At 45.7% G+C, this 70,301-nt stretch overlaps 3 protein-coding genes across 12 annotated transcripts; 1 reads left to right on the top strand and 2 right to left on the bottom strand.

Moving 5' to 3' along the window:
* Nucleotides 1-1,971: 1,971 nt before the first annotated feature.
* FAM53C (family with sequence similarity 53 member C) lies at nt 1,972-10,826 on the bottom strand. Of its 4 annotated transcripts, none has more exons than XM_075600731.1 (5): nt 10,716-10,826; nt 9,288-9,490; nt 6,254-6,311; nt 3,193-3,950; nt 1,972-3,103 (listed from the first exon to the last, which is right to left on the bottom strand). In XM_075600731.1, the coding sequence occupies exons 2-5, from the start codon at nt 9,363-9,365 to the stop codon at nt 2,873-2,875; spliced, it is 1,125 nt and encodes a 374-aa protein (XP_075456846.1). In that variant the 5' UTR covers nt 9,366-9,490; nt 10,716-10,826; the 3' UTR covers nt 1,972-2,872. The 4 variants fall into 4 exon arrangements, with proteins under 4 accessions (XP_075456846.1, XP_075456843.1, XP_075456845.1 ...); XM_075600728.1 differs by lacking the exon at nt 10,716-10,826 and adding an exon at nt 10,554-10,654; XM_075600730.1 differs by lacking the exon at nt 10,716-10,826 and adding an exon at nt 10,558-10,649.
* A 987-nt stretch (nt 10,827-11,813) lies between these two features.
* Nucleotides 11,814-27,355, bottom strand: LOC142495356 (oocyte-specific histone RNA stem-loop-binding protein 2-like). 5 transcript variants are annotated; one of them, XM_075600735.1, is made up of 8 exons: nt 27,190-27,216; nt 24,299-24,421; nt 22,344-22,427; nt 21,990-22,112; nt 21,733-21,858; nt 20,438-20,575; nt 15,014-15,116; nt 11,814-14,571 (listed from the first exon to the last, which is right to left on the bottom strand). In XM_075600735.1, exons 2-8 carry the CDS (start codon nt 24,367-24,369, stop codon nt 14,455-14,457), a joined length of 762 nt encoding a protein of 253 aa, XP_075456850.1. In that variant the 5' UTR covers nt 24,370-24,421; nt 27,190-27,216; the 3' UTR covers nt 11,814-14,454. The 5 variants fall into 5 exon arrangements, with proteins under 5 accessions (XP_075456850.1, XP_075456851.1, XP_075456852.1 ...); XM_075600734.1 differs by lacking the exon at nt 27,190-27,216 and adding an exon at nt 27,229-27,355 and having other exon boundaries at nt 11,815-14,571; XM_075600733.1 differs by lacking the exon at nt 27,190-27,216 and adding an exon at nt 27,014-27,178 and having other exon boundaries at nt 11,815-14,571.
* Nucleotides 27,356-27,570: 215 nt separating this feature from the next.
* CDC25C (cell division cycle 25C) lies at nt 27,571-57,384 on the top strand. Of its 3 annotated transcripts, none has more exons than XM_075600741.1 (18): nt 27,571-27,924; nt 33,208-33,359; nt 33,467-33,694; nt 34,818-34,909; nt 35,398-35,443; nt 37,292-37,321; nt 37,778-37,811; nt 38,665-38,739; nt 39,730-39,825; nt 40,406-40,558; nt 42,328-42,417; nt 43,360-43,542; nt 50,152-50,253; nt 50,390-50,452; nt 51,097-51,195; nt 52,899-53,032; nt 53,355-53,466; nt 54,885-57,384. In XM_075600741.1, exons 3-18 carry the CDS (start codon nt 33,480-33,482, stop codon nt 55,023-55,025), a joined length of 1,665 nt encoding a protein of 554 aa, XP_075456856.1. In that variant the 5' UTR covers nt 27,571-27,924; nt 33,208-33,359; nt 33,467-33,479; the 3' UTR covers nt 55,026-57,384. The 3 variants fall into 3 exon arrangements, with proteins under 3 accessions (XP_075456856.1, XP_075456855.1, XP_075456853.1); XM_075600740.1 differs by having other exon boundaries at nt 27,572-27,924; nt 33,205-33,332; XM_075600738.1 differs by having other exon boundaries at nt 27,572-27,924; nt 33,208-33,332.
* The last annotated feature ends 12,917 nt before the right edge of the window (nt 57,385-70,301 follow it).

Raw genomic sequence — 70,301 nt, forward strand, 5'->3', positions numbered from 1 at the left:
CAACATGTGTAGTAGAAAGGAGCAGCTGGGAGCTTCCTACCCTTTTAGGAGAGGAGTTTTGTTCATTCTGTCACATGCTTTCTACTAGAATGTTTTACTTTAGGCCTACGTCAACAAAATCATTGATATGATTTCTAAGAAGAGGGAAAAATTATTCAGTTAATTAATCCTATCAGCACCAATTGATTATAACCCCTTTAGAACCAAAAGGGCCAATAATGCATTGCAAAGCATTGCTGTGCCCATTCTGGAGGAAAATGAAGGAATTGCTGCGGTGAGGGTACATTTTGCCCATATTACACACGTGGATAGTGGGGAGTGATAAGGTCTCACATATACCTGAAATCACAGTACCCGTCTCCTGTAAACTTGCAGGAACAGGCAGCCAACCAAGATGGAGCCTGCACAAGAACGTCATAGTACTATACAGGACTTCATCGTCACCTCCTTACCCAATGGTGGGGACCAAATCAAGAACAGAGAATGAGGGCAATGACATGTCAAAGAGAGAGGGATTATTTACAAACGGACTTTAGCACAGCAAAAGTTAAAAAAAATAAAAACACATTCACGTTACCTTCCCAGGCAGAAAATACCCAAACCTCACAGAGGATGAGCTGAGAACACTGGAACCAAATATTTTTACCGTCGCGAAATGGATAGAAAGAGAATTCTAAGAGACATTGTAATCACTGACAAAAATAACACAGTGGTGGGAGTTACAGGCTATTCGTCTCTTCAAACAAAAGAGTGAAGCAAAACAATTTTAAAAAGGAGGGAAGAGCCAAGTCCATCATACACTCTGAAGGGGTGCTCAACACAACCAAAATACTGTTTATCCAAAAGGGAAAAAAAACAACCACCAGAGAGCAGCCCCCAGATCACTGCAATTCTATTTTATTGTTGAATATTAGAGCCGGAGTGAGCAGCGGCCTCTGCTTGGTTTGCATTAATGGGGCTCCTCCAGATAAGACGCATTCGTTACACATCTGTTCACATCAACGCTTTATTTCATGTTGTCCCTCGTCCCCCCTTAGGAGTGCACGACTTTCCTCTTATGTGTTAAGAAAAGGGTTCACAACCCCATCAGTGCAGGATATTACCCAGTCCTAGCTGTGCCTCAGGGGCTTTGCAAGGCTTGGATATGCATTGCTGGCCCCTGTAGCATTTTCATGACGTAAAAGCCAGACAGTTTTGGCCTCCATCTTTTATTCCATATTTTTAAATTTACAATGGCAGGCGGCTTCCTAATTAAATGTCATCTTTGTTTGATAAAAGAAAAAACGCAAGAGACGCTCTTGAAATGGGGCAAAAGGAAAGTCAGATTAAAATTAATAGCAGTGCCAAGAGATGCAGAATATGTCCCCCTGAACTAGAATGTATTCAGACTACATTTAAGGCTATTCCCTTTCACAAAGGTTTATAACACTTCTAAAGGAGTTCTACAAAATAAAATCTGACACACAAAAAAAGAAATATATTGATTTCCTCCCAATATCTTTGACTAGTGACACATGGATGATCCTGGAGTCTGCTGTACGTTACGATTTGTTACGAATCTGACTTTTTTTTTCTGGAGCATCACACAGCTTGCCCCATTCTTCCTAGTGCTAGCTTAGTGACGCCCATGAAATGCTTGTGCTACCCCGGCCCAGAGAGAAGAATAAAACCAAAAGGCATTGCAGAGCAATGGAAATGTACAGCAATCTGTGATAACTCCTGTGCCTCTAATGATATTACACATCTATAAGGGCTCTTAATCCTGGGATAAAGGGAAGATATCGTGATCATTTTACTGCAGAATAAATGTTTGCATGGTTCCTATATACTTTCATGGTATTCTGAGGCTTTAAATGTTAAATAATAGAGTAGGTCGCTTTTAACCTGGTGCCAGAGTGGTCTGTAACATGCTGCTCTCAGTGGCCCCGCGAGCAGCACAGAGGTTAATAATGAGACACACACACACACACACACAGTTTGTGTAGAAGGGAGTGTATGGGTTTACAAGTCATGGGATGTACAGGGTTGAGGAATACAAACCTTTTGGAGGTAAGAAGGACAAACCATACCCACTATGCAGAGGACTGGTGGCAGTGCAGACAAGAGATGGGATCAGGGTGACATGGAAGCCCCCTTTAAACTGGCTAGCATTTTTCAATGATCAAATTAAACACTGCCTCCAGAATATTCGCCATAGGCAATATATTCATTGAAATAAAATACCTACAACGGAAACATTTTTGTTCTGTGGTCAGCCTTCTTCAGTTTAACTGGAAAACAAAAACAAAAAGTGTTTATTATAAAACACATCGGTATGGGTCCCCCTGCTGAGGCGCTAAACTCATCTGTCTTGGGGCATTCATTTGAAAATAAGGTTTCAAACCTTTGTGCAGAACCAGGACTTTGCCACCTTGTGGGTTTACATATTTTCAATAGTCACATTATCTAAAACGAGAAGATTTAATCGCACGCAAACTTTTGCTTGTGACCCCCCCCCTCCCAGGGCAGATCAGCAACATCCTTCCAAAAGCCATCAATATAAAAATAAAGCAATCCCACAGCACCCTTTGTGTAAAGTTTTGTAACTCAGTAAGGGGAGGTCCCAACTCCAGCTGCAGTGCTGGGAAAGGAGAAGTGTAGAGGGGGCCCTGATGACAGCCCCAGGCTTCTCCAAAAAGAAAAAAGAATGAAACATTTAGCTCCCTTTTCCCTCCTCCCCCCCACACAATTCCTCTCTGTCATGAAGGTCAGAAGGTTTGTGGAATGTTCTTGGTGCAGGTCCCTTTGCAATGGCCAGCAACAGGCACCCAGACTCGCTCGTAGACATCCTCCTTACTATCAGTCTCGTTTAAAGATTGGTGTTCCCTGAGTGCTAATTCTCTTCAATTAGATTTAAATCCAGGTCCGCGAAGTCTTGCTGGAAGAGCATTGCCTGGGAGCACGAAGCGTGATCTCTCCTGCCTATCTCCTCTTCGCTAAGTGCCAGCGTGCAGGTGGTGACAGGACTTCCAGAGGTGCAAGGAGACTCCCTGTGACAGGCCAGAAAGGGAGATGACGAGCTGCCTTCATCTGAGTTGTCCAAGAAACACATAGCACCAGCGTTCTGCCAAAACAAAAATATGTTTGAAAAGGGAACTCGCAGCATGCGCACAGCATTTGCCACACAAGCCTCTTTCCCACCCTGTGCTTTACCTGGTTCATCTTGTAGAAGTCCAGAGAGGGACGATGCCATCGTGTGTCCTCCTCATGCCGCCGCTTGATTCCACACTTCCTGGTATCAAGGTCGCAGGGCTGGGATTGGCTGCGGGGGAGACACTGCTGCCGCCGGACCAGTTCCGGCGTGGAAGGTGGAGAGCTGCTGGCCGAAGGGAGGAAGCGTCCCGCGTCCTTGATGAGTACAGGTGACAGTGAAAAACGACGCTGCAAAGGGAAGCAGCTCGGCCCTTCTGTGTTTTCCCAGAATACACTGGTAGGGGAAAGGGTGCACGGGCCCGGTGACTCTCGGCACAAGGCCAGGCTGAAGAAGGGAGGGCTGTTGGCTTGGATGCAGCGTATAGAGGCACTGGGGTCATTTTTGAACCTGAGACTGGAGACCCCTTGGGATGGGCTTTGAGTCTGCAATCCCAGCACCGCTCCTACCCCACCACTGTTACATCTCCTCTTGACTGGAGTCCAAACTTTAGAGCCACTGGGCCGCCAAACAGGCCGCCAGCGTGATAAGTCCTCTGGCACTGACAGGGAACGGCAGTGTCTCTTGGTAGGGGGTGCTGGAGGAGCAGCAGAGTTCCCTGCCTCTGGTGCGTGGGAAGGACTTCTGCGGTGGGGTGAGCTCTCCCTGCTGAAGACAGGAAAGTGGAGGCTCAGGCTGGAGTGGTGATGGCAACCAAGTCGAATTCCGTCTTCGAGTTCAATCCTTGGACAGTGACTAAGTAGGCCCCAGGAGCGATCTTCTGCAAAAGTAGAAACCAGGACAACCTTGTTAAAGCAGCTTCACAAGTTGAGTATCCCCTTGAATGTAAGCATTTGAAAATACAGCAAGCCTGAGCATGACCATGTACTACAAAGTCTCCAGCTTACTCTCTTTACAGGGAATGACAAGCTAACATTGGGACAACCTCAATAATTACAACTGAAGACCCTGGTGTCTGCCTCTGCAAGATGCCCAACCACAGAGCACAAGCAATTGTTAATACATTCAGCCAGTTGATCCCTTAAGGCGGTAATGTAAGACAGGCAACACAAATATGAGAAAAAACAAAACAAAAAAACAACGAGAGGAATATTTCACGTATTGGAGGTTAAATTAAGTTCTATTTTTTCCAAAGGAAGAATAGCTAACAGAAGCTGCAAATAGGACATGTCTTACGATTATGTTCAGATGGGAGGGTTACAAAATGTCCCCTTCAGACTGCTGTTCATCCAACACTACTTTAAAGATCACTTTATCCCAATAGTGAAGAATTCAAATCATGAAGCAATAGCTCAACCACCACCCTTACAGGAATACAAGTTAAGATCACATACAAAGCTGCAGGGAGAAGCATGCAATGTCAGAAGCTTTATAAGGGACAGACCCATATAAGACCCAAGTAAGCTAACAGTAATATGTTGAATAGATGTGAGAAAAATATTTACAATACAACCGTTTGTGGCTTCTTGCATCTATAGGCACACTGTTAATATCTACTTTTTATTTGTTCATCTTTAGTAACTAATTATTCCATGCATAGCAAAACAAAGCCGATAACCAATACCCAACTAAACAATAGATAGCCCTTTGATAAGATAAATCGATTCTGCAAGACACTTTAAAAATAAAAAATAAAAACATGTACAAGTAACATTTTCACTTTATGGGTACTTAAATCTTTCTAAGGAGCCAGTTACATTTTTTTCGCCTGCTACTGTATATGGAACTGTCCATTTAAAGTAGGTGTTAATATACGAAGGGTGAACTAGTTGTATTCTGCAGTGATAGAGAATTAAAACTATAAAAAGTGTGTGCAGCTCCAGCTTTGCTTTAATAAAAACAAAACATGAAGGGAAGGTTCTTTTTATTTATAGCAAAGCATCAAATTTCCTAACAAGGGTATTTGCCAAAACACAGATGCAGCCACTATTATTGACACCATCACTGACACCAGCCTATGCGAGTTTGAGAGCAAGGTTTAAACTCATGCACTAATGAGCACGAGTGAGACAGCTACAGTACTAGCTTCCCCTAACCGGACAGAAACATGCCACTGACAGTCAAGTCCGGACACTGCACAAACTAAAGTGAATATATATATATATATATATGCAAATATAGCTGTATGCTCATCTGCATGTCTTAGGCAGGTCTGCAACCCCACCTTTCCCCATTATCACACAGCATACAGCACTTCCACTGCAGCAAGGGATTCTGGGAAATGACATGCAAATGAGCACACAGTGTCACTTTTTGCCTCAATAACCATTTTTAACATGGTTCCCTATAGGCTTAAGCTTGCTGCATGGTCACAGCTTTGAGCACAGCCAGGGTAAAGGTGCATACCCAGAAAACCACCCACAGACAGCTGTTTCGACCTTGATGGGTCTCATCAGTGTGGGGTTGATTTTACTGGGAATGCAAGAGAGGCTATGTGATAGGCTAAACCATAATACTGAGTTAAGTTATGGTGAGTAAAAATATATATATATAATGGGACATGCACCTACCCTATTGTGCTTCATTGGAGTGCTATGTATACACACACACTAATTTGCAGTCCACTCCAGAATGCTCTAGAAGTAGAAATGTTAAACAGCCAAGCTTGAAAGAAAAGATGATTTATTTTATTTTATTTTACCATACAAATGATTTAATGTTAGAGATGGGGGTTTAAAGTTCAGCCGAGCACCTTTGAAATGAATCTGCGAGATTCACCCCTACTGATATGTGAACCACAGCCATCAGCTTTTAAGTACTTCCAAGCGTGGCTCTCGCTCTTTTGGCATAGCCATAGGTCAGGGGGAGTGATGGGTTTGTAGTCCGACACTATTTCCAGTAATAATTCCAGGTCAGCATTCAGCACAGATTAAGATGTACACCGTGGAACACGTAATTACACTTGGTAAGAATTGATGTGGCTGCATCTTTCATGTTCATGAAACATCTTTTTAGGACAATAATGTGGCTGTCCTGTGATGCAGACAAACAATATAATATGTAGGCTTCCTACACAGCACGCATTCCTCATGTTTTCTGTTCAACAAAGAGGTATTCATTTACCTGACACAAAGTGGTAAGGGCTGCTGCACCCCTCAGGGTCTGGGTGATCAGGCAATGGCTGAGAGGAAAAACAAAATTACACGTCGTCAGGGGTTATCACAGATTTCACTAGTCAGTTGATACACCTTTATGGAACAAGGTACAGCAAATAAAAATATCACTTGGGAGCAGATTCACAGGTCTCAAGACAGGTCTGCAATCCTGTCTCTTCCCCATTATTTCTTAGCATACAGTGCTTCTACTGCAGGCAGGGATTCTGGGAAGTTACATGCAAATGAGCACACCATGTCACCTTTTGCTTCAAATCAATTTTCACATGGACCCCTATAAATTTATTCCTGCTGCATTACACAGCTTTTCAGCACAGCCTGGGTTAAAGAAGTGCATAGCCACTAAATCTACTCACACACAGCCGTTTTAACCTTTTGAGTCACATCAGTGTGAGGCCGATTATACTGGATTTGCAATGTGAAGCTGGGATAAGTTTCAACAAAACATTTAATAAGATATGGTGGGTAAAATTGTGACAAAACCCTCCACCGTACAGTGTACGTGGAGGGTTTGTCACTTTTTACCCCCAAACCTTATACTGTATAATGTGTGGTTAGAACAAGGTAAAGAAGCTGAACCCCTGATTAAAGCAGAGCTGGTTAATCTGTTGCCAAAGGATTTCATGGAGGCACATTAGTCTTCCACCACAAAGAAATTTCCAGACAGCAGAACCCATATGACCCAACCAGCTTTCCCATTTCCTTCCTTACAGTAGAAATCTCTCATCTTACTTCATATATGGTTTGCGTCTCCTTCGGCCTATCCCAAGCTTTCCTGAATTCCTTTACACCACAAGGCAATTCCTGCCTTGTGACTGCTTCAGAGACATTGATAATACAGTATATGCCTCTTTTATACAGGTATTTCATTTACACACCTGCATAGGTTTACTGTACCCTTTGGGTTTCTGACAGTCTTCATCATACAGTACTTCCCTGCTTTTCTAGGAACAAGTATGTGTTAGGATCATGTTAAGACAACTTGTATACCATTTTAGCTCTTCTTGGGACCAACTCCACATGTCCTCCTGGATATGTGGCCTGCACTTTCCTTTCATGGATTTACAAAAAATAAAAAAAATAATCTCTCTCTCAGCAAGTTGCAGTTCAAAATGATTTCTATTAGGAATACAAGGCACTGCTACCTAACCAATACAGGTAGCGGTGCCCTGTATTCCTAACACAAATCTTTTTTTAACTACAACTTGCTGTGTGCTGTCCCTCTGTCATCTAACTGGTTGTGGTAACTATACATATATCTATTTCTTCACAGCAGGGTGTCTTTCACCTCTAGGTCACGGATTTAAAAAATAAATAAATAAAAATGCACACGATTTTATTTCTTACAAATGACCAAAAACCTGAATTAATTGGGCTGCTAAACCCCTCGCTTAGTTGCATTAGTAGAACTCAAAGAACGTTATCTGATAATATTAAAACAAGACATTTTCTTCTGTAACCCTTTGTAATCTGAATGGAAAACGGCTATGTGCTGCCTGGTGGAGTGAAGAAAGGAAGAGCAGCAGCAGGAGTTGCCCTGCAGACACTAATACAGGCTTTGGGCCTTTAAAAATAAGAAAGCCAGCTAGGAATAAAATAAGAAGCAGGTAATCTGCTTTAAAGAGCATCACATGGAGGTCACTTCAAATGCATATAGGGGGAGCTGGACCTTCAGGAGAGGGCTTCCAAGTTCAGTTGTCGAGAAACAGGTGTTCAGGGTAATGCTTACCTAAGTAATTAGATCTAGGTTAATATTTCATCAACTGTTAATTTGATCAAATCTGAAAACGGCCTGTTGAGCATAATAGGCGGGGGCTGTATGTGCTCATCTACAATATATCATCTACAAACAAGGTCTCCAGTGAGGCACTGGGTTTAGCCCTCGAAACACATTAGGGGTGATGTCGGACGGTGTTCTCTCCCGATGTCAGGTTATGCACACCACGAGCCCGTTATAAACAAGAGTATTTATTTGGATTACGGCAACCACATACTGTATTTTATTTTTCATATTTTACGATTGGATTTGGTTTTGGGATATTATATAGCAGATGGGCAACAGAGGGAACCTGCCTTTCACGCTGTATGTAGCTGGTCATAACTTTTTGGAGATTTTTCTGTGGCAGCCGTCTACAAATATATTATATTATTATAGATGTATTTTAGTTAGCCCCATTTGCTAAATATGCACCATATAGTTTACTAGCTACCTAATTATTTATTTGAATATTGGCGGTTCATGAGGACAGCATTTCGGGAGCACTGCCATAAAGCAGCAGGCCACACCGCCTGCCATTTTCTTTAAACTTACTTTAATAACACTTATTGACCTAACTTTTTTTTTTTATCTGCTGCTCGGTTCAGGCGATAAGGCTTGAAATATTACATGTCCAGAAGTTAAAGTAGCTTTCGACAGAGCCCAACGCAATCTCAAGGTTACCATGGTAGCCTCAGATGCTAGAGATTAAGAAAATCGTTATTTTTAACACACACACACACACACACACACACACGTTCAATTTATATAGGCTTCTATGGGATGGGATGATGGGGGGGGGGGTGTTAATCTATGTGATATAAACTGTGGAAACTAGTACAAATGGAGAAGAGGCCTGTACAAGACTAAATCGCCCTCTTCCACTTTGGCTAGTTAGTCTAAAGGTCACCCCTTCCCATCAATTTCAGTGAGCTCTGTACAAAGTACTAACGGGTCCAGAACTTCAGTCCAGCCTCTAAAACATTGTCAAATATTAGAATATACAATTTGGAGCCATCGGGTCGAAACCCGGGGTGCGTGGTGGTTTTAATATTGATATTACATTGCTATTTTCAATGACGAGTGTCCAAGTTCGGGGTTTGTGGCCCATTTATAAAATTAACCATTATTATTATGGCACCTTTTACCAACATATGCTGCCAGAAGTCGCAGAGGGGTAAAGTCAAAGCAAGGAATGAAGGTGAGGAACACACATGGCATGTCTTACCAGGCTTATACTGAAAGATTTGCATTTCAGCTCCTCCAGACTCTGTTTTTGCAATTGCTCTGTGATCATGGAGATCATGGTGGTCAGGTCTAGCTTTCCGTTTGTCTTCTCAGCAACAGGTATAGGGCATGATGACTCTTTCAGTGCCAGTCTTTACTGGGCCTGACCCAAGTGAAAACTCAGTTTGACCCCATCACTCCATCCTGCATTAAACAAATACATGAAGTCAGTCAGAGCCCTGCAGGAAGCATTACCCAAACCCTGTTCTGCAGGAGCTGCAAACCAAGGCTGTGTGTGTACGCAAGGCCTCATACCACATCTAAAACAACATCTGAAGCCAACCACTGCCATCTGACAGCACCGACTTGGTCTCCAAGGTGCAAGGCGGTTATATCCTGTAGTTTTCTATAGGGTGACATAGTGCATACAACAGTAAGCAGCCTGGGGCCTTCATCCAGAAAGGCCCAAAGGATTAAGAGTCAATTCTGCATCAAAAGGCACTATTTGCTCCTGATTACCATCAACATCCAAGTTGGCATGTTAATGCTTCAATTCATCCCTCACTATCCTTACTGCCCTGCTGCTGACACATAGCCCATGTCATCAACTACACTTTGTCGGGTCATGATACCCATGCTGTAATATGCCAATACACACACATGCAACAAGAAAATGAATATCTGGTTTGTATTAATTGTCTTAAATTGGCAGCCTCATTGACCTCACACTTGAGTTTTGGATTCTGTTTTTTACCTCCCTCCCTCAAATCTGAAATGGCTGAATGGAAAACATCAGCCCGTTTTATGAATGGTGCCTAGTAAACATTACCAGCACATATACTGTGCACCCTGGAGGGTCTCATTCATCCTGACTGCAGAGACAGGTACTGGATAGATTGATGCCCTGGTATCCTGACATGGGGATGTGGTGCTTGAATGAGGATTGGGGCAGAGAATATCCCCATCCCCTCCAACCCAATGCAGAGCAGCCCTGTCTACCCAGTGACATCGCCTCCCTGTGAATGAATAGGATGCTGTGCTGAGGGCAGCGGTGACAGCCCCCCCCCCCCCCCCCCCCGTGACTGCAGCTCTTGCTCTGGAGCATGAAGAGTTAAAGGCTTGTTTATCTCCCTCCTCCTCAGGAGATGGCCCTGCCAGCGCCTACCCCGGGGCCGCATCCTGACAGACCCGGCTACCGAGGCCTCCTTCTCCATCCCCCCCATTCCTTTCACCTTCTCCCCGCCGCCCCCACCTGCACTACCGTTACCTGCCTCAGCAACGACCCTCCCAGGAACCCAGAGCAGCTCTGAGCCACCAGCGGCCCTGAAGCGTCTTTAAATACCGCCCGGACCGAACGACTCGCGCGGGGGGGACTCTGCAAGTCTGGCATCTTCTGGACGGGGACGCACAGCCCCCCAAACCCGCTCACCCGCGGCAAAAGCTGCGAATATTCTCCCATTACGTTTGTGTGCTCTTGGTAAGGAAAGTGCGAGTGACGGCAGGGACGCGGACAACAACCGTAGCCGGGCACATCCCCCCGCCAGCTCAATGGGCCACCCTGTCCCCAGTGCGGAATAAACCATAGTGCGCCATAGACGGGGGAGTCGGCTGGGCTTGTACATTCTGCTTTGTGAAACAGTCGCTTAGTAAGCGGTGTTGCAAACGCGGAGCGCCCCTAGTCCCATTTTTATAACGCGTCCTTACGTGTATAATCGGCTACGGTACGAGCGGCGCCCGGCAGATCGCTGCACAGGCCACACACGCACCCCTGCCTCCCAGGGCTACTCCATGTGAAAGCAAGGCATGCTGGGAAGTGTAGTTCTCCCAAGCATTAAGCTATCCCGGCTGCTGTGTTTTGCCTGCACTTTAGTAACTTGTGGGTGTGCTGTGCATCCCAAACCCTCGCATCTGAGTAATGCAGACCGGGCCCCTGCCCCCTGGCTCCCATCCCCCAGGTTCCAGCTGCAGCCTGAGCCAGTAAAGGCATGTGTTCAACTGCAGCCCTGGCGTGCTTTGTTTTTACTCTCTATTAGTACTGCTGTTGGGCCTTAGTGCCCCAGTAATCACATTGGGTAATGTGCCACAGATTCCCTTGTACATTTATTTGCAGAAACATTAAAGGCATCACCCAGGTATAAAAAATAAAAAAACTTGTTCCATTAGAGTGATTTTTGTTTTGACAATTTAAATCATATATGGTTAACGGGGTAAGAGTATATACATCTTGGAGCAGTCAGGGCGATAGTCCTGCAATGGAGGGGTTTCTATGGGATTGTCACACCTTTGCACTGCCTGCTAAATAAATGACTGCTAGAAACAAGACGACAAACCCCCAGGCACCATGGGCTCAGATCTGCTTCAGTTGAGGCTTAGAGGAGCAGGGTAGGGCTCAGAGTAGGGCTGGTGTGGGGAAACAAAGAGTTGTTTTTTTCCAACATTAATCTTAACCCCTTCAGTACTAGGAAGGTCTCATTTATTATAGTCACTTCTGACACTGGAGGAGATTGGGTAATTTAACTCACCAGCAACTTTATGAAAACATATTTGGGTCCCATCTCTCACTTCAGTTTATTGTGAGAGAAGGCATTAACAAACAATCGTATACACAATGTTAGAAGACAGATGGTATAAAAGGATGCAAATAAGCCTTACAAACGAGGATTTTGATACACACAAACCAAAAATAACACAAACATGTGCAGTACATGTAGTGGATTAGTGTAAAAACACCGTTTTGAGAAAAAAACAATTTCCTTGACACATGCACTCTAGCTAGTTGTGAGACAAGTTTTTGCAATCAGAGGCACACAACATATTTTATAACAAAACATCTAATTTTCATAATGAATATTTTGGAATAATCAATAGCTTCTAAGACAGTTAAAGGGTTTCAGCTTTTCCACTTTACAAAAACACTACAGCATACTGAAATTTGCGAAGGTGGAGGGGCAGGTGGAGAGACAACACAATATTGTTTCTAAGGAATTTGTCAGGTTACAGGGTGTGGAGACTTGGACATGTTCCCAGGGAGGCTTGCCAGTACCAGGCTGCTAACAGAGTGTAGTTAAACAGGCCTGCCCCTGCCCCCAATACAGGCTTTGTGAAATCCAGAAGCAGCAATTACTATAGACACAAGTTTCCACCTTTTCCCTACGTCCTCTAAGTCCCACCCAAATAAAAAATGATCTAAGTGGAAAAGTTATCAGTAAGCATTTCAATGAAGATGCAAGCTTAAGTCGATTTCACATGGAGCATGTATAAAAGATCATGGCCCACAGCCTGTGCTAACAAGCCACACAAAAATGAAATTACTCATCTGTACCAGTGTTATTTTTCTGCCTTCTCCTCTACAACTTGCTGAGGAACTATTAAAGGTTAACTAGCTAGGTAATGTACTGTACACAATATAGGCCCTTCAGGTAGTAGAGTTAAGAGATGCTTAAGATAAGATTAGGCTGTAAAATCCTTATTCCAATCAGCACCATAGACATGCAGTTGCTCCTTCATTTTCAATGCTTGCACGACGGAACGACTGCTTACCAAGTTACAATGCAGCCGTGATCATACCACCTCTGGGGTGAAGATACAATAAGCTAAGCAAATATTTTGTACATTTGCCACAAAAATGAAATACGAAATACACATTCTTATGTGTGTGAAAAGTCCTCACTGATCTGCAAAGTGATCTGTAAGAGCCTTGTGATAGGGTCATAGGGACCTCCTTTCTAGTCTCAATTTTTATTCAAATATGGACTCGTAATACAATGTTCTAGTCCTCCACCATTGTACTGCGCTGCAGATTATGTTAGCAGCATACAAATAAAAGGATGATAGCAAATGTTGCTCTAGAGAGCAAGGTTAAACTAATCAACACAAAGAAACGTCTGCCAGTTAGAACAAGCACAATGACAGAGCAACTCCATATTAACTTTATTTAAAAAAAAAAGTTTTGCATGTATTATATGTACCATCTGCTATGATAAACATGAAACAAAGTTGTTCGATGGAAGTCTGTTCTCCCACACTAGCTAACGTGATAGAAATCTTCTATTAGGAGCATACTGGAATACATTTCTAACCAGACTTCAGATAAAGACTCCCAAGCACAATGTCCCTTTTCTTTAGCAAAGCTGCACGTTTCAGTTCAAGTTGGAATCAGCCTCCTCCCCTTCTACATAGTTATGGAGGCCGTGTGTTCTGCTAGCCCTTCTCCAAGGCTCACTTCTAAGGAGGAATTCAGCCACCACATGTCTCCAGCACTACCCCCTTTGTGAGGTTTGCATCTGCTAATGGCTGCAGCAAAGCATTGTGTTTAGGCATTCAAAGTTTTCTTGCAAATGCGGCCTAGACACTAGTAGCTTAAATGTAATAATTTTCCTGATCACTTGGCGACTAGTGAATTATTTGAATCAGTTGCGTGACAATGTAATCTTGGTCTTTCATTTGCGTTTATGAATTGATAGGCTAAACTAGTTGGGGAACCAGAAGTTTTTCGTTAGGGGAATAGTTTATTTCCACAATAAGCAGCAGGAAGGAACTATGTAGGTCCCTTGTTAAGCAGACGGGGGGAAAAAAAGCAAAAATAAATGTATTAGCAATGTGTGCCCCCTGCTGACTTGTTATTGTATGGCATTCTGTTTCCATTCTCTGGTAGTGACAATAGTTTAACTTGCTTTAGCTTAATTGCATAAAGCATAGCTACTGCTCAAAAAAACTCAAACCTTCTTAAAAATAGGAATTGGCTATAATATAAAGGAGGGACAGAGGGCAGAGAATATTTCAAGTACAACATACAGTCAGCACACTATGTCTGGTGAGAGTCATTTATAGCCTCATGACAGTTCTTTAAGCTACAGCCAAGAATGGTGGCAGAGGAGATGATACACCAGTGTTGCCACAGTTTGGTGAAACATTGAAAAGTTATTGCAAACTAAGCTTAATACAGCAGAATAATAGATATGTAGACTAGATGCCTACGATTCTCACTGTGCTCTTGAAGTTGCAGAGCTTTCTTTTACATGGCGTCTCTGGATCAACATGTAAATAAAGGGATACAAAGTGCTGACTGCAGAGTCAGCCTCAAGGTGCTGGATGCACCCATGATGTTTCCAGAAACCTCTTCATGCCTGTTGATTGGATCCTTGAGAACAGCATATAGCTATAGCAATTTACAGCCCCATCCAGTGTGGATATCTACAGCCATCTGTGTGGCCAAAGAACTGCAACCAGTTGATGGCATTCTGGCCTGGTTCTTGCGTGTAGCTCACATTATGCAGGCCTGGGATCTGAGGAAAAGAAGTTATAGAAGACCAAATCAAACAACTCAAAATTACAAATCAATAACCCTTTCCCTTGGAACATATCCATGATAAAAATGAGGATACTCTGTATGTAACAGGCCAGAGGATGCATATTTCCAAATAACTGCGCTTTTCAGAGCAACCAAATGTTTGTCAGGAAGCTTTGCCGTTTTTCCACTGCGTTGGATGCAAACATCCCCCTCTGGCCCAATAACCTCCCCTTACACTCCTGCCAATATTGTCAGTTCTTAGAAAACTAGAAATGTTCCAGTTCGGTCTTCCAGAAACTGCAAAGTTTACTGACTCCGATGGCAGAGTCCCATAATTGAATCTTGCAGCAGTTCTATATAGAACAGCTGTACTTTCAGCTGTAGGCCCCATCCTGATAAATTACTGTGACCCATTGTCAAAAGGCACCCAGTAGTACCTGTAGATTAATTAAATCATTAACCATCAGACCCTCCAATGGCTCCATGCCCTCTATCCATGTCTCAAACAGTGTTTGTTTTGGATTATTCTCCATTTGTTTCCTGGAAAAAAAATAGAAATATATAGTTGAAGTAGCCACCTGCTAAAGTGCATAAAAATGTATATTAGACTCCTTTCTGGGTTAATATATTCTCCGTAGCAAGTGGAGCATTGGATTTTAGTAGCAGTATGAGCCCGGGAGAAAGTTGATTCCTAATTTACTGTCATTTTTTTCCCCCTGGAGTCCATCCATTGCAGTGCACACTAATGAGTTAAGTTCCACCCTTCAGCCAAGATCAAACAGAAATTTCTACCTGTGGGAGGACCATAAATAGTCCCCCCCCAGGTAGTCTTAAGTACAACATCTGAAATATGTAACTAAACACATTAATATAGATATAACTTTTGGGAGGTAATTAGTGAGCATTGCCATGGATGGACTCTACAGGAAAAGAAAATTACAGTAAGTTGGCTATCAATTCTTTATATTCCCCACAGCAGTGGTCACCAATGGGACTTGCAAAAGCAGTACTGAAATAAAAGGGGTGGGTCCTAGAATAAAATACCCCACTCCTCACACTTAAAAGATCTTAAGTGGCGACAACTGACTGCAGGACCTTTCTGCCAAAGCATGAGTCATCTGCTGTCCATACAGCCACCCTGTACAATCCTGCAGGGGGGGGGGGGGGGGGGAGAGGCATGACTTGTAGAATGGGCTTTACCAGCTCTGGGGCTGCAATCTTTTGAATAGTATAGGCCTTCCTGAGTGTAACTGCAATCTAGTGACATAGTAGACAAGAGGCCACTTGCCCTTTTCTTGTTTCCTTTGAGAGTACGAAAAGCCTATCTGACTTCTTAAATCCTTCTGTTCTGGAAAGCACCCCACTACATCCAAAATGTGTAGCCCAGTTTTGGGCAAAATGAACGTAGTAACTCTTAGTTGAGATGGCTTTTTGAAACGACCTTGGGCAAGAAAAGCTGAACTGGCCTTAAGACTACCTTGTCTTGCTGGAAGTTAAGGAAAGGTGCCTTCATGGATAAGGCTTGTAATTCACCAATCCTGCACGCGGACATCATTCCTATCAACAGGACTGTTTTTAACATTGGGTCCATGTCTGAAGCTTCACAAAGTGGTTCAAAGGGGGCATCTGTTAGAGCCCAGAATACCAACGGTACATCCCAAGCAGGAACTGGGTCCATCTATTGTGGTTTGATTCTGTTCAAAGTTTTGAAGAAACTACTTATGAGATCTATGGCAGCCAAGTGTTTTCCTAGTAGTGCCGATAATGCGGACACCTGAACCTTTAGTGAGCTAGTGCTGAGCCCAAGCTCAAGACCATCTTACAAAAACTCCAGAGTCGAAGGAGTAGGTGCTTCCAACAAGTTTATGCCTTGGCATTCACACCACAGATGGGATCGCTGCTAGATTATACAATATACTGTAGAAGTAGGTTTCTTCCTTGCCGCCGTTAAGCTTGTGTGACAACCTTCTTTATCTGAGCAGCTCCCACTCAACCTCCATGCCCAAGCCCCTTGACTGGGATGCTGCACAGGACCCTGGGATAAGAGGCCTCGAAACACCGGCAGCCTGTCATGGTTTGTCTACCAAAAGTGGTAGTACTTGTGGGAACCAGGCTGTGTGTTGCCACCAACTCTGCCTTGTCCTGTCTGATTTTCTTTAGAACCCTTGGTATCAGAGGAATAGGTGGGAACACATGCAAGCCAGAATTTCCATGGAAAGGAGACGTCTACCTTTGAGGCCTCTGGGTGAAACAGTGGAGCAGAAACTTTGTAATTCCTGATGTTGCCATGAGATCAATGTCTGGTCTCCCCCATCTCATGACTAGTTGGTTCAAAATCATGCTCGATAGGGACACTCCTGGATCTAGAGTCTTGCGACAGAAGAAGTCTGTCCCTAGGTTCCTTTTTCCTGCGATATTAATCGCTCTAAGGTCGGTTAGATTATTTCTACCCAGGTGAGAATCGGGAGTAATTCTTGGACTATGGGCTCTTTGTCCCTTCTGGTCTCCTTATGTCACCGTCGTATGGTTGTCTGACTGGATAGAAGCTGCACCATCGCAACTGTCGTGAGAAGTGCTTGATCACCTCCTTTATCATTCAACTAAAATGTTTGCTGATGTTTTGTGACTTCTGATAGGCCATTTCCCTTGAACTCTGTCTTGAGTTTGGCACCCTGGCCTGTGCCACTTGCATCAGTCATAAGTATGAGCCAGACCCTATCTTGTAGAGGACCCGGCTTCTAGGTTCCTGTCGCATTCCCACCATTTTAATGAATGATTCTCTTGCATCTTGCGGTAAGGAGATCCATTGATCTATGTTTGCACCGGTCTGTGCCATTGGTGCAAGAAGTTCAGTTGGAACATTCTTATATGCTATCTGGCCCATTTTAAAATATAGTCGAGGTAGTGGAATATTTGTATTCCACTTAATTTTGGCGATTAGCGCCAACACCTTTGTGAATGTTCTCGGTGAAGTAGAGACCAAAGAGCAGAGCTCTGAATTGATAGTGAGCTACCCCTACTGTAAATCTCAGATACCTTCTGTGTTAATGAAAGTAGGCATCCTTTAGATCTACTGATACGAGCCAGTCTCCCTGGCCTACTGCGGCAATAATGGTCAACTTCCCAGTTGCTCTATACGGGTGTCCACGTCCTCTTGGTCCACGAAAGAGCTCTTGCTTCCGGTCCAGGAGGCTGCTCGAGTATCCCCTCCAAGGCCTATAGGCACTCATGCCTTGGCTGTTAGCCCTCACATTCATACTTTAAGTTGGGGAATCAAATCCTTTTCTTTCCTGTGGTAGGAACAGACTTGCTTCCGGCAACCATCTCACAGATGGAATCTAGCCTCCTGCCAAACAGATGATGTCCCTGAAAATGAATTGAACCTGGATTATTCTTTGGAGGATGAATATGCCTGCCAGGATCATAGCCAAAGCACTCTTGTGGCTGCAACGGTTAGTGCCATTGGCCTTGCTGCTAGTTTAACTGACCCAAGCGAGGCTTCCACTACAAAATCCGCTGCCAGTTTTAGCTCAGAGTGCTCCATCTGGTATCTTTAAATCCCTTCTCCAGGGCCTCCTCCACAATAGCAAAATCGATAACCCCTAAGGTAGGCTGCATAGTCTACTGGCAGGATTCTTTGGGCAAACCTTGGCACAGCTGTGTCCACCTTTGGTTGCAATTCTCAAGCTTCCACTTTTTCCTTGAATGGTTAGAGTCTAGATTTTTTTAAATATATATTTTTAAGGATTTCTTCACATTACTGAATAGGATGCGTTTTCACCTCTAGTTTCTCTGCTCACCATCTTTTAATTTTTTTCCAAAATGTATTTAAGTGAGCGTCTCAGTTAAAAAGTTTTTACAAAGTTCAAGCTTGTTTGTGGTCTGGTTGGAACAGAGCTCTGTTCTGCCTGGTGGAGGAGAAAGTGAGGACAAACAGGAGTTGCCATGTGGAGACTACTGTAGTTTTTGGCAAACAAAAATGGAGAAGAGGCAGCGCACTGCCAAAAAACAGGAGGAGGCTCACAGATAAAAAATAAAAATTATTTATTCAATAAATGGATCATAACTGACCCCTAGGAAAGCAGCAATACAACGCACCTACGCGTTTCGGGCAGTGCACTGCCTCTTCATTTTTGTTTGCTCATCTTGCTGGGCGGATCAGCACACCGTTTGGAACCCGCGACCTGGACCACACTGAAGGACTACGGAACCATACAGCGAGTTATTCCTGTTTCCTTACGTTTGATGTCAGGTTTATATGGGACAATATTTGTACTTATAGATATGTGCTAGTGAGCACTAGGTACTAGTCCCTTATCCCTGGCAAGGGATGCTTAACTATACAGTACTGCATACTCATTCATTGGAGTGGTGCTAGCGGAAAATCATATATGTTATAGGGATACAATTAACCCTTGAAGCACCGGCTGCATACATTTTTGTACTGTAGTTTTTGGGCCTTTTGTAAGTACGAATTAACAACAACAAAAATAGGAAGAAAAAAAAATAAGGCTGATAAACTGGTTTAAACAGCACCTGCATTCACTTTCAAAATAAGGTACTGTACATTGGGGACAATGCGCCTTTATAATTGGCACCAAGACCCTGGTATTTCTCTTCAACTTAAGGCTGAGTCCCCGCTAGCGCTGAGCGGGCGACGCTTGCCGCGGTTACATACATATATAGATATATGCAAGTCCCTGCTTGTGCGTGGGCACAGACGCTCACCCGCGCTCAGCACTTATATTAACAAAAAAAAAAAATGACTTTCTAGCGTGCTCAACTACCCGCTATCCCCTCCTGACCCCCCCACGTGTGTGAGAGTAAATGCCAGGACACCCAGCACTCATGCTTGAAGCGCTCTCCAAGCATGAGCGTGCTCAGCAATGCTACCAGCTTGGTTCCACTCTCCCCCTCCCACTTGCTTTAAGAACGCAACCTGTGAACTGCACTATTTTCACTCTGGGTAAACCCGGTTCCCAAAATACTTGCCGGTTAATCGCTATTGTTTGCCTCCCATTCCGGGAAGTCAAAGTAGGCACCACGTCTGGCAGGTCCATAGGAAGCTGTAACGTCATTGGGTGAGGGGGAAGAAATTGCAACTTCCTATCCGACGGCTGCTTAAATGCACCGGCATAAATACCAGTAACTAAACCGGTTGGCATCATGAACCACATAGCCTCAAACTGCACCTAGTTAACAGGTACACTACATGTTTTAGTATCTGTACCTATTCAACAGCGTTTGTGTGTTTTAAGCCCCAAAGGTTAAATGTTGCAGGGTATGGAACGGTGATTCACAGAATGGAAAACTGTGGCTCAGCTCTAGAGGACCCTCTCAAACAAAATCTTTGGAGGATTTTAACCATTTTTATATATATGTCTTTGGGAATGACTGGTAGTCCTTGGAAGGGATACCATTATTCTACTTTTTATAATAGAATTATGACACCAACATTAGTCAAACAGATCATGCTTAAATTCAGCAGAACTAGGGAAAATGGAAAAAAAACATTTTTTTTTAAGCATTATGCAAGTAAGTAACATTGTTCCATGATAGGTGTTTAACGTCTTTCTAAGGAAGCAAATTACACTGATAAGTTTTTACCTGCTATGTGGGACTCTTAAAGAGCATCAGCCTACACCACATTTATAAAGAGATCTAAATGTGCTCACTTGCATGTTCAAGCAGATCCTTTAGAAGCTTAATGGACAGACAACATACCGTACATCAGAGAGACGTCATGAAACATTTAAATGGACTTATGTCATCAATGCCAGTTTTAGAGTAAGCTTTCCAAAGGAAAAAAAAATAAGAAGTAATTAAATGGTTATGGAACTGAAGCTGCACAGGATACTTACTGAAATGAGAGCTCTAATTGGGGATCCCAAGCATGCAGAGCGCGCCTCCAAAGTTTGATCTGCATGTCCCAAGAGCGCCGACTGTATTTCTTGTACTTGTTGGGGCTGCGAGGGTGAATTCCTGGCTTCCTCTGAGCTCTGTGCAGAGATCAATACATATTTCCCCCCTGTAAATGTGCCTCAGACCCAACACCCTTTCCCCACATGCTCTGGACAACAGACCAGTCAAATATTTACTGATCTGTCAACTCAAGGACTTGGAGTCAGACTATTTTTAGCATCAGCATCTCAGACTAAGGAAGTCTCACTGATCAATATCAGCACATTTCCAATAAAAAATAAAAATAAATGTTTTTGTTCAGGAACCCCCCAAATCTCTGCAGATATGTCAACCTCCAATAAATACATTAATTCACAGAGAATCAGAAGATATACATCGCCGAGTGTGCAAGGGGAGATTGCATTTGGATGGAACGAAGAGAAAAAGCATGGAATAAAATGCCGTTACTCGAGCAGGGTCAGGATACTCTAGTACTGAAGGCCAACCTGTTCGCTGATGTTCGCTAAAGGTAAAGCTGGTCTATTTCAATCTGAAACTCACCAGCACTTATCCCCTGCACCCAATCTTCCAACGCTATCTGTCCATAAAATGTCTGGGTATTTACTGTATGAGCTCTGTTCATTTAATGTAACCACGTAATATCAAAACTGTGCCCAGGACATATTTGAAAACGAGAGTTAACTCAATGTATTACTTCCTGTTAAAACATTTTATAAATAAACCTTGTGATTAAATGTACAGCATTTCCATTTTGTGAAGAACAGAACAATCCTAACGTTACACAACTTTTTTTTCTCACAATTTGATTCAAGAAATCACGTGATAATCATTTAGGCAAACCGGTCCTTTCAAAGAGGTAGGAAAGCTGGCAGTGCACACGCGTGTGTATACGGAGTGACTCCGCATGAAAGGAACAAACTAGTCTGTTCTAAAGGAGAAAGGTACAGCCACCAAATATAATGTCACGTCTAAAAGAAAGAAGGTTACAGTAACGCGGCTTTATGAGCATCATGTCTCAGGACATGACATTGAAGGAACGGACATTAGGGTCAGTGCCCAGTTACTGCTCTTCTGTTTTCTGTGAGTAAACTAAAAATGTTTTGCTGTACTTTGGTACAAGGAATAATTGTGCTCATTACAGCCTTCTGTACAGCGCTACATACACTGAGAGCTGCATGACAATACAGCCTCACTTTCACATGGGAAGCGGTAAGGTGCAGATAAGATGCCTCACTTTGGGACCTTTTGTAGATAACGCAGATAACCAATGGTGTTCTTGCCATAGTCTATTTGCTTCTGTCTCCTCTGCAAGGTGGGTTCATCCATCTCATATTTGGCAGAATCTGGTGACGCAAAGGGACTGTGAGAGAAAACAAATGATATAGAATTATAACTGCTTGGAGAGACTAGATCTCAGACACTTAAAAGCACACAATCTAAATACAGTATTGTATGTGCCCTTATCCCAAAGACGAACAACATGTAGGAAACCTGCAGTCTAACTTGTCTGCCTCCAACAGGTCCAATTCTGTGTCAACACCAACACTGACAGCTTCCACGCCACAGTACAGCTCAGTGGGTGAGAGAGGCTCAGGGAGCATGGACCTGCAAAATCTAACAATATCCCATTTATCAACACATTCAATATTTATATATTATAAGTGATATGCGATCAAATGCTCTATGTATATGTAATACATCAAACAAACCACTTGGATGGTTGCTTCAAAGTTACTTGAAAGATAAGCTACTTAGGTGAAGCACCTGCATACACATCGCACTAGTGTCCCATCAACAGTCAGACTGTCCAAGTCACCAAACTACACTCCTGCACACATCAAGTACCTTGTAGTTTCTGGTGTCCCTGGATAGCAATTTTCCTCCGACAGTAAACCAGGAGCACTAAGAAAACGGGATCTGCCGTTCACACTGGGGGACAGAGATCAGGCATGTGAAGATAGCATTGCTACTTTGAGAGATTCAGCACCAAGCAGCTCTGTGCAACATGGGTATAAAATTAATGGACAGCAATGAGGCTGCAGCAATTATACAGCCCAGAATTGGTGGCAAGAACACTTGTCTGCAACTATCTGGAAATCTTTAAGGGTTCAATTCCACATAGACAGCCAAATTCACCCCCCAAAAAATAAAACTGCTAAATCATTTCACAATAATTAGCGTCACATAGCAAACTCACTAAAAGCAAACGTTTCGCTGATTTTGTTTCTTTGGAAATTACAAATGGCATTTCGAGGCCTGTTTGAGAGAGGGGCTGTGCAAACTCTTGTTGAACACAGTGAGAGAAAAGGAAGCAGCCAGAGGAAATCAGCCCCATCTATATCTCAGCATGTTTTTAAAACAACCTTAAACCAGCAGAAACATAGGGAATCATAAAAGCAGTTACATAGCTCTTTCCACATCCACGCAATTAAGAGGTCTCTCTCATAGGGTGAGCCTCAAGTGGCATGGATCGAATGTAAGAGGATCGGAATTCTCTTTAAGTCTTGAGAGATGTTGATATGGGGTAACTGGTGTGAAGGAGCGTAAGAGGGACTGATTCTGCAATATATTCGAGTCCTTGCTGACAGTTAAGAGAACTTTTGTGCCAACAATTATGGTGATGCCTTTACCAACCAGTCTTCCATAAATATGGCTTGTTATAAGGAAACCGATAAAGCAAAAGTAATATTTTAGACTACACACGAAGAGGAAACCCAGATGAAACAAGTTGCCCTGTGTGGGTAGGGGTCAGTAATGGAGTGACCATACATAGTGCCAACAAACCACTAATCATTTTTTAAACTAAATGTAATGCTTTTATCTTTAAAAAGAAAAAATATATATCCTTCAAATATAACATGTAATTAGCTTTTGAGTTACCCATCTCCTGCACATCCAGGATACAAGCAGTGACGTGGGACGCACGTGTGTGTAGTAGTTCGGAGGCGGTGGGATGTGATACTGATCTACTACGACCTTATTGATTTTTCTCTATAAAATTATTTTCGCACCTACCATCTGCACGATTGTATTTCCCCTGTTGTCCCCTAGTCGGCTGAATACTGCACCTCCCAGAAATACTCCTGTTGACGTTGCCAGATTATGGATTTTGCCATTTTATTTTGTTTCAATTTTTTTTATTAGGCATTGATACAGTATACATTGTGACAGGTATATCTTAGCCTAATACAGGATTTTTTTTTCTTTTACACAGTCTCAACATGCCCCCGGCCATTCTTCTCGGGCCGTAGGGGCACGCGAGGGGGGGGGGGGGGAAGGAAACAGAAATAGAGAAGGTGGGAGGGGGAGTGGGGAGGGGGAGTGGGGAGGGGGAGTGGGGAGGGGGAGTGGGGAGGGGGAGTGGGGAGGGGGAGTGGGGAGGGGGGGTGGGGAGGGGGGGTGGGGAGGGGGGGTGGGGAGGGGGGGTGGGGAGGGGGGGTGGGGAGGGGGGGTGGGGGGTGTCCCATCCTCCTCAGTGTCCCATATGGCGTTTTCTTTTGACCTGATCATCCTTAGTTGTGGGGGGGAGTTGGGGCAGGGTTAATTGCCATTTTATTTTAAGGAACATGCGAGTAGCTTTTACTACAGATGAATGGATTTGACCACCGAGTGAGCTGTGCTACACTATTGTGTGTTCTCTGGTCTGTCTCCTCTGGTTGATACTGCGCCCTCCTTTGTTGAAGGCTATGTAATAAGCTTTGCCAATAGGTTTAGACAAACGCTGGTCTTCTGTAATGAAGCACACTTTTTTTTTTTTTTTTTTTTTACAAAGCATCATAACTTAGCACAAGAAATCTTACCCAAATAAGTCCTCTATGGCAGTGCTGCTGTTTATCAGCATCCAGGGCTCAGGAAGCAGAGTGTGTGGCATCCCGCACAGTTCTGCCTGGGGGCCAGTCACAGGTGGAACACATCTATCCAGCCTTGCCACATGGAGAAAAAACAAAAAACAAAGACTGAGTACGACCCATTATAACCCTCAATCAACCCTAAAACCCAGCACTAGGTAACCTAACCCAATAGGAGTGCTGCACACAATTAACTCTGAGTGCCGAGGGTGTCTGTACCCAATGGCTAGAGAAATGTTGCTGTTTTAGTGCTAGCATTGTTTGTAGCAACAATATTCTTGATACACCTAGGCAAATTATTTGCTTTTTTTTTTTTTAAGCGGAACCTGTAAATTTTAAATCTACCCACTGTTTCAAGCAGCAATCCTGCTAAATGAACCTTTTTTATTATAACAGCATTTGAACCAGTAGGTCCTCTGGAGCTTAAGCACGTTTTTAGCGATGGGTTCCCCTGTTAGTTACTTAAAGTGGTTACCGTTGGTCTCCCTGGACATTTAATCAGCATCCAAGAGGAAGCCACGACAGATGAGGCAATGACTTAGAATTTGCCTGTGGAACCTGCAAGCTGTGAATGACATTTTAATTGCCCCAAAGGGAGCTTGAACACGGCCAACTACCCCGATATGCATCTCGGGAATCTGGGGGTCCCTGGAGCGAATAATGCGGCACAGCTCTGGGGGACCTCCCAGTGTTCACCTGACTCCAAAAAGTTATAAACCTGTGTAGGACCCTTCCAGAGGCTTTTCCCCCAGCCGCCATTTTAAATGTCTATGGAGGAGAAAATAAGTAGAAATAATGGCTAGTTGATTATTTTTTTTACATGTGTTAAGCTCATGGAATCTTTGTAATACAGTATTGCTAACTTGAGGAAGAGAGAGAAGTCTGAAAAGCTGGTCTGAGAATATCAATTGTTAGTCCAAATAAAAAAAAGGTATCACCTAATACTTAAGTACTAATTTACTCTGCACAGAGGGAAAACAAATTGTGAGGTATTTATGGAGACAAGACCCATCGGCAGATTTCAAGATCCGCCGCCCCTAGGCACTTGTCTGTGGCCGCCGCCTCATTGCTGCCGCTCTCCTTCCAAAATTGCAGCGGACGTCGCACGGGGTCGCGTTGCCATGGCAAGGAGAAGCCGCGTGATGTCACATTGGCGGCGTCATTGGATGCTGCCATTTGGAAGGCGAAGGAGGGTGCAGCAAGGAGGCGACTGCCACAGGTAAGTGGCTTCCCATCAAGCCCGATAGGACAGAGAGTGCAGCATCTGTATACAGGAGCGGACATTTTTGCCGCCTCAATTTTGCCACGCTAGGCCCGGCCCTAATGGGAAATCAGCCACCGACCACACCCATTCCAAGACCAGGTGAGGATAACCCTCTCCAAACTAGCCAGGACCTGAAAAATCCCAATGTTGGCACCACCCACTTCAGAGGCAGCAATCGTGATTTAGAAGCCAAAAGGAAGGAAGACATCAAGGAATTCTGGTATTTCACAGGTGTTCCTGACCTCATATCAAATGTCTCCCATTTAAGTTTGAAAATGAAGCAGCGGTTATATTTTTGGAGTTGCTCTTAGAGACCCCCCCTTGCGCAATGTAGCTTACATCATGCAGCACCACAGCAGGACTTTTAGGCCGTGGGTATAGTAGTCACGAGACAGCATGCATGGCGTCGCGTGCGCCTTTCAGCCGAGCGATTTGTGGCTTGTGATCCACAGCAACGGGGAGGTGTGACGTCACGTGAGCGGTTCACTGTCATTGGCTGAACCGCACACATGACCCAGCCGTCGCTCGACCAAATCAAAATGATTTGTCTCCTCAAATTGCGAGCGCCGTCGCGCGCTCTATGGCCTGCCTCATAAAGGTACGACCTTTTGTTGGCGTTGCACGGTTGCGGGGAGTATGGATGCGGCCTTAGGCTGTGCTTATAATGCTGGCGACGTCGGCCGAAAACAAATTCATTGCCGCCGCCGCGTGCGCTTATAGTGCGCACGACGGCGACAAAGCGACGTCGCGAAAACTGGTAGCCGGCAAAATTTGATTTTTCAAGGGCTGTCGCGTCACATGATGGCCTTTGAACCAATCAAATTGCCGGAAACACGCGACGCCGGGCGAAATATAACTTTCGCTGATGGCGACAGGTGACGTCACCCATCGTGTCGCCATCGACGGCACTATAGGCACGGCCTAAGGCAGCACTCACGAGAGATATAGCTACAGAAAATACACAGTATTAAATGTAAAGGTGTTAAACTTGAACCCCTTTACTAGCACACATTGCTTCACACGTACAATCATTTATCAGGGGGACAGCCTAAACTCAACCTGACACACATATACATACACACCCACCAAGTGTAAGTGCACTCAAGCCGTCAGCAATCCAAAGTACAAGTACACAGTGGCACGCCAGTGGTCTTCAAGTCAAAAAAGATCAATAAAAGATAGACATTTCAGTCTGCAGGGAAACCTTTGTCAAGATCTTGATAAAGGTTTGCCAACAAACCAAAATACCAATCTTTGTATTAATAAATCTTTTTTGATTTGAAGACCGCAATGTACTTGTACTATGGACACACAAAAATATAGATATATACACACACGCACACATATACATACACAGTTCCAACAACCTCCCTTAGTATTAATAATATAATGATTATAAATACAATGTATTAAACATTTGCTCCTGGAAATTAGGAAGACGTCTTGAATTCATCTGTGCAAACTAAAGGGAAAATTAAGGCATCTCCCCGATTTCTCTCCTAACCGTTCATTATAAACAGTTTCCGGAACACTGCTACATACGTATAAATAACACGCTCTACCCAGAGCGTTTTCTAACCAGGCTACTGCTATCCCATCGTGGCCCCGCCCCTATTACCGCTGCATGGCTCAGGAAACAGCTGATCTGAGCCGCGCGCCGCCCTTTGCCCTTTAAATGTCCCGCCGGCGTGGGGGCGTGGCTTGCATGTATAATCAATTGGAATGTAAATATTGCCGTAGAAGAGGCGTGGTCAAGTCAGGAGACGATCGTCATGGCAGCTGCGTACACAGCAACCAATCACATGGCGCGCTCTCCATTACGCTCAGTAGTAACCAATAACAGGCTTGCCTGCATACGCCGTAGCCAATCAGCAAAGAGGTAGTTTTAAAACTGGCAACTCTTGAGACTACCTCGAGAGGCCGGTTTCTAGGTCCCGCCTCTCATTGGTGGGTCGCAGGGTTTTGGCCCGAGCACGTCCTGCGTGCCACAGCGTGATCTGTGATTGGTTGATCGCAAGGGCGGAAGATTCCAATCCCCGTGTGTCCGTCTCTCCGCTTCCTGCTCTATTTACTTTTAACAGCGGCGCCGGGTTCTGATCGTGACACAGGAGGCGGGGGATAGAGGAGAGGGAGAGCGACAGACTGGAGAGAGGCAGCGCAGGGCCGGGGGGGGGGCATGTACTGACCTGTACTGACCTGTACTGACCTGTACTGACCTGTACTGACCTGTAACTACACAGATGAATGCCCCGGTTTAAGTGGCCATGGAGAGGGAGAGGCACCTCCCGGGGTGAGGAGAGGACACAACCCAGATGTGAGCAAATACTGCAATGTTATTTATCATCAGATTATTATTATGTTAACATAATTTTTTTATCAATGATAACTTTTCGTTCTTAAACTTACAGTAAGTAAATGCAATTAATATTATAACCCTTATCCAACAGTAATGAGCCAATGCTGATTTTGTGTGTGTGTGTGTGATCCGTATAGTATAATTTATAAGGCTCTAATCGGTCTATTTAAACCTTTTGATTTGCCAGTGGAATTATCAACTCATTATTTAGACCTATAGTGAGAAAACGCTGTTTGCTTTTATCAATACAATGTGCAATAGTTGTGTGGTCAAAGTGTACAGGCTTTGTTATTATTGCATGCTTCTCTTCTCTCCCCCCCACCCCTTTGTGTTTCTCTGCCCTCCCCCACCCCACTTTGTGTTTCTCTGCCCTCCCCCAAACCCACTATGTGTTTCTCTACCCTCCCCCCCACTGTTTCTCAACCTCCCCCCCACTTGTGCTTCTCTTCTCTCCCCACTTTGCGCTTCTCCCCCCCTTCCCACTTTGCGCTTCTCCCCACTTTGCGCTTTTCCCCACTTTGCGCTTCTCCCCCCCTCCCCACTTTGCGCTGCTTCTCCCCCCCTCCCCACTTTGCGCTGCTTCTCCCCCCCTCCCCACTTTGCGCTGCTTCTCCCCCCCTCCCCACTTTGCGCTGCTTCTCCCCCCCTCCCCACTTTGCGCTGCTTCTCCCCCCCTCCCCACTTTGCGCTGCTTCTCCCCCCCTCCCCACTTTGCGCTGCTTCTCCCCCCCTCCCCACTTTGCGCTGCTTCTCCCCCCCTCCCCACTTTGCGCTGCTTCTCCCCCCCTCCCCACTTTGCGCTGCTTCTCCCCCCCTCCCCACTTTGCGCTGCTTCTCCCCCCCTCCCCACTTTGCGCTGCTTCTCCCCCCCTCCCCACTTTGCGCTGCTTCTCCCCCCCTCCCCACTTTGCGCTGCTTCTCCCCCCCTCCCCACTTTGCGCTGCTTCTCCCCCCCTCCCCACTTTGCGCTGCTTCTCCCCCCCTCCCCACTTTGCGCTGCTTCTCCCCCCCTCCCCACTTTGCGCTGCTTCTCCCCCCCTCCCCACTTTGCGCTGCTTCTCCCCCCCTCCCCACTTTGCGCTGCTTCTCCCCCCCTCCCCACTTTGCGCTGCTTCTCCCCCCCTCCCCACTTTGCGCTGCTTCTCCCCCCCTCCCCACTTTGCGCTGCTTCTCCCCCCCTCCCCACTTTGCGCTGCTTCTCCCCCCTCCCCACTTTGCGCTGCTTCTCCCCCCCTCCCCACTTTGCGCTGCTTCTCCCCCCCTCCCCACTTTGCGCTGCTTCTCCCCCCCTCCCCACTTTGCGCTGCTTCTCCCCCCTCCCCACTTTGCGCTGCTTCTCCCCCCCTCCCCACTTTGCGCTGCTTCTCCCCCCCTCCCCACTTTGCGCTGCTTCTCCCCCCCTCCCCACTTTGCGCTGCTTCTCCCCCCCTCCCCACTTTGCGCTGCTTCTCCCCCCCTCCCCACTTTGCGCTGCTTCTCCCCCCCTCCCCACTTTGCGCTGCTTCTCCCCCCCTCCCCACTTTGCGCTGCTTCTCCCCCCCTCCCCACTTTGCGCTGCTTCTCCCCCCTCCCCACTTTGCGCTGCTTCTCCCCCCCTCCCCACTTTGCGCTGCTTCTCCCCCCCTCCCCACTTTGCGCTGCTTCTCCCCCCTCCCCACTTTGCGCTGCTTCTCCCCCCCTCCCCACTTTGCGCTGCTTCTCCCCCCCTCCCCACTTTGCGCTGCTTCTCCCCCCCTCCCCACTTTGCGCTGCTTCTCCCCCCCTCCCCACTTTGCGCTGCTTCTCCCCCCTCCCCACTTTGCGCTGCTTCTCCCCCCCTCCCCACTTTGCGCTGCTTCTCCCCCCCTCCCCACTTTGCGCTGCTTCTCCCCCCCTCCCCACTTTGCGCTGCTTCTCCCCCCCTCCCCACTTTGCGCTGCTTCTCCCCCCCTCCCCACTTTGCGCTGCTTCTCCCCCCCTCCCCACTTTGCGCTGCTTCTCCCCCCCTCCCCACTTTGCGCTGCTTCTCCCCCCCTCCCCACTTTGCGCTGCTTCTCCCCCCCTCCCCACTTTGCGCTGCTTCTCCCCCCCTCCCCACTTTGCGCTGCTTCTCCCCCCTCCCCACTTTGCGCTGCTTCTCCCCCCTCCCCACTTTGCGCTGCTTCTCCCCCCCTCCCCACTTTGCGCTGCTTCTCCCCCCCTCCCCACTTTGCGCTGCTTCTCCCCCCTCCCCACTTTGCGCTGCTTCTCCCCCCCTCCCCACTTTGCGCTGCTTCTCCCCCCCTCCACACTTTGCGCTGCTTCTCCCCCCTCCCCACTTTGCGCTGCTTCTCCCCCCCTCCCCACTTTGCGCTGCTTCTCCCCCCCTCCCCACTTTGCGCTGCTTCTCCCCCCTCCCCACTTTGCGCTTCTCTCTCCCCCCTTCCCCACTTTGCGCTTCTCTCTCCCCCCTTCCCCACTTTGCGCTTCTCTCTCCCCCCTTCCCCACTTTGCGCTTCTCTCTCCCCCCTTCCCCACTTTGCGCTTCTCTCTCCCCCTTCCCCACTTTGCGCTTCTCTCTCCCCCCTTCCCCACTTTGCGCTTCTCTCTCCCCCCCCCTCCCCACTTTGCGCTTCTCTCTCCCCCCTCCCCACTTTGCGCTTCTTCCCTCCCCATCTCCTCCTCCCCCCAATTACTTTGGCCTCGGCTCCAGTGGCTGCTGGTGGGGGGGAGAACAAGATCTGCCCCTCTATGGTGCCGGTCCCAGTAGCTGCCTGCGCCAGATCACAGCTTTCACACATGCATGTGCACGTGCCGCAAGGCGCACGTGGAGCAGCTGACACTGGGGCCATAGCCTTTGACAAAGGACTAGCGCCTAGCTCTTTCAAATTGCAGGTAGCCACTATCTGAGCAGTTACGGGTAAAACACTGGCAATGTATCCGTTAGCTGTTCACAATTCTGAAGAGCAGGCCAAGATCATCATGGCCAGTTCCATCTTAGGCTAGGTCACCATTGGCCAAGATGGCGTGTGCGGTGCACACAAGCTACGGCCCTATATGGGGCCGACCCCAGTAGCTGTCTGTGCGCCCCGGCACAATGCGCGTTGCGCGGACACATTTTGCAAAGACAAGAATTTTGTCTTTGCTAGTGGCGACATAGCGCTGGCCACATCACAGCGGCGATTCAGCTAATGAGGACCAACCTGCCGCGTGATGTCATGGCCACGCCCCACTCTGCCTCCCCGTTGCGCGCTGCCTGGAGTCCACCAGGTTGCCCTGCTGCCGGGAACGAGCGCCGCCAGCCCCCCCTCCCCCCCCTGTCGCGTACACTGGGGCCTTAGCCTTAGGACTAACCGTACTCTTGCCACAGTCATCACCTCCATTCGAGCCTCTTAAAGTTGCTCCTATGGTAGCTATTACGTCGGAGGATAAGGGCGCTATAAGCACTTTCCACGACAGAGCCATATATGATCTTCCCTCCTGAGTTCTAAAGTCACTGTAATTAAAAGAACAGCGCACAACGCTCAGAGTGTAATAAATGTTAGTAAAACGGTTAGTTCAAAAACGGGGGTAAGTAATCTGCGTACATCAGTTAAATTCTTTACAAGCATATCATGTGACAAGACGTGTTACCAACGCTGGGACCGGTCAGAGAACTCTCCATCTAGTCTCACCATGAGGGTCTTCAGGAGATGTCGCCCTCTCCAAGGTAGGTGGCTTTACACCAGTGGGCACAAAGGTTCCTCCTCGGGGTGATGTTATCAAGAGTGTCCCAATTAACTAGAACTGCCCCCCGTAATACAGGAAATCAGTCCTCTCCGGAACCAAAGGTATAATCAAAACTGCTCCACCAAAGCGGCGTCACTACCAGCGTGACCCGGTGGTGCTATTACAGCTTAAGAAGCAGCACATAATACAAATACAATAATTGGAAACAATTTAACACACAATAAAACGACGCAATAATGACGCAAAAATAAAAAATGTGCTGAAATAGAACAAACATATATATTAAAAAAAACATACTTAAGAGGAACATTTCTAATAGCTGTAATTAGGTTTGCAGCTGTGCTGTTACTCTATCTGTTTCTGTTTGGACAGACACAGGGGTATGTCAAACCAATCTGTGAGGACTTGTGGGTATTTAATTCACATGAGCACTCTGCAATACTTCTACCTGATGAAGTAGTGTTTTTAAAGCTACGAAACGCGTAGGATTGTATTATTTGCCATTTGCTGATCCACTGACTTTGGGTACCATCACTACAGCCGTGCGGTCACAATTACGGATTTGTGGTACTCTCTGAAACGGGAGCTATATCTAAGGCATCCGTTCAGTGACGTCAATTTCCGTGGACAAGCACTACCGGCATTTTGGGTTGAAGTTCAGTGCACTGTGATTGTTTGCTCCCTACTGGGAGTGACGCCGCTTTGGGGAAGTGCAGTCATTATTTTAAGCAGTTTTGATTATACCTTTTGGCTCCGGAGAGGACTGATTTCCTGTATTACGGGGGGCAGTTCTCATTAATTGGGACACTCTCGATAACATCACCCCAAGGAGGATCCTTTGTGCCCACTGGTGTGGAGCCACCTGCCTTGGAGAGGGAGACATCTTCTGAAGACCCTCATTGTGAGACCAAATGAAGAGTTCCCTGACCGGTCCCAGCGTTGGTAACACGTCTTGTCACATGATATGCTTTTAAAGAATTTATCTGATGTACGCAGATAACTTACCACCCTTTTTTTTAATCAACTGCTTTACTAACATTTATTGCACTATTATGAGGTGTGTGTGTGTGTGTGTGTGTGTGTGTGTGTGTGTCGGGCCACCCCTGTGCTGCAGATGGTCTTTTTACTACCATATTGAGGTTATGTGCTTTTCACAGTTGATGTACACGGATTGATGTTCATTTCTTCACATTATCATATTGGGTAGTTGGGATCTGATTTATTCAGTCTAACTTGTTGTCACCAGTGTTGTATGTTATTCATCCCAAAATTCACATTAGTAGCGCACTTTTTCTATATATTTTTCTCTCCTAATGCCAGGTGTCTTTTTATTTTCTTATAAATCAAGAAATATTCTACCCTCCGTGTCCTAAAGCATCCAATACAAAATAAAAGATGAAACAATTACATTTAGTCTGATGTTGAAGACGCATTTTCTTAGAACAAGCCAATTTCGATAGGCTTCCAACAATAATAAATGTGTGTTTCTCATTGATTTGGCCTTTGATGGTTTATTTCCCCCCCCCCCCTATCTTTCTTATTATGCTTAAGAAGACTGGGGCCTGAGAGGAGGTCTCTAAGAAGGGTCAGTTGAATTGCGTTTCCTGCCCAGCCCGGAAAGGAGGCGCTTAATCTGTCAAGTGTGCATGGCCGTAATTCGACTTCAAGAAGAAACCGCAGTAAGAATAACTCTCGGTAGCATTTTTGTAAGGAAGCCAATAACCTTTATAAGTTGTTTACAATTGTTTTGCCTTCCATGATCCTTCACTTCTACAGAACTTTTGGTCCTGAGCTTATTTTCCGTCCTTCCCAGATCACATGTGCCAATGGAAGACTTTGGAAAGGTCATGGCAGAGAGTCACTCCCCGTCACCAGATGGAAACCTGAAGTCCTCCTCTGGCCTTAATTTCCGCTCCAGCTGTCGAATGATACTGAACTTGCTGCGAGAGAAAGATGCCTCTGTTGTTTTTTCTCAGGAGCAGCCGTTGACACCTGTCAGTGACCTCGCTGTTGGTTTCAGTAACCTGAGCACCTTCACTGGGTAAATATATCAGAGCACATCAACCTACATGGATTAATGTGGGGCTTTAAAGCTGCAGACCAAGCAATATCGTACGTGGGTTTTTTTTTTTGTATTTTTTACCAAGTCATTTCTGTATGATGAGAAAATACTTGTAGCATCTTTCTTCTTGTGGTTTTTTTTCCCCCCCCTAATATATATAAACAACTCCGAATGACTTTTTTTAAAAATCTATTATGTAACAAGCATTTTTGGTTTCTATAGCAACCATTTACAAAGTCACATCCCCTTCCTCTTCTGAAACAGGCTCTGGCACACCCCTTTTTGAACCCTCTCTCTAGTAGTGCACCAATTGTATCCAGTGACCGCCTGGTCACATGATCTTCCCCACAGAACTTGCATCTTTGGTCCTCTTCTGCTGCACTGACAGCCATTTAGTGAACCCCCGAGCCGAATCTTCTTCGATCAATCACAGGAGAACAGATCGATTGGCAACGCAACTAATTACTTATCATTGTGTGGATTTTATTGATGCACATATTAAAGTGTGGGGGGGGGGGGAATTATATATAAATATGTAAACGGCAGCTTAGACTGCTGCTTTAATGTCTGTTTAGCAAGTTCAGAAACAAATGGCACATAGACGAGGATAATTCTCACACGCTGTGTTTGGCACAAGGATCGCCAAGTGGGTACTTTAGTAATGTTGGGAACAAGTCTTGCCACCAGTATGTAGATTGAGGATAGCCCTCTTGCCCTTCCCTCCCCTCCCCCCCTTAATGTACACCTGTTCTTTAGAAATATGTCATCTTTGGGCTCTGTCCTTTATATTTTCCAGCTAAAGCAGCACACATGGAATATCCTTTAGTATGTGTTAGAATCTTTAAGGTTCTATAGTTTCTTGTGGGATTTGTTTTGACATCTGTTCTGTCTGAGGGACCTGCACTGCGCTGCAAAGGGATTTCTGTTCTCTGTATCACCCGTTACAGAGCACATGACTTTAAGGTGCTGCCTGGTTACCTTCACACAAACTGCTGCTTTAAAGAAGTCGTCTTCTTCTTTTAGATTTTTTTTTTTTTTTCCTCTTGTCTCCCCACTTTGCCTCCCTGAAAAGTAACATCTATTGCCTTTCTCTTCTGTGCAGCGAGACACCTAAACGCTGCCTGGACCTGTCAAATCTGAGCTGTGATGAGGCCGGGCTCCAGGCTCTGGAATCTCCTGATAGAGTGGAAACAGGCAAGATACGGATAAGTCTTCTCTCCAGCAGAAAGCTGCTTCTGTTTGCAAATCAGAGAATTGTATAGTATATAAATTACAGCAAATGTAAAATATATATTCACAGTGTTATTAATATACACATTAATTAAAAATAATTAAGGGCTTTCTGCCCCCCAACCACCCCCCTCCCCCAAAAAAACACCCTCCTACAGAAGTAGCATCATTTTAAGATGGAATTAAATGGTAGATTCAAATTGTAGCAGAACATTTTAAAGCTTACAGATTCTATAAAACCACATTCATATTTTTATGGAGAACAATTGAGCAGTTTATATAACCCCGAAGGGGTCAGGATGAGATTCCTCTGTGAAACACGGATATGACAGAACATGAACCCACAGATTATACTCCATGCACTTGGACTTCTCTTTCGTTGTTACGTTGCCATGTCCGTACCCCTAGTAAGACTTGTTCCTCAGTGCCTGATGCTCTTTGTTTGCATGCAGGTAAGGTGGAATCTCCAGGGTCACAGTGTGTCCAGTTTGATGGCTCGTAAGTAGATATTGCGCTGTTTCTGCCAGAACTTATTTGGACCATAACCGCAATTTGCTCATTTACATCTCGGTTGCATGTTTTCTATCCCATAACACCCTTGACTTTATACCCCTCCATTATAAATCTTGGCAACGACCTAAAAGATTGAAACTTGGCCAAGTCCTAGTTTATTGAAGCCTTCCCAGTGACCTGCTTCCAGCAATGGATCATGACATATTTTTGTTTTTCTGCTTGCAATCATTATTGACAAAGCCACCTCAAGATAAGCCGTGGGAATGAATCCTTAATAGAAAACAGACTGTTAGATTATTAATGGCAAATCTGTTATGTGACATTTTAACCAGTTCTGAATAGCTCAGGGACCATATTTTGTCCTGTTGTGTATCTCATGCACGTCGCTCACACGCAGATTAAGATGACTAATGGTGTCGGTGTTGGTGTTCCTTTTACACACCGCTCCAAATTGATTTTAACCTGAAAATCAGTTTCAAACCCACAGGCCTCTTTAAGTATCTACCTCCTGCAAAACTTAGAGCAAAGTTACAGCAAAAATCGGCACGAGATTTATAAAATTCAAGGAATGCCATTGAAAAAGATATTTAGTTTCTGTTTTGATTTGTTCTCACTTTCATCCCACATTTGCCGTAAGGAAACTTTAACTCATGTAGATTGTAATTTTGACGCTTCTTAAACCGAGACTGATCAGTCCGTATCGTTGGTCACAACTGCGTCTTCTGAACGGACCTGGTGCCTTAATTGCTGGATTTTTGGAAGTCGAAGTCAGACGTTCTCAAGGCCAGTCCCTATGACCCCCGCCCAACAGGTCAGGTTTTCAGGATATCCCAGCTTCAGCACAGTTGGCTAAGGCCCTGCTGCCTCAGACCACGCTCCCGCACTGCAGACAGGCGGCGCGTACAGAGGCACTTGACCACTATCTGCGGTCTGTAGGGAGCGGGAGCCAGGGGGCGTGGCCAAAACGGGTCAGGGGGCACGGCAATGACGGGGGGCGGGGCCATCACACTGTGTGTCAGGGTGTTCCTTCCCCCGCCTCCCCGCTCCCCCAAGCCTCCCTGAGGAGAGAGTCTGTGGGAGGGAGCAGGGGGCCTCCCTTGGTGCTGCAGCTGCTTTCCCCGCTCCCCGAAGCCTCCTCATTGCCAGGGGTTCCCCCCCCCGTGCATCTGCAGACACAGACTATGAGGAGAGAGTCTGTGGGGGGGGGGGGGGTGCGTCACACAGGAGAGAGAGTCTGTGGGAGGGAGCAGGGGGGCTCCCTTGGTGCTGCAGAAGACAAATCGCTGCTCTCCTCCCCCTCTCCTCCCTGCTCTCCGAAGCCTCCCCTCCTCCTCGGCTCACAGCCACACCACGTGACGCGTCGCCGCTCGGGATTACAATTCTCTTGCATCCCCTGGCGGCTGACGCGTCACAGCGTGTAGCGAGCCGTGCAGGGAGGAGGGCCTGGGGCCGGCTCGGGAGAAACTCATGTCCGGTTAGTGACGCACACGCCGTCGGACGCAGCGGGACCCAGGCTTTAGTCTTTGACTGAGCCTCTGATTGAGCCACCTGTGCTGAAGCTGGGATATCCTGAAAACCTGACCTGTTGGGGTTTTTTTGAAGACTGGAGTTGAGAAAGTCTGACTTAAGAGGTATACAACTAAAAGCCTTAACTGACGTCCTGTTATCCTTTCTTCTTTATTTCTCCCTGATCTGTGACCGTTCCGCTTTTGGTGGCATACTATTTCTTCAGCAACATGTTTGTCCAAATAATGCAAAGTCTTCATTTAATAGCGTGAATAAGAAAATCTTCTTTGGCATTTATTTGACTTTTTTTTTTTTTTTGGTTCACAGGTTTACCCCAGAACCTGAAAAGAAACCAAAGTAAGTAATATCTTCTCACTAAAGGTGCTGTTCCCTCTGTAAACACAGTGAGCTAGCAGCAGTTATGTTGGTCATTTAAGAAAGATCCCTAAAAAAAAATATCAGAAAAGTAGAATAATTGTCCTGCACGAGTCTGTACATTTAAAGTGTCACTAATAAAAATGGTTTGTGCTGGTAAACTGTTTTGATGCTTCCTATTGTGGTAATGCTGACTCCTAGTGCTGGCCTGCAGCATTCCCTACTGTTCCTCTACTCGCTCCCTCCTCCACCCAACCCACGCACACACTGCTCCAAGCCTTTCAGCAACTCGTTCTATTCTAGGACTGGAACATGCAAAGCGGCAATACACAGGTTGCTGACTTGCATATCACGCTTTCCCCCTGCCATGGTAACTCGCATCTTGTGGCTAAAAGTTGAATAGCTTTTGAATATTGAGTATTTTTTTTTCTTTGACAGAAAGTGTCCCAGAGGAAACCTAAATTCTGTGCTGGTGAGTCTCCTTATTGTGGTGCCTTTTATTTTGGGAACAGTGTTCAGTTTACCTTTCTTTGCAACATAACACCGTATGTAGTGTGTATCATTGTTTGTTAAATTGGTGATGGTGGTCGTTCTCATGCAAGTATTCGTTCATGCTCAAGCACAGGATCAACACACAGAAATTCACTGAAACCCAACGTATCATCATTATGAACCTTTTTGGTACCAATATGCTTCATAAAAGCCTGCACATCTTTAACTCGTTCTAATATTAATTTGAGTTGGGGTTTTAGTTGCATAATTTGGCCCAAATGCTACACTTAAGCACCACTGCAATGTAACCCCAGATGAGACCAATCCTAACGTGTGTGTGTGTATACACTTACTCTAAATGAGAAAACTAGACACACCTCGGTATGTACAATAATTTAAATGTTTTGGCGTTTGCACACATTGGAAGTCAATACAAATATACTTAACCCAGAGCTGCTACCATGAGCAGAAAATCTCCGTCAGACTGGAAGATAAAATGCAGCACCACGCAGGTATCAACGGTGTATATTGTGTCCATATAAAAAGCAACGTTTCGGTCCCTGAAGGCATCTTCGTCAGGGACATTATTGTTTTTCTTCCAGCCTGACTCTGAGATTTTCCGGTCGTGTGTGTGTGTGTGTGTTCCTATTCCTACACACTCGACATGCTTTTAATGTGTTGAAATCAGAATTTCAAAGCAAATATGCACAGTGGTGACACTGAGTGAATACGTTTTTTATTTCCGGTGTCTGATTTGCAGTTAAAATAAACCTTACATTATAAGTCCAACCTGATTGATTTCAGCTAATTTCCCCCTTTCTCTCAACGTTCAGCCTCGGCTTCTCTGCAGTACCCCAAGTTTTAAAAAGACATCTGGAGGACGCAGCAATGTTTGTAATAAAGAAAATGTGAGTATGGTTTAAACTCAGAGGGGAGGCGTGTGGCTAAGGCTGCGTCCATAGTAGAACGCGCTAGCTTCCGCACTCCTCGGCGCAGCGCACGCTTGCCTGCAGCAGAAGATATTTCCTGTCCTGCAGGCAGAGGATACGGGGAAATGTGTTGAGGGGCGCAGCCGTGACATCACGGAGCTGGTTCGCCCTCATTGGGCAAACTGCTCGTGTGACCTGGCCGTTGTGTGGGAAATACAAACAAGTTTCTATCGCGAAGCACCGGTCTCCCCGCAGCGCTTGTGCATGCGCTAGCGTGCAATTGCATTGGGGCCCTAGTGTTTGTTTCGGCGCGAGCTGCATAGCTCACGCTGTATCCTGCACTATGCACGCAGCCTAAGGAAGCCAACGTGGAGGATAAGCTCGGTGTGAAATGATGGCAACAATCCCCATGGAGAGTGATGGGAAAAGCCTGTGTGTAACTGGGACACTGCAATTACTTATTTAAAGCTGCAGTTCAAGCAATATCCTGCATGTGTTGTTTTTGTTTTTTTAAAGAAATCAGTTCTGTACTATGAGAAAATACTTGAAGCATATTTTTTTTTTTTTAAACGACTTTTAATTAAATTTTTAATGTATAATGTAACAAGCATTTTTGTTTCTATAGCAACCATTTACAAAGTCACATCCCCTTCCTCTTCTGAAACAGGCTGTGTCACACCCCCTTTTCAGCCCTGCCCTCTAACAGTGCACCAATTGTATCTAGTGAATGTCTGGTCACATGATCTTCCCCAAGGAACTTTGCATCTTTGGTCCTCTGCTGCACTGACAGCCATTTAGTGAACCCCCGAGCAGAATCTTCGCCAATCGATCGGCAACTTGGCTAATTACTTATAATTGTGTGGCTTGTATTGAAACACATATATTAAAGGGGGAAAAACCCAGAACAAGCAGAGAAGCTAATAAGTAGACTTTCTCTGTTTTTTTGCTCTTTTACATTCTCTCTTTCAGGAGGGCAGGTTGTTTAAATATCCCGGTAAACATGCCCCTTCGGTGCTACTACAGGGACCATCTGACATAACGCTATCGCCAACATTTGGAGCCAAGGTGAGTAGTGCCTATAAATGGTTTTACAAAGAGATAATGAGGCAGTGTTATACGGTTACGTTCACAATTCTGCAAAGTCCAAGTCCTGTGCTTTTTAAATTTAAAAAAAAGAAAAGACGTATGTATATATTATCTCATGCCGATGGAGAACATAAAATAACTGCCCCTTCCCTTTCTCTTTAAAAGTCTGAAACAGAAATGCATCATAAGAATTATGAAGGCAAACCCTTAACAGCCTTTCATGTTGAGCATTTCCCTTACCGGCTGCAACATAAAGCTATATTGGCTTTGTCTGGATGTGAAAGTATTTCTCGAAGCCTCAAAAACATGGCCTCCCCTAATAACTCCTCCTGGTTGAGGTTGTGTTACAGGAGAGCCTTGACTATTCTTTAATGGCAGTAGTAGGTAGGTTTGGTGACAAAGCAAAGGATTCCGCACCTATGAGAAGGCAAAGTCTAAGCTGAATAACACTGTGCTTCATTATTTTGTGATGGGGCTTTAATAGGTCTATGTATCTAAACCTGTTCCTATTGTATAATGGATGGGGAGAGTAGAGCATGCTTGTTTTCTGTCTCTGCAGGTTGACCTTTCCATGGAGGAGGACTGTGAGATAAATGCACTGGGTTCTCCCATATGTGCTGCCCCTACTTGTGTGGATGAGATGCATGAGACCAATGTCGGAAACCTTGATGGTTTCACTGAATTTTTCCCAGTGGATCAAGATGATCTAGAGGTGAGGATAAAGTGTGTGGCTCCTATTCAGTATTTAGTGTAGCAGCTTCACTGTGCTGAGAACATGAGCTCAATTAATTTGAATGGAGCTCATCTGCTCTTCAGCACCTGTATCAGGAAGCATATTGAGTACAGACCTATATTGATTACAGTTTCCTGAAGTTGGTGAACACAGAGATATGCGATTTGACAGATGGGTAGGACAAAATGGCGGCAGAGGCGTTATGGAGCAACCGTCTTAATGCCGTCTGTAACTGTGCCAATGTCGAACCTAAACACTGGGAACCTTTTATAGTGTGTACCACACTAGGTAAATCAACCTGAATCTCGGCAGTGCCTCCAGCTAACCCTTCTACTTTTAGCTCTCAGGCTTAATACTATCACTGAGGCTGGAGCCCACGTTCCTCGTTACTTACTGGGCCACACGTGGCTTACGGTCAAATTGCAGGAATAATACAAACACCATATGGGTAATTCACTTGGTTATTACACTTGTTAGATTCAGGCACCTTGTGATCCTCAGTAGAGGATCACTACACACTGTACACATAAAAAACACAATCCCCAAATAGCGCTGCGCGGGTGAGTATAAATGTCAGTGGTGTAGCAGCCATCGAATCCTGGGTATGTTGGCTTATGATGGTGCTGGCACGCAGTGGAAGCTCGTATCGTACTGAACCTGTTGCAGGCCGGTTCTTCAAAAACGTGCTTTGGTACCACTGTGCCTTTATAGCCGTTGAGGGTCCCGTCCAGCGGCGCATGATCTCCTCTCTGTTAGAAAAGCCTCTTCTCGATACAATAATCAGGAATCGGGTTTCTAGTTCAAATCAGCATTCTTTATTCTTCATTCAGCTTTCAGCAGGGATACAGTATGCTATATACGTCAGCTCATTTTAATGTATCTGAAGGTAGATCATTAGATGCTTCTATTCGATGTAACAAGCATCTTTAGAAGGTAGTAACGTATGCTTGACATTTGCTCCCTCCTTATAAGCTCAGGACAAAGATCGATATAAATCACTCGCTGGTCTTGGCTAACTAGACTAAATGACGTACTTGTTCCTCACAAAGCTAAAACACACTGATTTCTCAGGAACATAAAGAACTAAAATATATATATATCCGAGCAAGGAACGAAGGACGTGTCAGAAAATATAAAACACAGACAAGAATCCTAGGAACTGTATAAAATAACAGACATAGCTAGATAGATGTGACCCTGTTTTCTAGCTCTGTCAGAATATAAATTATAGCATAGTAATACAATGTGTGGGAAAGAAGAGGGTTTGAAACTGGGAAAGACAAATCTTATCTCTAACATATACATCCTGCCACTCGGTTTCAAGTTGCCCTTAAGTTTCAAGCTACCCAAAAAAATCCTTTCATGAGAAAGCATGGGCAACTTAAAACATTTGAACCTATTGTGTGAGATATATATATATATATAAAAAAATGTGGCTATCTTACTTAATCTAGATTATATCTATATCTCCACTCTGGAACTGTAGCTCTCAGTGTTCTATCTTCATAACTGCATTTCAAATCTAGATAATTAGTGACAAAATGGGTAAAGCATTTTTGTCTTGGGTATTTATAAAGTTTTTACAGACTGTTTTGACGGGGGGGGCGGCAAAGATATTAAATATATCGAAGTATAGCTGTCTTATCTAACACATCACAGTAGACTGAGAGGGTCATTCAATAATACATTTTTTTTAATGAAATATCGTAAGTTCTGACGACAAACGAATGTTTTTGTTTGCGGTCTAGCATCCCGCCACAGCTGTGGCCAATTTGTCCTCCAGCATGGCGGCCCTGCTCTCCGGGCCTCTCCTGAATCAGGATGTAGAAGTCAGTAACGTAAGTAAAATAAAGACAAACGCTCAGAAGTACATCTACTGGTTTACCAAGTTGGCCCCAGTCACTAAAATCTCAGTATTTGACCAGTAGAAACCCTGCGTGTGGATATAGAAATTAGGACTTTAGGGGCGCCGCTTCTTGGTTTATACAACTGCCATACGGCGGCTCTGATCATCAAGCTTCATCCTGCCCCAGCTCGGCTTAAGGAATTGTAACAAGGCAAGTGGGTAACCATTTCCGAATCCTACATTGCATAGCAATAGCCTGCTCTGCTCGCCCAGCTGGAGCGGGCTGAATTGTTGCCAAACAGGAATATAATTCATTTTCTTAATGTAAAGCCTTTTGCTACTTTAGACCTTGGGATCCATAAGGCAACATTGGGTCAAATCAATACTTAAGTTGAGATACTGCTGTGAGGAAGGGCTCTTATTGGTATTGGTTAAAGGACAGGGGGTGACAGACCTGGCAGGGGTGTTTTTTGCTTCGGTGGTATTTTTTTTTTTTTTTTTTTTTTTTTAATTCCTTTTTATAAGGTATTAAGTGTATTTGGATGTGTTGTCTCCTTTTTAATGGTCAAATGAAAATGAACTTTGTTTCTCAAATGCATATTTCATTGTTAAATGGTCAAAACATGATCTATTTTACAGAAGAAATGATGTAGAAGTAATGTGTTGGGCACATAATTGATGGTCCCTTTTGTGAATTTGTTCCTAGCCATCTAGCTCTGTCTATTGTAATCGCTGAACACACCTCTGCAGATATCCGCAGCTTTATTGCATACGTATTCCATTTTGTTTAACAATATTACACTAGGAGAAATACGCCTCCACTTTTCCTTAGGATTGTCTCATACATGACGTTCTACCATCACCATTTATCTTCAGTGTACCTTGTTACAGAGGAATGGGTGGTGCTAAGGTCCACTCTTGTTCCCTTGAGCAGGTCTCTTTGAACAGAAGCCGCCTTTACCGTTCACCATCAATGCCAGAAAAACTAGACCGCCCCATGCTAAAGCGGCCAGTGAGACCACAAGATAACGAAACGCCCGTTCGGGTGAAGCGACGACGCAGCACCAGCAGCCCCTTTCAAGCAGACGCCGAAGAGAAGGGCAAGGCAAGGAGGCAGGTGAGGTCATCATTGGTTGGGTCAGGTGGGAGGGAACATTGTAAAAGGTAGAAATAGTGTATGTGTGCAGAGACAGAAGGTCTCATACAAAGGATCACAACCGCAGATGATGCTTTGTGAAGTAGCAGTGTCTCCCTTCAAATAGCCTGACTATTGACTAGAAACTGCTAAATCATTTTCAGGGCACAGTGAATTTCACCGATTTTTAAACAAAAAACATTTTCCTGTGTTTCACAGCAGCACAGACGTGTGGAATTGCATCTCCTCCCTCTAGATAGGACAGAAAGTTTTGACCTTTGCATGAGGGACTATAAAGTGTCCATCCACTTCCTCCTTGTCTGTTTTTCTGTCCTGCCTTGAGGTAGAATGGAAGGCTGTAACTGCATTGCAGGTTTTGATCATTTTTCCAATTTTTCCTATTAACGATTTCCTTTACCCACTGTATCTGAGCACCACATGTAGTGGTTTGATGGTGGAATTAATTCCCAGCCACCACACACACACCACACACCACACCACCACACACACACACACATCACCATCACATCACACACTTTGCTCGTTTTAGTGCTACAGGTCAGTGCCACTATACAGTCACATGTAATGGGTCGAAAGGTATGTTGTTCACAGAGGAGGTAGAGCATCGGGAATTAAGGAATGAGTCGTGGTCTACTCGTGTCAAAACCGCTTTAGAGCTTGCATGCTCCCTTCAGGCTCCTCTCTGCGTTGGCACAATAATGCCAGCATCGGTAGTGTAATTTCTAGACTGAGCCTTCCAGTCGGATTAGCCGGGGCACAGTATAACAATATGGGGAATATTCTTTAGACTTTGAGGGGTATTGGAGCTTTGGAAATCCCAGCCTTTGACTGCAACAAAGGGGAAGAGAAGCATACTGACCATTTCTAAGCCATGGGACATTCAGTTGATTATGCTACGTGTGTGTGTGTGTGTGTGTGTGTGTGTGTGTGTGTGTGTGTGTGTGTAGGTGCTAGTGAAACTAGTTCTATTTAGCATCCCTCTACATTATACCTTTTATTGTTTTGTTGTTCGGGACGGTGCCCTTGCCACCTAGTGTCCATAGAAAGTGGCTCATCCCTACTCTTCTAGATTATATGGAGGAACCCAATGCCCAGAAGGGGTTCCCCAAACTGTAACCCCAAGGCATAGCAGGATCTACCTAACCAGACAGTTTCTAGCGTACTCTAACCCAGACGGCCACATGGTGGTATTCCGTACCCGAGATGGGTATACTGAGGAGTGTGCGTAAGGCCCAGAAGGAGTCTCATGCATTCATTACCAACTCTGTTCTTCAAAGTCCAAGGGGAGCATGGGAGAGTCACCAAAAAGAAGTAAACATTTCTAAGTGTAGGTGTCTTTGTTAGGTAGGGGCTGTTTTCGCTGGTCCCAGAAAGGCTGAAATGTTCTTCAAAGTCCAGGGGGAGCATGGGAGAGTCAACAAAAAGAAAAAAATATCTAAGTGTAGGTGTCTTTGTTAATGAGTGTTCAGAGTCTTGGCACTTATAGAATGCCTACTCACCGTGCAATGAATTATAATTTGCAATTCCAAAACTGTGGCAAACTTGCTTGTGTGGTTTTCAGAAGGGATGCACCTCAGTATAAAAGAGAGTATACCATAGCACAGATCAATTGGAAAACTTTTATGTTTATAAAAAATTGTACGAATTATAAAACCATATTCACAACGGTGAAGACATCGTTGTTGGTTTATCTCCTCACCGCCCCCATCCCTTCAGTGGCGCCGATGGTCTGGGGTATCCCCCCAGCTGCTGACTTCCTTGCCAGCGTCGCTGCAGGCTCTGTCTCGTCACTTCCGGTTTCCGGCTCAGGGCTGTCTAATGCGTCTGTGAGTGCTGCTGAGGTCTTGTGGCTCTGGTGACTCCCACACTACGCCTTTCGCCACCGGATAGGCTTCATCGGGAGTATCATACACTACACAAGCAAGTTTGCCACAGTTTTGGAATTGCAAATTATAATTCACTGCACGGTGAGTAGGCATTCTATAAGAGCCACGACTCTGAATACTCCTTAACAAAGACACCTACACTTAGATATTTTTTTCTTTTTGTTGACTCTCCCATGCTCCCCCCTGGACTTTTGAAAAACATTTCAGCCTTTCTGGGACCAGCGAAGACAGCCCCTACCAGAGGTTTTGAGCAGGGAGTTGCAATTATATATTTTTTTCACAATTTGTCACACTTTTTTTTTTTTGTATGCACTAATATTTTGGCACTTTGTATATATTTTTTTTTATATATAATACTAGCTGAGAGACCCGGCGTTGCCCGGGATGTAAATGCGTAATAGGTAGTATTATTTATAAATCGTGGAACAATAGGTGACTGTTTGTTGTAAAGGTTGGATAATAATATTGAAAAGAAAGATGGAAGAAAATGTAATACGATGTTGTATAAAAATGGTTTATTGTAACCACACCACAGTACAATGTATATTTTGGTGCCATAAGTGATGTAAAAATCTGAGTCGTGTGTCCTGCTAGGGTGTGAGGCGGCGGGTGGTGCGTGGGTTGTGAGTGCTGTCTGTGAGTGGGGGTCCTGCAAGGGTGTGAGGCGGTGGGTCAGTGATGTCGGTGCGTAGGGGCGGGAGGCAGCAGGTGTGTGTGGCGGCAGGTATGTGTCGAGTGTGGCGGGTCTCTGTTGAGTGCGTGCAGCGGCTGTGAGGCGGTGGGTGAAAGGCAGAGGCGGCCGGAGTAAGGGCGGGTGAAAGGCAGAGGCGGGGGTAGGGAGGCGGTAAGGCGGGCATGAAGGCGAAGGGCGGCGGGAAGGGGAGGAGGGGGTGGAGGAGGGGGGCAAGGGGTGGAGGAGGGGGGCAAGGGGTGGAGGAGGGGGGCAAGGGGTGGAGGAGGGGGGCAAGGGGTGGAGGAGGGGGGCAAGGGGTGGAGGAGGGGGGCAAGGGGTGGAGGAGGGGGGCAAGGGGTGGAGGAGGGGGGCAAGGGGTGGAGGAGGGGGGCAAGGGGTGGAGGAGGGGGGCAAGGGGTGGAGGAGGGGGGCAAGGGGTGGAGGAGGGGGGCAAGGGGTGGAGGAGGGGGGCAAGGGGTGGAGGAGGGGGGCAAGGGGTGGAGGAGGGGGGAAGGGTTAGAGGAGGAGGGGGGAAGGGTTAGAGGAGGAGGGGGGAAGGGTTAGAGGAGGAGGGGGGAAGGGTTAGAGGAGGAGGGGGGAAGGGTTAGAGGAGGAGGGGGGAAGGGTTAGAGGAGGGGGGGTTGAAGGGTTAGAGGGGGGGGGGAAGGGTTAGAGGAGGGGGGGGAAGGGTTAGAGGAGGGGGGGGGAAGGGTTAGAGGAGGGGGGGGAAGGGTTAGAGGAGGGGGGGGGAAGGGTTAGAGGAGGGGGGGGGAAGGGTTAGAGGAGGGGGGGGGAAGGGTTAGAGGAGGGGGGGGGAAGGGTTAGAGGAGGGGGGGGGAAGGGTTAGAGGAGGGGGGGGGAAGGGTTAGAGGAGGGGGGGGGAAGGGTTAGAGGAGGGGGGGGGAAGGGTTAGAGGAGGGGGGGGGAAGGGTTAGAGGAGGGGGGGGGGAAGGGTTAGAGGAGGGGGGGGGGAAGGGTTAGAGGAGGGGGGGGGGAAGGGTTAGAGGAGGGGGGGGGGAAGGGTTAGAGGAGGGGGGGGGAAGGGTTAGAGGAGGGGGGGGGGAGGGTTAGAGGAGGGGGGGGGGGAAGGGTTAGAGGAGGGGGGGAAGGGTTAGAGGAGGGGGGGGAAGGGTTAGAGGAGGGGGGGGAAGGGTTAGAGGAGGGGGGGGATGGGTTAGAGGAGGGGGTGGAAGTGTGGGAGGGGGTGGGAGGGGAAAGGGGAAAAAGAGGTGGAGGGGGGGGGGAAGAGGAGCGGAGGGGGGGGGAAGAGGAGCGGAGGGGGGGGGAAGAGGAGCGGAGGGGGGGGGAGCGGAGGGGGGGTGGAAAGGGGAGCGGAGGGGGGGGAAGGGGAGCGGAGGGGGGGTGAAGGGGAGCGGAGGGGGGGGAAGGGGAGCGGGGGGGTGAAGGGGAGCGGAGGGGGGGGGAAGGGGAGCGGAGGGGGGGAAGGGGAGCGGAGGGGGGGAAGGGGAGCGGAGGGGGGGAAGGGGAGCGGGGGGGGAAGGGGAGAAGTGGTGGGAAGGGGGAGGAGGGGGGAGGTGGTGAGAAGGGGGGAGGTGGTGGGAAGGGGGAGAAGGGGGGAGGTGGTGGGAAGGGGGGAGGTGGTGGGAAGGAGGAGGAGGGGGAAGGTGGTGGAAAGGGAGAGAAGGGGGGATGTGGTGGGAAGGGGGAGGAGGGGGAAGGTGGTGGGAAGGGGGAGGAGGGGGGAGGTGGTGGGAAGGGGGAGGAGGGGGGAGGTGGTGGGAAGGGGGGGAGGTGGTGGGAAGGGGGGAGGGTGGAGGTGGTGGGAAGGGGGGAGGGTGGAGGTGGTGGGAATGGGGGGAGGTGGTGGGAAGGGGGGGAGGTGGTGGGAAGGGGGAGGAGGGGTGAGGTGGTGGGAAGGGGGAGGAGGCGGGGGGTGGGAGGAGGTGGGAAGGCGGGGGGGTGGGAGGCGGTGCGGTGGGAAGGGGGGTGGGAGGCGGTGGGAAGGGGGGTGGGAGGCGGTGGGACGGGGGGTGGGAGGCGGTGGGACGGGGGGTGGGAGGCGGTGGGACGGGGGGTGGGAGGCGGTGGGAAGGGGGGTGGGAGGCGGTGGGAAGGGGGGGGTGGGAGGCGGTGGGAAGGGGGGGGTGGGAGGCGGTGGGAAGGGGGGGGTGGGAGGCGGTGGGAAGGGGGGGGTGGGAGGCGGTGGGAAGGGGGGGTGGGAGGCGGTGGGAAGGGGGGGGGGGAGGCGGTGGGAAGGGGGGGGAGGCGGTGGGAAGGGGGGGGAGGCGGTGGGAAGGGGGGGGGGGAGGCGGTGGGAAGGGGGGGGGGGAGGCGGTGGGAAGGGGGGCTGGGAGGCGGTGGGAAGGGGGGGAAGGCGGTGGGAAGGGGGGGGAGGCGGGGGTGGAGGGGAGGTGGAGGGGGGAGGTGGAGGGGAGGTGAAGGGGGGGGAGTGGAAGGGAGGTGAAGGGGGGGGGGTGGAAGGGAGGTGAAGGGGGGGGGGTGGAAGGGAGGTGAAGGGGGGGGGGTGGAAGGGAGGTGAAGGGGGGGGGTGGAAGGGAGGTGAAGGGGGGGGGTGGAAGGGAGGTGAAGGGGGGGGGGTGGAGGGGAGGGTGAAGGGGGGGTGGAGGTGGGGGAGGTAAATGGGGAGGTGAAGGGGGGTGGAAGGGAGAAGTGGAGTGAGGGGAGGTGAAAGGGGGTGAGGGGAGGTGATGGGGGGTGAGGGGTGGGTGAGGGGAGGTGATGGGTGGGTGAGGGGAGGTGAAGGCCGCTCACTCACCCGTCCGGCAGGTCCCACGTGGATCTGAGGCGGGAGGCAGCGTGTTGTGGCCTCTCCCCCGCTGTGTCCTGGGCGCCGCCATCTTGGGCACTCGGCGCCGCGAGGCAGCCTGCCTGGCCACTGGCTGTTCCCCCGCCGGGGAGGGGGGGCATGTATATGTGTGGGGGGGGGAGAGGTGGGAGATATAGAGGGGGGGTCTCGCACGGCCGCTGACACTGGGTGGGGGGGGGGGGGGCGCTGAAGGGGTAATAATAGTGTGTGTGTGTCCCGCTGAATGTAGCTGCGCCGGGGGAGGGGGGGGTCGGGGTGAAAGCGCGGGAGACACGGGGAGAGGAGGAGGTGCGCGCGGGTGCTGCTAACTGTGAGCCCCGCTAATGTATGTAACAGAGTGTGTGTGTGTGTGTGTGTGTGTGTCACTGTGTGTGTGTGTGTGTGTCACTGTGTGTGTCTGTCATTGTGTGTGTGTCTGTCACTGTGTGTGTGTGTGTGTGTGTGTGTGTGTGTGTGTCTGTGTGTGTCTGTGTCTGTGTGTGTCTGTGTGTGTGTGTGTCCCTGTGTGTGTGTGTCCCTGTGTGTGTGTGTCCCTGTGTGTGTGTGTGTCCCTGTGTGTCCTTTGGCCCGTCACTCCGCCTCAGGCCAATGAGAGGTGTGCGGGGGCGGGCGGGCCAAGGGACCAATGAGATTTCCCCTAGGGACACCGGACATCCAGGCAGGCAGGCAAACATACAGTGCTTTCACTAATATAGTATAAAAAAAGAAGATCACCGTATTTCATGTGTAAATGTAAAATTCACTGTGGGAGCGCCTAACTGGCCACTTTCAAAATATTTATTACCAACTCTGACATCTGAGAGTTAGCAAACCTATCCCGCTCTTTTCTTTATGTGAAGAAGTGTGTTAATGGTCAGTTTTTGTCTTGTTCCAGAAAATCCAGTGGATTATCTATTAAACTCCAATACATTTGTAAAGGCTGCAATGTGTTACACCAGCACATAGAAACCAGGGGGATAAGGGTTTGATGATCATATTACTAGTTTTTGTTTTCATAATTTTTTTTTTTTAACTATAATCAAAAGCACTCGTACAGTTAACGGATAAGATCACTTGATGTGATTAGAGTTTGAAGTGCAACAAGTGTGTATTTTTTTCTCTCTTAGTTTCCATAAGTAGAACCCCTCCAAATATAAGTCTGTGCTTTTAATTGAGCAATTACAAATTGTTGAGTAGTTTGCAAAAACTCAAGATAAACTGCTCTTCACTGGGTTGTTTTTCAGCGTCACTCTCTGAAGAAAACTCTCTCTCTGTGTGATGTGGATGTCTCTAAGGTTTTGGATGAGGACTATGGTCACAGGCAGCTGGTTGGAGATTTTTCTAAGGTAAGTTTATTTCAATTAATAGCACAGAAATCCTGTCCATAGAATGGTATAGTTTCTCCTTGTCATCCACTGCAAAACCCTAATCTTTATAAGGAGCCATTGGAATGAATGGAGACCTTCCTTTTCTGTGCCACAGGTCTTTGCTCTGCCCACCGTGACTGGACGGCACCATGACCTCCGGTACATCACGGCGGAGACTGTGAGTACTGTGTCCACAGAAAGCTCTATGTTTGGAATGCATCACAGGGAGGGGAATGTGGGGTCAGAATTGAAGGCGATCTTTAGAGCATGATTCCTGGGACAAATCGGTCACCGAACAGTTTCTGCAATGGCTAAATAATACAAATCTGTATTTCCATGCATAATTTGCTGCCACATATAGCATACAATTAGTTTTTTTAAGGTACAAGGTGACCGTTACTTACCCACGGTCGCATTGGGATTTGAACCTGCCCAGACTTTCTCCTCTTGAGCTACAAAGAACAATCTGATTTCTTCAAGATATTCTTACCTGTATTTCAATGGAAATGTTAGTTGTGAAATGTAGATACGTGCATTGAAATGGTAACGTGCGCAAAACGGTATTCTGATGAAGAGAATGCAAATGACGGAGCAGTTTTTCCAACCACAATATATTCATGTTGCTTCAATTCAAAGCAAAAGAAAAATCTTAACGGCATAGATATTTCAGCATTGGAACAGAACTACATACACCCTCTCTTGACCAATGAACCAGAGGACAACTATCTATGCAGGACTGCTCTGGTGACCATTGATCTAGACTGACTAACACTGTTGCTTTACCACAACGTACAGTACCAGTTACTTCTCTTTTCGCTCTAGCTGGCTGCCTTAATTCAGGGGACGTTCAACAGCCTTGTGGAGACGTTCTATATCCTTGACTGTCGTTACCCTTATGAGTATGATGGGGGGCACATCCAGGTGAGGTCAACTACTTCAGCAAAAGGTTATTTGGCAGCGGGTGTTTCTTGGTGTAGAGGTAAAAAGCCGTCACAAAACATTTTCCCATGTCTGTAATTTCTCCGCTTCCAATGTCCTGTCGCTGAATTAGGTGTCTCTTCTTACTTTTTCTTTCCTAGAATTGTATGTTATGTTAATCTAGAGCGTTTTTGTTGTTTGGAGTTAAAACGAATTTGCTCAGATGAAAACCATTATAAATGTAGCCCCTTGTCCCTATGCCCAAGGGAAACTACGCGTGCGGCTGTACCTGTTTGCTCACAGGAGGCCTGGGCCTCCGCTTCTGGGAGCCTGGGGTGAGCTCTTTCTCCTTGCGTGCAGCGCCTCCACCTATGAGGGATCCCAGCGTTGGCGGGATAACCCCTCACAGGAACCGACACACAGAAATAGTAATACACCACACCAAGTATATAACTATTCTTTACGATACATAATACTACACACACATAACACACAATAACTGTACCCACAGATAACCCCCATGGCCCAACACTTGGCGGTTCCCCCTAAGTACTGAGAGTGCTGTGGCACTAATACCCCTGGTGTACTGTCCCAGCAAATCACCACCCAAATGTGAGGTAGCTCTACCCCCTGTGGGTTTGGGTGCACGTTGGGTACCTGCCTGGGTACTCCAATACCCAGGTGCTGTTGGAGCGGGTCGCATGCAGCGGGGCCCCCGACACAATCCCCTGTCTCCTAAGGGTCCTGGTCCGCCTCGTGGTGTGATCTCCAGCTGGAGGGTCTCACCTGAATGTCTCAGGATCCTGTGTCCTCGTCCCAGGCCGCAGGGCACCTCGTGGCCATCCGGTCACCAGTTAAACAGTACTGCTCTAGTGTAAGGGGAGCATCCCTATCTGGGGCCTTCCTTACAACACTTCACTAGGTTGACTCAGGGCCTAGCTGGGGCCTACGGGGCAAGGCCTAGTCCAGGAGACACTGCTCCCTGGCCACTACCTGCTGTCTTGCCGTCCTCTGTCCGACTGACTCGCGGGCTTTCCGCACGCGGAGGATATTGTCTTCCTCCTGCTTGTGCGAAACCCATTGGCTGGAACGTCCCCACGTAGGCATTTCCTCCCTCTAGGGATTCTGGGACTTGTAGTCCCGTGGCTGCGTCTGCGAAGCCATCCTAAAATGTCCGCCACCCTCTTACACACTGCGCATGCGCACCTCGCAGCACTGCGCATGCACGATGCACAAAATGGCCGCCCCCCACACTCCTGACCAACCATTTGCCAGCTCCCCCGCACAGAGGCAAGGTAGGGGGACTCGGCTACAATAATAAAAACATTAGTAATTCTGGTATATCACAAGGCTCCGTATTGATCATCCTGCAGTCAGAAGTTGGATGGACCGCACTGCCATATTTTGTACAGTGCAGTAGCCTGGCATATACATTTTTAAGGAGGTTGTAAAACTTTGCATACCTGGCTTACTACTTAATGTGTTTTTGAGCCTGTGCTCAGGTTATGGATGTTCATATTCTTAGGACCACAAGTGAATAGATCCTATTTCCATTACTAGTGGCACTGCATATAATGTATAGTGAAGAGGGATGTGTGCAGTGTCACTGCGGTTTGCCTGTGAAACCACATGTGACAATGTGCCTCTCTGTTCTTCCATCTCACCATTTTATTTATTTCCCCCCCCCCCCTCCCTCCTTTTCACAGGGTGCATTAAACCTCCACCGGCAGGAAGAGTTGCTGGATTATTTCCTAAAGCAACCTCTGGTCCCATTGATGGTGCAGAAGCGCATAATCATTGTGTTTCACTGTGAGTTTTCTACTGAAAGAGGCCCAAAAATGTAAGTATAAAAACACACTGATTAGCAAGAAATGGCTACAAGTTTGGAAAAGGATAGAGATATAATAGTCTATGGTCCCTCTGATGTATAGGAACTTAACATGTGTCTGCAAAGAACAGTCACCGAGTCTATTATTGTTTCATGGTTCATGAAATTGTACAACAATGTTTGCATAATGATCTTGAGGTGTTGGAAGTCAAGACAGACAGGGCTCAACACCACCTTCTGTGCTTTGCAAAGTGTTGCCATCTCCTCTGATGACACACTAGATGTGTGCTTTCTTTTGGGCTTCAGTAAACCCTTTCAACATCTTGTATCAAAGGTGTCGGTTCCTGAGAGAGGAAGATCGAGCCAGGAATGAGTACCCAAGCCTGCATTACCCGGAGCTTTATCTCCTGAAAGGAGGGTACAAGGAGTTTTTTCCAGAATACAAGGTGTGTGTGTGTGTGTGTGTGTGTGTGTGTGTGTGTGTGTGTGTGTGTGTGTGTGTGTGTGTGTGTGTTCATTTTTCATCTTTTTTTTTTTTACTTGTGTCCTCTGTTCTGTGAATTTTTGATCCTTGTTTGTGGCATGCAAAAATAAGGCAAGCAAGTATAATATTTTGTAATATAATTTACTATTTTACACTATGGGGGGGGGGAAGCTAAGTAAATGAAGAGGAAACATTCAGGCTTCACTAGATAAAAGCAAAGGGAAAAAATTTGGTCTGCTGACGTACATGAGCCATGTTACCCTCTCAGGCTGACGTTGGAGAAAAAGGATAACTTCATTGACTGAGTGCATTCATGTTGTTGAAATTAAGATAACTACAGGCTATTAAACTGACTGGTGACTGGAATACTGCTTCAGAATTTTTGATCTTAAAAAAACGTGATGCTAGAAAGTGTGTGTATCTGTGTGTGTATCTGTGTGTGTATCTGTGTGTGTATCTGTGTGTGTATCTATATATCATTCAATTTTTTTTCTTTTCTGGATCAGTAAATTGCCCCATACTACCTGCCTCCCCCCCTTCCCCCTCCTCAGTGAATTAAGCGACCAGTAAGTTACTATTATTTCTTCAAAAAAGCCACACAGACTCACTTTGCCTCTTTTCCCGCCCTCATCCGGTCAAGTTGTTAATTGACAGGGTAAAGAGAGGAACACAAGTTTTACTGCGGGAGAGCTGACCTTTTGTAAGCCCCACATTAATTCATCATGTGTGACGTATATATACATATATTTTTATTTAACCTGTACTTTCGGTTTGTAACAATCTAAAAACGGAAAGGCACTCCGAAAATTATGAACAATACAAAAATAAAAACTCCTGCTCCTGGGACTTCTCGAATTGCTCGGTTGAGTTTGCTTTTTCTTCTGTAACCTTGTGATTTTGTGGTCAGTCGCATACTGGTATAAACAGTCATAACTGAAGCAACGTTTCAAGGCCCTTGGCCCCTTCCTCAAACTTACCATTAGTGTAATAACCCTTCATTTAAAAACTCCTGACTGGTCCCCTGTCCCATGATCCCAGAGCGCATCCCTACCCATGCCGCCATGTTGAATGGCACACTGCCGGTTTTGAACAAAATAAGATATCCAGATGGGAGGTAAATTAAGTTTTCACCATCACTTATAAAGAACTGTGCCATATTGATTTTAACGTTTTTCAAGGACTACTCGTGGTCTTCAGATAAGTGGCAAGTATCCTCTCTAGGCATTAAGGAGGCCCCTGCATGAACCTATACCCTTTATGGACTGACACTTTGTTGGGGGGGGGGGGGGGGGGCGGGGGAAGCAATTAGAGACTTGCTGTCTGTTTGTATAGAATGCTTATACAATGAGAGGTATATTTGTGCCTCTGCTTTCCCCACAGGAGCTGTGTAAGCCTCAGAATTACTGCCCTATGCATCACCAGGATTTCCGGGAAGAGCTGCTGAAATTCCGCACCAAGAGCAAGTCCTGGGCTGGGGATCGAAAGAGGAGGGATCAGATTGCCCGGCTAATGAAGCTGTAGCACGTCGGGCGTCCAACTCAGCTGGCCTGTTTGTTTGTCTTTCAATCAATTACCTTCTGCTACAACCTGGGCACCGTATTATGCCTGGGTTCATTTACCCAGTCACTGTGAATTAATTTTAGCATGTACTATAGAATAAAATAGGGTGTAGGAAAGTAAATGTGATTTTATTTTAGAAATGGAAAGGGACATTCAGTTTTCTCCTGGATATTGCTACGAGTGGATAGGGACAGGTCACATTATGAGAGCGATTCTCTGTTTTTAATTTGTAGTGGCGTAGAAGTGAAAAATATGAATTGCACCAGCAGATGGTGCTGTATCTCTGTCTGTAAATATATATTGCACACTCCTCCAAAAGCAGAACCTTTAACACTGCTAGGGAGGGCAAATACTCTGAGGGATGACATCTAGGTTTCTCCGTTCCTGAGCATTAAGCAGAAAATGAGAAGAAGGTGGAGTTGCTGCTTTAAAATCTTTGCACTGCCAAAGGGGGTTGCAATGGGGTCAAATTTGCCGCCCTGTTTTTAGCACGCACAAAAAAATAGCTAAGCGATGTGCTCTCCTTGACAACGTTGAGTGTCTTGGTTTTTCATTCTGTGCGTTTCTTCATTGCGCTGTAAAAGCATAATTTCCAGTAAGGGAATGCCGGCAGCAATACAAACCAGTGCATACTGTGTGCAAACATGTAGTGTTTTTTTAAATTGCAGTAAACAACTTGTTCAAAGGTGTCATCGCATATTATCATTTTTATTTGATATTACAGATTAGGGAGATTGATTTCAGCACCTAAACTAGAGGTTGCTTTGGTTTTGTAACATGGGGGAGGGGGTGCAGGAATGTTGGAATAGAAGCAGAGCATGGGGAAGGCAATACTAAATGATGGTGGGCATAGAAATTACTTTATCTGACATTTCAGAAGTCCTACTTTTCTTTGCCCCAATGAATGTCTTTTCTATTGCAGTCTCCCAAGTTTGTGTGCCAATGTGGTACAGTGGCTCCGAGAGCCTGTGTTGCCTGCCTTTTCCAGGAACTATAGATAGACAATTGTAAGCCCCTCTGCAGTTGGACTTTTGAGGTAACACAGTGAACTGACATTGTGTTTTGCAGCACTGGCAGCTTAACAACTCCCATTAAACCCCACAATTTATTGTGACGGTGTGTAGTGCTTTCTAAGAAGAAACGGTGGGGAGGTTTGCAGGGTGGTTGCACAACGTTATTGTGCTAGAAACATAACCCACTCTGTGTCTTTAATGGCAGGCTACACACTCTCTACTATTCTATATAATGTATACTGTGTATGTGTCTATTATAATATTGTACTGAAATAATATACTACTGCTTTTTCCCCCCCCTGACTGGAATATTTCCTGTAGGTAAAAACTCTGTATCATCTTCCTTTTCTACTAGTCTGTCAACCATGTTCTGGATCAATCAATAAAGTTGTCTGAAGGTCACCCAACTACTTCGGTGCACAGACATTTTGTGTTCCATCTGCAATGCTTCCAAAGCTCGAGGTTAAGTGGGGAGATGTGAGATCATGCACCTCTGTTCCTCACCTTAGAGAGCCATTTGAGAATCCTTCAATCATAGCCATTTGAGAAAAAAGTGGTCAGGCAGGTAGCAATTCTGTCTCTGAACACAACCACGGAGTATTTATCCAGTGCTGCCCTGTCTCCATGTAATCACCATGTGTCTATCAACTCCTTTTTATGGCTTAATTTCCTGTCGTTCTTATTAAGTCACAATGTAGACTTAGAAAAAACTGTTGTCATTTCCACATCAGCATGGTATTGTGGTTTGTTAGTACAATAGAAGGAATGCTTTGAAAAGGTGTGAACTGGGAACAATACCGTATTTTCTTATGAAGTAGAGTAGATAGTGATTTATCTAATTTTGCAATGTCTCCCTGCGCCTGAAGGGGGCGACAGACAACAATGCTTTTAATTTCAATCCACAAGTGACCATAAACTATTTAATGCAATGTGCTCATGGCAATATTTAGCAACTTTCCGTAATAAAGTAACTACCTGTATATCTGTCTGTAGTTCTGCTCTACTGTGTGTGTATGTGTATGTGTATGTGTGTAATACTGCCACAAATAGTTTGTACGGTTCATCTGATTACGCAAAGCAGCTTCACACCTCATTCTTCACTTTGTTCAGGAATGCTGTCGGAGGGAGCGTGACTGTGCACAAAAGTAGAAGAAAGAGATGGCAACGTTACAATATTCTTGTGAATGCTCCCCCCTGGTTTTATTTTATTTGTAATACTGGAAAAAGGAAAAAGCCTGTAATCTTTTATGATGAGCTGTTTGTAACATGTATGTTACATGCTGCATAAAACCTGCAGTTCAACCTCTTATTTGTTTTAAGGGTTCAGGGTTTTTTTTTTAGGTGCATGTTTTTGCCAAATTAGATCTGCTTGCCATAGCAAAGATAACACCCGGTGACTGATCAAAGTTCAGTAAATGCCCGCTTCCACCAGACCGGGCTCGCTAGAGATCAAACAGTACCATGCATTTCTAATATGTAAAAATCCCTAGCAAAAAACAAACAAATTTAAAGTGCGCAACTAAAAACCTCTATTGTGAAAGGAAATATTCCCAAATGAACACCTCTGTGATATATATAAAACACAACAACCTTTGTACTAGCAGGTTTAAGGTCTACAGCTGTAGATAAAGGGAGTGACAACACCCCTGAGGAAGTAGCTCTGGCTACGAAACGCGTAGGATATACTTATTGATTAGCCCCTACAGTCATTTTATCTCATTATACCGCTGCTGAGGTTAAGAGAGACTTTTGGACATTTCGAGTGACGTCATCACTACACTTTACGGCAGTGACTGCTTTACGGCAAGTCGCAAACCACACAGAACTCCAGAGACACCAGCCTGACGGCGGCTCCAGCCCGGAGGGCTTCTTTGGACTTACAGAGGCAGACGGAGGGTCTCCTGAGGACAGTGTGTGACGGCCTAAAGACGGCGTATGACCAGCTTCTCCAAATTCTAGCGATCCGGTGGACGTTGTGGTTCCTGTGGTCCTGGTGGTGCCGGGTAACATATGACCTAAGTGCACGATATGCCTAATTTAATCTGAATTGATGTACGCAGATATCTTACCTTTTTTATATATTAATAATCTTGAACTTACTTCACCATATGCTTCTGCGCTTGTGTTTTTTGTGTTTCATGTAAAAATCCCTGGCTGCAGGGGAAGCACTGTATGCAAAGAGATAATGGGGGGGGGGGGGGAAACGGGGTTGCAGACCTGTCTGAGACATGTGAATGTGCTCACAAGTGATATTTTTATTTGCTGTACACCTAATATGCACGTGTCTCTGACACCCATCTTAAGTTATTGTGAGATTTAAGTTTATCTGTCAATGTAAGACCTGTTACATATAGGCAGTATGTCAGCGAATGATGGATTTCTTAAAAAATATATATATATAATTAATTTATTTATTTCCTGTCACTTATACTGTCCTGTGGGGTGGTGGGGGGGGGGGGGGGGTGGTGGGGGGGGGGGGGGGGCGGAAAGAAAGACAGACATTTTGAGTTGAGTATGACTTGGTTTAGGAGAAATGAATATCTGGGTGAACATGAATAGCGCTGATCAGACTACTGCAGTCCTTTACACAATACATCACTGTTTATTTTTAAATATATCTCTAGAGGACAGGGACCTATGGACCTGCAGATGTGATATGTAAGGAATCTGCAATCACAGTCTCTAAGGCTGAGATTGTTTGCACTTGCGCACATGGCGCTCAAGCGATTTTGTGCACAGTTGTTCAGGCGCTGGGGAGGCGTGGCCGTGATGTCACGAAGCTGGTTCGCCCCCATTGGCTGAAGCGGCCATCGCTTGAAAAGACAAACATTTTTGTATTTCCAAAACGTGATTGCGCACATTATGGGCGGCCTCATAGAATTGAGGTTTGTTGGTCGCGGTTAGTATAATCGCGGCCTAATACAGTAATAAATTCATTGCTAAATTTACTTTAACCACTTTTGCTGTCAGAGGGGCCTGCAACCCATTGTCTACCCGTGCAAGTATTCCTGAGATTTATTCTATATAATTGTGTAACTCTCCTTACCCGACTCCCAAGGAGTTTACAGCAGATTGACTATATACATGGCATTGCTCAGTGTCTCACCCCTGTGCAGGGTGGGTGTGGATGCATGAATGTAACAATGATGGGCGCCAGGAACTTTTATAAACAATATAGTGCTTTATTGGACATCTGTTAACAATGCTTCAGATATTTTTCACACTTGATTGATAACTCGTGTGTTTGTGCACGGCTGGGTTAGGTTGGCAATCTCTAGCATAACCTCAATGATGATCCATCTTAAGTGGGCCCCAGTTGGGAATACACTCTAGAATCAGTATCCTGTTACTGTGTACTGCATACTATGACCATGCATATTGGATCAGGTGTTCACTAAGGACTTTTTCGTGGGGCCGATCCAATTGTGCTCTGGATTTAATACTCTGAGAACTTATGCTAAGAACATGTTTCCTCTTCCAGCATGAGAATAATCTTGGGCCATTACTATAGGCTCTAACTATATAGGGCACGTTCCTTAACGGAAAATAATGAACAGGGACATGACACTCTTACTATACACAAACATCAAAAAGTGCATCAGCACTAAATCTATTTTATGAGATAAAGTGAATAATCACTGTGCTGAACAACAATCCCTGGTAAGGATGTCATTCAGACTTCATGTAGTCCAACTAGGCAATTGGTAAATATAAAAAAGGAAGTTATATAAGGGAATCCGAATTTAAAAAGTGGAGACGTAGCAGCTTCTATTTGGACTACCATATCCAAAAAATAATTATATAACAAAAAAGAAGCGCATGCTCCAATATCTAATGCAATTTTAATAAAATATGTATATAATATCAAATAAACAGCATCACACACAGTAAATCCTACACATCAATAATTGCCTGACTTCAAGTAAAAATGATGGATGCTTTGCAGTTGGCCATATGACAAAGTTAGCTAAAAAAAATTATATATATATATATATATATATATATATATATATATATATATATATATATATATATATATATATATATATATATATATATATATATATATATATATATATAATGGGAGACTAATCCCAACAGATGGAGCAGGTCCGGTTCTGTATCTTAGTTCAGGGTGTCTCCCCACACTTACCTGCATCTCTTGAGGGAGACTCCCATTCACCACAAAGTATTAAGACCTCTCGGGTTCTATTCCGATAGTAGAGCCTCACAGGTCCTGTTCGTCCAGGTGCAGATCTCGACACGTTTTCTCCCCGCGCTTGTCAGCGTCTCACTGGGGACAGCAGTTGGTGACTCACTCACCACAGGTCTCCGTTTTGGAGGTTTCCCCACGCTTTAATTTTTTAATCCAAGCGAAACTCTAACCAAGACCCAAGAACGACGACTCCTCCAATTGACTTTGTTTTACTTTAATAAACTGGGTGAAATGTTAGTTTCACAAACAAAACATTGAAAAAAAGAAATTCCTGCTTATTTGTAGTTTTTTTTTTTCCAATAAGTTTTAAAATGAGCAAAACCAAGACATGGAAATCTTTTACAACCAACACCAGCGAACATTCCTACCCTTAAGTACTATTAGTACAAGCGTACTGTACGACGCTATTATTTGACACTGTCATGACCATAGTTTATCCCATAGAACATGTACCATCTAGGAAGGTGATAACTGGGGATGAGGGAGACCTGCACTTCCAAACCAGTCTCCCTTGATGAGCGTGAGTGTGGGATACAGAGAAGCTGCTTGGGGCTATTCAATACACTACAAGCCTCACTACCCTTTATTTACTAATTGGGAGCACTGGCGTTCTGCACGACAGAAGGCAGAGTCGGTACAAGGAGAGCAGCACGGCACGAGTGCAGAGCCAGCGGCAGGTGGGCTATGAATAGGAGGCTGGCAAAGAGCCTGTGTATACACACGGCTCTCTATAGATACAGCTGATATAGATATTGCTGATAAGGGCGGTGAAACAGGCTGTGTGCAGGCCACGGCGCGTGCTATCTCCATGCATGTTAGCCTCTCTCTTATTTACCTAATGTAATTGTGAAGGAATTGATAGGTTGTCTTTGTAATTAAGTTAGCTGGAACCCCAGGGGCAGCGCTTTATTGTGCAGGTGTCCATATCATGAAGCTGGCTGTCTCGCAGCCCGACCAGCTGAGGGACAGCATGAAATAAACATGGACATGGAACCACGTCATGGAACTTTGGCTCCTATTCAATATGCTATAAAGCCGTCTTCTCTTTGTTTCGGGAGATGGAGGCCCCATTCAAGTAAATGAAGCTGAAATCTTTCCAACCACACGGAAGACCGCTACCCCGCATGTTGAATATGAGTCTTACAAAGTGGGCCGTTAGAAAGTTGAAGTGTTGAATCAGTGGAAAAATAAAGAGGATTATTTCACGCATCACATACAAAAATAACTTTAACGAAGCCTTGGAGCCTGCCAGGGTACTGCAAACACCACGGACCAGCTACTCATTGGTTTCTGTCCTGGATGAAAGCGAATTTACTGCGGGCAGGCCCAGGAGTGCTGGCAGCGTCTTTGTGATACACCCTGAAATGGGTGGAAATGACAACCGTGCTTTAAACTTGTTAAAAGCCCCCAAAACAAACATAATGCTACTACAGAAATGAAAACGGAGGCCTGCAACCGCAGTGTTAATCCTGTCCAGACAGCAAATGTGGGATTTAAGCTCATTACCTTATTTGTACGTCATTCTGTTTATGTAATATACATATCGCTGTACCCCCCATTGTACCGCGCCATGGAATATGTTGGCGCTTTATAAACGACCATATTAATGTAAGCTCAATAGGGGTTATTTACTAAAGTCTTTTGGCTACAAAAACCCCCCCAAAAACATTGAAAACAAAAGTATTCTTTTTATACACGTGACACAATTGTTGTCCCAGATTTGTATTGTATTGTATGTCTTTATTTATATAGCGCCAAAAGTGTACTCAGCGCTTGAATTACTTTTGCCTTGATACATAAACCCCAATTGCTATCAAATAGATTAATTTTCTTTTATAATTTATATTGTGCTTTTTTGTTGTTGTTTTCTTTAATAAATATGGTGTCTTTGTTTTAGCCTCACTTAAAAGCCCCCATTTAATATACTGTGCAGTTATTTTACTCGTAATCAGTAAGATTTAACATCAACTAACCAAATCTGAAAAAAAACCTCAATTGTATTTTTTCTTTGATAAATCTGGAGCTATTGTTTGCCCCTTTGTTTTCCTGCGGGAAACATTGACATATTAACGCCCTTATTTCCTTCTCCTTCCGTCAGCTTCAAATTCATCTGGTTAACTCTACAACTGAGGTCTCAATTGCTTTTCTCTGCATAGAAAGCTACAAAATAGGACTGGTTTTCATTTTTTATTTATCAAATGTTTTACCAGGAAGTAATATGGTCAGAGGTTTTAGCCTTGCACACCTTAAATGCTATAATGTTAGCAATATACTCGCGTTTAAAGTACCGGTGCCACTTACTTACCAGGAAGTAATACATTGAGCGTTACCTCTCGTTTTCAAGTATGTCCTGGGCACACGAGTTATAACAATACATGGTTACATTAAATGAGCAGAGTTGTACAGTCAATTCACAGACATTTCATGCACAATTAGAGTTGGAAAATTGGGTACAGGGGATAGATAAAAGGGCTGGTGACCCAGGTAATCTGTAGTCAGACCATTGCATTAGCAATGTTACATTCCAATGGGGGTGTCACAGGTGGTGCTGCTGGGGGGAGCCCAGTGCCCCCGCTTAAAATTGTACTCTGGTGTTACCGAATGTACCGCAAGTGATATACGAAAATGGCCTATAGTTTGTAGAATTTTAATAGCAATTAAGTACCAGATTGTAAGCTTTGAAGTGAGGGGGGACGGATGGACGGACAATGGAATAAACATGGTGATGGGGAGAGGGGAGACTAAACGGTTTTGTTAACATTTTGTATATTCAAACGTCATTTTTTTTCGGGCATGTAAACAGCTGGGAGGTTTCCATTGATTTGCAGCATAACATGACTTAGTAACAAAAAAGGATGCTGGAGATCGAAAGCGTGACGGACGGACGGACGGACGGACATTTGTGAAATAAATATATATATTCATTTTTTTTAGATCACAAGTGATCGATAGTAAAAGCACAGAATAGCAAATAAGTGTAATTTATTAGGTCCAAAAAATATTTGCTATTCTTGTGCTGTGCTGGTATTATAGATCACTTGTATTCTGGGTTGCCACCTCCTATTGAAGGCTAACCCAGAGACTTTTTGCAATGACATTTTTTACATTTATTTATTTTGTTTATATATTTATTTATCTTACCTTCAGCATCGGCATCGAATGGCGCACGTTGTCATGACGTGACGTCACGGTGCAATGCGGTGTCAAGTTGCCATGACAAGGGGACGCCTTATGGCGCCGAGGCGTCACGTGACACCTGTTGTCATGGCAACGCCATGTCATGACAACGCGCCGCCATTTGGTGTTGCGGAGCCATGCTGACGGGGTTTGCAGGGTGAGATGCTGAGAGAGAGAGAGACAGAGAGCGAGAGAGAGGAGAGAGAGGAGAGAGAGAGAGAGAGAGAGAGAGAGAGAGAGATCATTCTGAGGCCACATTAGTTTGCTTTTAAACAACACTAAGCTAGTCCCCTTTTTCTCCAATACCATTACACTGTTGTATCCCGTTTGCATATACCAACAGCGCTGTAAGCATTGGTAGAAGTGGCATTAAGAACAAGGTAGTTCTGTTCCTCAATGTGCTTTTTAGACCCCCCTTTTCAAAACGGTTTTTATCCAGTGTTTATTTTTGCAAAAGCATAAAGCTGGAGTCTATTTTTTAAATAGATCTCCTTTTCATAGAACAAAGAGGACACTGTACTGTAGCTTTGGAAACAAAACCCTTGGTACCCATTACCACCCAGTATTATCATTTATGAACCGTACTTGTAGGGGTCAATAAGATAACAGCCATAAACCTGGAAGTAGCCTTATGTTATATAGAATCTCTCAGACCATTTTTTGCCTTAAAAAGAAAAAGAATAACCCACTAAGCAGAGAGCGTGGAAATCAATATTTTAATTTGTGGGGGGAAAAAAGCAGAGAAATCTTGTTTTCTGTGGTGAGGCTTCCATCTTATTACTAAGTGCAATGTACCGCAACAAACCTTTTAGCAGCTGCTGCTCCTGCAGGCGACTGAGCATCTGTGTCCATACGAAGACGCACAGGCTATTCCAGCTTTGCCCCTCAGCAAGTGGAAATCATTGAGGGGCATAATGAGAAACACTGCTCCTCAGCAGCACGGAGGAGGCTCCAATGAAAAACACCACCCAATCAGAAACTTTTAACTTTGCCAGTAAATCAGGGGTGGGCGACTCCAGTCTTAAAGGGCCACCAACAGGTCAGGTTTTCAGTATATCCCTGCTTCAGCACAGGTGGCTCAATCAGTGGCTCAGACGAAGCCGAAGACTGAGCCACTGATTGAGTCACCTGTGCTGAAGCAGGGATATCCTCAAAACCTGACCTGTTGGTGGCCCTTGAGGACTGGAGTTGCCCACCCCTGCATTCAATGCAGATAACTGCCCTATTTAATTTTGTTGCACCACAGGGGAGGTTTACACATACATACCCCCAATCATACAGCATTACAAGGGTCTCTGAAGTCTCAGGGAAATGTGTCGCAGGCACTTCTGGCAGTTAAAGGGTTAGATCAGTGGTTTCCAACCTTTTCTCGGTTAAGGAACCCCAAGTGAAATTCTGAGGAGCCCCCAACCATCTCAAATAGCAACTCTGAGATCAGATGCACTGTAAATTCTTCTGTATTTGATACAAATTTCAAATGGCCAGAAAATGTCAGAGAACCCGTTAGGGATGCCCGGGGCACCCAAGGGTACCATGGAACCCTGGTTGAGGAACACTGGGTTAGATGAATCTCTCTACGGAGATGAGATTAGTCCTTCCATGGCCTGCCTCCCCAATCTCCTTTGTCTTTCTGCAGCCTCGACCTTTGTAAAGCATGTGTGAGGGAAAGATTAAAAGCAAATTTGCAGTCACCAGGGGATGGAATCATAGTTGGACGAGGTGCCCCTGATTATGAGTTAATTGTAGTGATTAAAGTAGTTTTACGATGTCTCACTTCAAGAATTTATAAATCTGTGCAGCATTTGGGAAACGGTCTCCTAACCACATTTTAGAAACATTAATGCTCTATTAACATAAATGATGAGAACATTTTCCAAATAATTATTTTTTTGTCCTAAAAAAATAAAGGCAGGAACTATGCATTTCTAAATAAATAGTGGTGCCTTTTGTACTAGGGCTTCCTGGTGGCTTCTCCAAAAATACTGGACACAATGGTGAAAGGTGCGACGCGCTTGAGACACACACACCCTCTCTCTCACCTCTCACTGCTCCCTGCTATTTCCTCCTCTCCTTGGCCCCACCCCCAGGCTCCTGACACCTCCTCCTGATTGGCTGCATTAACCAGCCGCAGCCAATAAGGATGGAGTAAGCTGCCCAGCCCCATATCAACAGCCCTGCTCGGGGAAATCCCGCAGCCCCGCCCCCAAGCCGGTCAGGTCACCAAGTTCAGAGAGGTAATGCCAGACACACACACGTCCAGTATTACTTCTCTTTTTTTTACTGGACAACAGAGTGTCCAAATACTGGGCAGTCAGATTCAATACTGGACACCTGGCAACCCTATGTACCGTCACACTTCCAAGAGTGCTCGAGGCCTAGAAAAAGCAGATTGATTTAGGAAATATTCGTGCATTTTGATACAAAATGCTGAATAGTTATGCAGTGAAAACGTCTTAAAGTGATTTATTTCCCCCATTTCTTTTTCCATTAAACACGTTTACGTGAAACCCCAATTTCCTGATCACGTCACAGTGATGCAGTCACAGAAAAAAAATTAGATTACTAAGAACTCCCTTCAACATCTATTCTAGTCCTCGGAAAACTTTATTCTGCCCAATGTACCAAAAGTAAAAGGCCTAAGACCAGAGGCCCGACGTGCTGGTCTGTGCAGCTGTTTGCTATCGAACATTCTGGGCTGCTGTTTACTTTAGATTAATACTAATCCTCAAGCGATGATAATCTGTTAATGATTTGCTCCCTGTATTTCAATACACCTCATCTCGCCTCTATGCAGCGATCCGTGGCCTTTGGGATTTCGATGACGGGGAGGCGTGGCCGTGACATCACAAGGCTGTTTCGCCCTCATTGGCTGAACCGCTCACGTGACCCGGACGACAAAAACAAAAAAAAATGTAGTCTGCTGAAATATCTGCCGCGCCTTCGCGCTTCATCGCATGCTCTATGGCCTGCGTCATTGAGGTGCAGCCTTTTGTTCGCGCGGCCGCGCGCACTATGGACGTGGCCTTAAGCTGATCTGCACTTTGAGCTGTGCAAAATAAGGCTACTTATCTGGAAGAAAAGCTGGCAAGTTCAATATAGAACAGCACCGTTTGGAAAGGGCTTAAAACAAGACATACATCATATTAGAAACCTCTCCCCCCAAAACACCATGTAACAATAATTTGTAACATCGCCATGACAACGCAGGAGGGTCAAATGGCCACGCGTTGCAATCACATGACATTGTGACGGCAGATGATGCCGGAGAAAACGTAGGGGGGGGGGGGCGTGAGCAGCGGGGTGAGAGCAGGCTGGGGGGTGCAGACAAAAAAGTTTGCACACCCCTGCATTTACAGCCCCCTTCTGACACAGGTACAACACAAAACAATAGGTATATATCATAAATAATATGCACTAGTCTTATAGCATCCTTAACATAAAAATATAGTCTCTATTCTGCTAACGAAAATATCACAATATGCTATGGAAACTGGTCTGAAGTCATCAAAATATGCGGTATTATAGGCAAAAAATCGTTATTTTTATGGTGCAAGTCATCAACGTCTTACGTCTAAAAAATAAAACAATTTTTTAACTTGGCTGATAAAAATATTGGGACCGGCAACAAAATGACTAAATACCACCAATGTTGTAAATTTGGTGCTAGTCATCAAATCCGAATATTTATCACAACCGGGCTAACGGCCAAAGATTCCTGCATTTTTCATCACCTAGTCCAGCATGGCGTCAGCCCTATCTTGCCTATGTATATAATGGCCATTATAATGGTAATTACATACATAAGAAACATACGCTAAATCACCATTGAATAGGTGATAAAATCTAACATACAACACATTTCATTTCATATTAAACCCAAGTAGCCAAAGTGGTCAGCTAGTCTTGGGTTTCCATGACTAGCTGACCCCTAAGGGCTATAAAGGAGTTAATACACAAATAATACTACACTACCTACCCCAATTGGCAACCTTATTGGTTAGTAAGGTATTGCCATGCAATGCCTTACTGCCCACTAAGGCAAACACGGGGTTAACCCCAATCAACATTACATTAGCTAAAAAACCATCAACATAAATAATAAAATAAAAAATGATAAAAAACACATTGTTAACATAAAGCCATTTCACCATGGCTTCCTAGGCCCTCTCAATGGGAGCCTAGATAACCACGTTGGCAATCAATGGAAAGCTGTAATAATATTTGGTAACTTACTCCACCCTGGATGAAGGCTGTTCTCGTCTTCAGGACTGAAGCCCCCTGGAACCAATCCAAAAAAGTGCAGGTGCCCAACCATAGAAAAACAAAAAAATCAATCCAAGGCCGATGGGCCAACAAAGAAAAAGGCAACAAAAAATTAAACCCAGGCCCGAGGGCCTATTTTTAATCCAGGTTATCCTCAATTTGACACAAAGCCCTGGATCCGCTGTTGATATAAGAATCTTCCTCTGCAATGTGTATTCTACACAAAAAAATTTTGTCTTCTTCTTTGACCTTCAGCCACCAGATGCGGCCTCCATGACGACTTCAAGGGCAGTGGCCTTTTATAGTGGCTATGGCCATCGCAGAAGACGTGTCACAGGTACACATGGTACATCAACAAATCAGATTGCTTGATACACCATGTGCTTTCCTCCAATTATTATGACATCACGGATTTTGCCAACCAAGGAGAGGCAATTTTGCATCAGATATAGAAATCATATAAACAGCAGGGGGAGGGGGGGGGCAAGGACATGGACGGTGACTCAATTATACAACTAATACAAATCCTACAGAATAGCACTTTAACAGCTTGGCTCAGCTGGCAGGTGGAACTAATCTGTAATAATCTGACATATCATACTATGCCTGCTGACTAATATCAGTCCCCATATATATGTAGACATGCCATCTATAGCTACTAATCTGATTTTCCTACTGGCAGTAAGTCCTGGTACAAGCAGGCCTTGCCAGTAGTTATCATGGGGCTTCCCCCCTCCTTGATGCTGCACTTGAGTGAAAGCGGGAGGCGGTGACATCAGGCCTGGGCATGACCAATCATGAGACAGACCTGGTGCCCTCCTCCTGGCAGTACTTAAGGGCAGTGCTGCCCTAAATTCGTTAGTGCCTCTACCTACTTGAGAGGGGCAGGTCACACAGCCAAGAGCCTGACTATTGTGCCTACTCTGGTCCACATCCCTGTGGGGGAGAGCGAGTGTGTACCATACCTCTGCCCCTGCTAGAGGGATAGGGAAGAGCTGGGACTGCTGAGGGTGCCCTTGGCCTGTAGTGAAGGTCCAGGGACCATCCTTCAGTGAGTAGTTGACTGTTGCTGTATTGGGCAGAACTCTGCCTTGTCACTGTGCTGCACAGAGCGAGAGAGAGACAATAACCCGTTCCTGTTTGCATATACCTCTGACCTGGTGTGTGATCTTACTGGGAGGGAGAGGTAATCAGTTCTACCGTGGGAGATTATCTCCAGTTCCCTGGAGCCTACGGCAGATGGAGGCGCTGCACTGCTAAAGATATGTGGGTAATGTACCCGAGAAACCTGATCCTGTGTCCCCACTACCATCGGCGTACGACTCAGCCCTCCTGTTTACCAGCAGCTATCATGCACCACATACGTAGTAATAGTCAAATCTCCCACCGGGTGGGGGAAACACTGTTACATATACATAAACACGATTATGACTCCAATGGCAAAAAAGAAGCATTTTAGCGTGGAGTTTCTGAGGTTTTAAAAAGATGTGAAGGTCTCACATACTCGCAAGAAAATGTCGTCTCTCCATGTGCTCATGTGGACTGTAATTCAGATGCAGAAAAGTGCAGCCAGCCTTCTACTAAAAAGAGTTGGGAGGATTTTCTTGCGAACATCAAATCAATGTTATAAATAGGACTCAGAGATAACATCTCTAGGTAGGGTGACCATTCATACCGGTTTTACCGGGACAGTCCCGTTTTTTTGTGTCCTGTCCCGGTTTTAAGTCGTCCCGGTTTTTGTCCCGGTTTTTGTCCCTGGTCCCTGTATTGCGGGGCAGCGGAGGTGCGGAGGTGAGGAGAATGCGGCGGCCGGTAAGTATTTTGTATGTGTGTGTGTGAATGCTGCCGGGGGGACTGAATGAAGGAGAATGCCGGGGGCGGGACTTAGAATGCCGGCCGGCCCGTAGGGGATTGGATGAATGATGATGCCGGGGGCGGGACTTAGAATGCCGGCCGGCCCGCAGGGGATTGGTTGCAGGCAGGTCAGAGGAAGCCGGGGGCGGGACTTCCGCTTTGTGCAGAGCACACGTGTCTTCCCGCACCCGGCTCCTCTGCGCGCGGTGAGTGTCCCCCTTCTGTCCCGGGTCCCAGCCAGGGGGGGGGAATACTCTAGGTGAAAAGAGTAACGCGCTTAAAAACAGTGTGGAGCAACTAATAATCGCAAGAGGGCATTGAAAACAGATTGAGACAGAATAACATGCACATTTGTAATGTCCCCGAGTAAATAATGCAACCACATGAATACCTGATATGCGTTTTTCAGCGACTCTTCCTGGAGCTTTCTACAAGAGATTTCTTTCTTTTTTTGTTTTTCAATATATTTTTTTTATTGTTTTTTTCAAACATGTTATATTAAACAGCACAATAACACAACAGCAAAAGAATATCATTAGATTACAGCACAAAATTATACACAATCTTGAATACTGGTGTGGATCCTCCAACTCCAAGGCTAAAGGTTATACACATTTACACAAAAAACAAAAATAATAATTATTATTATTATTAACCAAACCAAAAATGTTTCCTTAAGCTTAGTTTTCAATTTCAGTATGCTCTTCCAACCCA

Source organism: Ascaphus truei, chromosome 5 (assembly GCF_040206685.1).
Source record: "Ascaphus truei isolate aAscTru1 chromosome 5, aAscTru1.hap1, whole genome shotgun sequence".
In the NCBI taxonomy this organism is placed as follows: Eukaryota; Metazoa; Chordata; class Amphibia; order Anura; family Ascaphidae; genus Ascaphus; species Ascaphus truei.

What these genes read in the sequence shown, in the direction of transcription:
- FAM53C (XM_075600731.1), bottom strand. Translation starts at nt 9,365, where the DNA reads ATGATCTCCATGATCACAGAGCAATTGCAAAAACAGAGTCTGGAGGAG. An exon ending in AATCTTTCAGTATAAGCCTG is followed by an intron (nt 6,312 to 9,287) that starts GTAAGACATGCC and finishes TTTTCCTCTCAG; the next exon opens with CCATTGCCTGATCACCCAGA. An exon ending in CCCTTACCACTTTGTGTCAG is followed by an intron (nt 3,951 to 6,253) that starts GTAAATGAATAC and finishes CTACTTTTGCAG; the next exon opens with AAGATCGCTCCTGGGGCCTA.
- LOC142495356 (XM_075600733.1), bottom strand. Translation starts at nt 27,063, where the DNA reads ATGAATTCAAGACGTCTTCCTAATTTCCAGGAGCAAATGTTTAATACA. An exon ending in GAGCAAATGTTTAATACATT is followed by an intron (nt 24,422 to 27,013) that starts GTATTTATAATC and finishes CCATGTGGCAAG; the next exon opens with GCTGGATAGATGTGTTCCAC. An exon ending in ATGATTTAATTAATCTACAG is followed by an intron (nt 14,572 to 15,013) that starts GTACTACTGGGT and finishes TCTTTTCCTCAG; the next exon opens with ATCCCAGGCCTGCATAATGT.
- CDC25C (XM_075600741.1), top strand. Translation starts at nt 33,480, where the DNA reads ATGGAAGACTTTGGAAAGGTCATGGCAGAGAGTCACTCCCCGTCACCA. An exon ending in TCCTGATAGAGTGGAAACAG is followed by an intron (nt 34,910 to 35,397) that starts GCAAGATACGGA and finishes GTTTGCATGCAG; the next exon opens with GTAAGGTGGAATCTCCAGGG. An exon ending in GGTACATCACGGCGGAGACT is followed by an intron (nt 50,453 to 51,096) that starts GTGAGTACTGTG and finishes TTTTCGCTCTAG; the next exon opens with CTGGCTGCCTTAATTCAGGG.